Source organism: Theropithecus gelada, chromosome 6 (genome assembly GCF_003255815.1).
Source record: "Theropithecus gelada isolate Dixy chromosome 6, Tgel_1.0, whole genome shotgun sequence".
In the NCBI taxonomy this organism is placed as follows: domain Eukaryota; kingdom Metazoa; phylum Chordata; class Mammalia; order Primates; family Cercopithecidae; genus Theropithecus; species Theropithecus gelada.
In genome coordinates, this window is record NC_037673.1 from 130344911 (window position 1) to 130416429 (window position 71519).

Sequence of the window (71519 nt, forward strand, 5' to 3'; positions counted from 1 at the left end):
AAATCAGAAAGTCATTACCTCTGGAAGATCGGTGAAGAATTGCCTAGAAAATGACACTAGGGAATTTTCAGGAGTGATGGAAATATCTTTTATGTTGTTTGGGGGTGGCAGTTACAAAGATATATACAGTTGTCAAAACTGATTAAATGTTTAAAATCTATGAATTTATGTATGTAAAGTATACCTCAATAAAACAGAGCTGTAATTTCCTTACAAAAAAATGTTCATGAAAAGATACCATTCTGAAAGTGACAAGGCAAGTCACAGCATACAAGTGGCTGTTTATCACATATATAACCAATGAAGGGCTTATATCCAGAACAGAGAACTCACACGAATAAGAAAAAGACAGACACCCCGATGGAAAAATAAGCAAGTGACTTGAACAAGCCCATCACAAAAGAAGATATGCAAATGTCCAATCAACATATGAAAAATTATCAATATGATTAGTCATCAGGGAAAGGCCAAGTCAAACCACAAGGAGAGACCACTGCATATCCACCAGCATAGCTGAAATTAAGAACACTAATAATGCCAAGTGTAAGCAAAGATGTAGAGAGCAACAAGAACTTTCACGGGCCGGAAGAAATATAAATTTGGGCTGGGTGCAGTGGCTCATGCCTGTAATCCCAGCATTTTGGGATGCTGAGGTGGGTGGATCACTTGAGCTCAGGAGTTTGAGACCAGCCTGGGCAACATGCTGAAACTCTGTCTCTAATAAAAATACAAAAATTAGCTGGGCATGGTGGCGCACACCTGTAGCCCCAGCTACTCAGGAGGGTGAAGGAGGAGAATTGCTTGAACCAAGGAGGCGGAGGTTGCCATGAGCTGATATCACATCACTGCACTCCAGCCTGGGTGATAGAGCGAGACTCTGTCTCAAAAAAAAAAAAGAAAAAATTTATAGAAATATAAATTGATCCAATCACCTTATAAAATTGTTTGACGTTAGCTATTCAAGCTGGACATATACATCCAGCAATTCCACTCCTAAGTGTATACCCACCAAAGATGCAAATACCCCTGCAAACAAGAAAAGACGTGTAAGAATATTCCTAACAGTATCACCCATAATAGTATGAAACTAGGAACAACTCAAACGTCTATCAAATGTGGGTTAGTTAAGCATAGTGAGTATATTTTTACAGTAGAATACAATGTAGCTATGAAAATGAATAAACTGATGCTACACACTTAACTACCATGATGAAACTCACAGTCTAATGTTGAGTGAAAGCAGCCAGCACAAACATGTATAATGCATGTGGTATGATGCAGTTTATCTAAAATTCCAAAACCTACTAAATGATGATGTTTTACACATAGATGCTTAGATAGTAAATCTCAGAAGCAAAGTGAAAAAATAATTGCCATAAAGATCAAAATGATAGCTCCCTGTGGGAGGAGACTGAGGGTAATAATTAGGAAGTGAGGATTGGGGGTGTTGGCAAAATTCTATTTCTTTACCTGAGCAGTGGTTAAACAGTATTTACTTTATAATAATTTGTTAAGCTGTACATTTGTTTGATGCATTTTTCTGTAGTGTGGTGTGTCATAACAAAAGAAAGTTTAAAAGGAAAAAAAAGGAGAATACACACAAATGTTGAGGGCCTAAGAGTACTTTTGAATAATTTCTTTTTCTTACCTTCTGTAGCTGTTTCATTTTCCAGAGTAATGGAGAATTAGTGATAGAGAGCAGGGAGTATGGAAACAGACTGTGCCTTAATTCAAATCCCAGCTCTCTCTCAGCACGTCCGTGACCTTGGGCAACTTGCTTAAACTTTCTATGCTCCTGGCTCCTTATCTGTAAAATGAGGATAATAATAGTAACTGCCTTATTGGGTTGGTTGCACACACAGAAACAGCAAATTCTCAATCCGTAGTAAGCCCTGTGTTAGCTGTTATCAGAATGTCTAAATTACCTTTATGAGGAAAAAAAAAGTAAAACGCAGCTTTCAGCCTATAGCATTCATCACACTTCACTATGATTCTTTTTCTTCTCTACCTGACAGTGGGCACCACAAGGGCAGAAACAGCATCTGCCTTGAAACACTTTGTCATCCCAGCATGCAGCACGGGGCCTAAGTAAAAGAAGTCCAGGTGTTTTGCTTTTAATGCAATGCCATGGTCATAGTAGAATGTGGAGAGTGACCCTCCACAGCCCAAGTCCTGCCTCCATCCTTGCTCCCCAAGGAGAGGCTCAGACATACATACCGTGTAGCCTAAAAGTAGCCACCTCTCTGGGGTCCTCGGTCCCCTTGCCTCTCTCCTTTCTTGGGAACAGTCCAGGGAATGATGGGAAGGACCCCTTGGCCTCATTATCGGGAAAGGATGAGGATGGAGAACAGGGAATGGGGTTGAGAGGCTCCAAAGGAGACCCACCTATTCCCTAAAAGGACCATACATGCCTGGATGGTTCAGGAGAAACCCAGCTCTGACCAGCTGTGTGCCTCAAGGTAGTCCCAAGGGGACTAGGGAAGGCAGCCCCAGGACTATGGGCCACTCCTGAGCAGAAACTGTGGGCTATCCCTCCTTGGTGGGCTCAAGGCTCAAGCTGGCTCTTCTGTGGTCAGTGATATGGTGAAAACTCCTCCCTATGCACAAAGTCCTTCCACAAACATCAATCCATTTACTCTTCCTAACAGGCCAGCGAGCTAATCTATCACTCACTTTACAAGGTAGGAGGCTGCAACAGGCACAGCAAATTCAGATTATGGTCATCCAGCCTTGACCTCAACCCTTATCCTTCCTTTCCCTCAATTTCTCCCTAGGTCTGTCTTCCTAGAAGACCAGGTAGGTGCCACATAGGCCAGGATGACCTTAGTCCCCGCAAGGTGCAGGACATTCGAGTTAGCCCTCAAGACCCTTGACCCTTCCTCATTTCCAAGGAAGTCAGGAAAAATGGCCTGGGGAGGACACTCAGCCTAGGGGTTAGGCCCAGAGAGGGATTCCAACCCAGACCTGTATGATTTCATGGCCCATCATAGCTCTTGCAGGGCCCACTGCAAAGCATGGCCTCCTCAGGTGGGAGTGCTATCCAATCCACATGCCAAGGGGAGAGAAGTACAAAGGGCCCTATGAGAAGAAAGGCATCCAGGAAGTCAAGGATCCCCAGAACATGGCATCTCTGGGTTTCCCAGCAGAGAAATGAAGCAGTTTAGAGTTTGTAAGAGAAGGAATAGGGTTTCAGAGCGGAACAATTAAGATAGGCGGAGAAAGGCTTCCTAAGTAAGGAGTAGGGGTTTTTTAAATCTAGAGCCTCATTAGATTAAAAAACCCCTCAGCCAGACGCAGTGGCTCACGCCTGTAATCCCAGCACTTTGAGAGGCCAAGGCGGGCAGATCACCTGAGGTCCGGAGTTCGAGACCAGCCTGACCAACATGGAGAAACCCTGTTTCTACTAAAAATACAAAATTAGCCAGGCATTGTGGTGCATGCCTGTAATCCCAGCTACTCAGGAGGCTAAGGCAGGAGAATTACTTGAACCCGGGAGGCGGAGGTTGCAGTGAGCCGAGATCGTGCCACTGCTCTCCAGCCTGGGCAACAAGAGCAAAACTCCATCTAAAAAAAAAAAAAAAATCCCTCATAGGGTAGGCACTGCATTAAAAAAACAAAACACCTGGATTCCTTTTACTCGGGCCCTGTGCTGCGTGCTGGGATGACAGAGTGGTTCAAGTCAGATGCTGTTTCTGCCCTGATGGTGCCCACTGGTACCAGCTGGTACAGATGGGTCTGGGATTCTTTAGGACGGAGCTAGAAGAGAGGTGGGCTTAAACCTCACAGGGTAGAAGCTGCTGCTTACTGGTCCAAAATCACACTCCCTTGAGCCACTTAAACAGCCTAGACAGCAGGCCATCACCACAGACAGCTACTGAGATGTGAGTCAGAAACAGCTCCAGCTCTGAGCTCCAGCGGTGCAGTTGGTTGGCGCGTGGTACTTACACAGAAATAGCCCTGGCTCCATTTCCAGAATCTGTCCCAGCAACTTCCGCTCCTAACGTCAAAATGAAAACAGAATCCAGCTAATCGAAGAGAACCACCCCGTATATCCTGGCTCAGGCTGTGCTGGGTCAGGCCAGACTGACAACCTCAGGACAGCCTTCTTTTCTGTTCCTTTAGAAGACATTTGGTCCTCAAAAGACTTTTAACTTTTTGAACTTTAGCTGGGAAGGATGAACTGCTTCATGCTGAACCCAGAAGGGAGACGAACTGTCGCACCAGCAAACCAGGCTGAAAGAAGGCCGAAGGGCAAAGCCAGCCCTGCTCACCCCACCCCACACGCAGGATGAGGGAGAACTGGAACATCGGCAGCAGTGCCGGCCGTGACCTCCTTCACCTTCGACAGGCAGCACCTGCTCTGATCAGAACCTGGGATTTGGAGGAAAGCGTGGTATCTCATACAACTAGTGCAGGCTTTAGCTTCCTGTAGAATTGTGGATGTGCAGATAGGGACTGACACACTACACTCGGCTCTGACCCCGCACATGCTGCTGTGTACCCAGGACATTAGTAGTATTGGACTCTATGTAGACTATGTGATCTTGTGCAGAGCTGAGTTGTCTTGGTTTTCTCCTCAACTAATTTCTCAAATACTTCATTGAATAACAATTTAAAGGGGCCTAGCAGGTGGCAGGCAGAGTAATGAGCTTGGGGCTAGAGAGGAGTAAGAGCCAGTTCCTGTTCTCAAGCAACTCACTCAGTGGGGCAAACTACACACATTCCACAAGAGCTTGCACTCACCCTCAGGAGATCACATTTAAAATCAAGGAAGCCCAGTCAAGGCATGTGGCATGGTTTAGACCCATGTCCTGCCCAAACCTCATGTCGAATTGTAGTCCCCAGTGTTGGAGGTGTGGCCTGGTGGGAGATAACTGGATCATGGGGGTGGTTTTCTCATGGCTTAACACCATCTCCCTTGGTGCTGTTCTCAGGATAGTGAGTTCTCATGAGAGCTGGTGATTTAAAAGTGTATAGTAAGGCCAGGCACAGTGGCTCACGCCTGTAATCCCAACACTTTGGGAGGCCAAGGCGGGTGGATCACTTGAGGTCAGGAGTTCAAGACCAGCCTGGCCAACATGGTAAAACCCCATCTCTACTAAAAAAATTAAAAATAAAAAATAAAAAAATTAGCTGGGAGTGGTGGCAGGTGCCTGTAGTCCCAGCTACTTGGGAGGCTGAGTCAGGAGAATCACTTGAACTCAGGAGGTGGAGGTTGCAATGAGCCAAGACTGCATCACTGCATTACAGCCTTGGTGAGAGAGCGACACTCCGTCTCAAAAAAAAAAAAAAAACCAACTGTGTAGTACATTCCCCCTTACTCTCTCTTGCTCTTGCTCCTGCTCCTGTCGTATGAGACAACTGCTCCCTTTTTGTCTTTCACAATGATGGTAAGCTTCCTGAAGCCTCCCCAGAACCTGAGCAGATGCCAGCATCATGCTCCCTCCACAGCCTGCAAAACTGTGAGCCAATTAAACTTTTCTTTATAAATTATCCAGTCCCAGGTATTTCTATAGCAATGTGAGAACAGACTAATACAACATGCCTGCCTGACTGCCCAAATTCTAAATGTCTGTTTCTGTCTGCCCCACAAGTTCCAACACATTCCTTTTCAGCTAAGACACAGAAATGGGAGCTAAAACGTAATCCATTATACCATTAGTACCAAAATCAGGTGCAGAGCTTCTGATCTGTCCAGAAAGTGAGTCTGGGAGAAGGGAGCAGATAACACCACACAGGAGGAGGCGGCATGAGTGTTGTGAGGCTCAACCATGGCCCCTGGGTGCCTAGTCCCTAGCACTAGTGCCCAGTGCTCAAGTGCCTCCGTGAGACTCCAGCGGCATTTTTAATCAATGTATGATCTGATGCCCCAAAAGTCTGAGGCTACTTAATTGCAGCACTGTGACCTAGGTGTCCGGACCACCAGGAAGTAAGTACCCAAGAATCCCTGATCCATTAAGGGGGATGAGCCTCCACACTTGGGGAGCCTTCCATCCCAGATAGGGACCCCAGGATGCTAGAAAGAGCACACTGATTTAGCCACTTTGCTTTTCTTTGCCATCCTACTTTGCTACAGTTTCCAATAAACTTCAGTACCTAGCAGTAAGTTGGACCTAAAGAAGAATTTAGAAACGTAAGTGGAACTCACAGAGGCAGAATTGAGAGGGATACCTGCAAGTGAGTCAGGTTAGATTGCTCCCAGACATACACTACTCCCCTGTCACCACCTAAATGTCATCACGGAAATGAAACACACTCATGAAATCATAGATTTATATCTTTGCCATTTATTTTTTAAAATCTTATTCAAAATATTAAATAATAGTTTCAGATATGAAAAAAATTACTGCAATAAAATGGTTCAGGGGTGTTTCCATTGTGCTTCCCTTCCTTATTAGGAAAGTACACTCTCCGCCCGAGAGGCGGGATGGAAGGCCTTCTTCCAGCTCTACAGAAAGCGCAAGCCCACTGGCTCCCCCGGGCCCTGCTTAACATATCTTAGGGCTATGTTTTCTAAAAAGCTGTAGTAACACTTGTAAGTTAACCATGGTTCAAATCACATATTTACATACTGATCAATTCTTTATGATAGAAAGACAAACATAAATGAAATATAGTAAATAATTTCCAGTTGCCATAAAAAACAAAGAAAACAAGTGTGGGGAAAAAAAGGTCATTGTACACAAATATCCTTTATGTATACAAACAATTTCATTCAGGTATAATTTTAATTTGAAAGACCTAGATACAGTATTATTTAAGTGATAATGGCCCATAAGATTTATTCAAATTTACTGTAAAATAATAAACGAAGTAAACAAATCTGATATAACTTTAAACTCTGCCCATTGCTTGAAACCTTGGAGGAACCCATGCTATAATCAATTGCTAACTAAAAGTAATTGTACATGTATTTAACATTTTACCAGTTTCTACTTCTAAATTTAATATAGTAATTCCAACCAAAAAAATAGTATCTCTGTAACATTTTATCTATGTCCACTGCAAGCTGCAGAGTCTCTGTTGCCAAGATTTCTTGACACATTTAATGTTTTACCTAAAATTGTGGTCAGATTGAGCAATATCGTTATCTTAAATTATGTTTAAATTATCTAAAAATATCCGAAGCAGTTTTCTTGGAAGAAAAAATAATACTACTCAAATCCAAAGCATTATCACACATGTCCTTGTACATTACAGTTTGGGAACACAAAAAAAATGTGTGGATAAAAAATAGTATTCGAATGGCAGAGAATGAATGTGAGTCAGCAGTAACAGATATGTTAGAACTTAGTTACAAGTTTGGGATCTTTTGAAAGTAGCATCACTAATCCTTCCAAAAGAAGCATAATAAATCTAAAACAATAAAAACTAACAGTGTAAATATAAGATAATGCTTAACTCACATTTTGGACACCTGATTAAACTCAGCTCTAAACGTACAGATAAAAAAATTATATACTCGTTTGTGACATTTAATTTCCAAAGCACCAAGGCAAAAGAGAGACCCACCTCTCATTTAAGTACCAATTGCCTATGGCAAACATCTGCACAATGTCATATAAAAAGTCAAGCAAATAAAATTACATAATAAGCAAATTCAAATCACAGTGCTTTAGAAAATATAATCATTGGTAATCTTCAAAGAAGGCATTGCCTCATTAACATTCTGATCTAGGCGATGGTATTCCACTGTTTTGGAACAAAGGCCATCACACCATTTCCTGCTTTGAACCAGAAGAAAAATCTGGAAAACAAAAGTAATTAAATAGGCAAAAGAGAAAACAGAGAATATGGTAAACATTTTTACAAGTGAAATATCTCTCTTCTAGGTTTCTAAATATAAAACACAAAATATCAACAACAAAAAAACCTATTTTAGGCCGAGGCAGGCAAATCACTTGAGCCCAGGAGTTCAAGACCGGCCTGGGTAATATGGTGAAACCCCATCTCTACAAAAAATATAAAACTATCCAGGCATGGAGGCGCTTGTCTGTAGTCCCAGCTACTCAGGAGGCTAAGGTGGGAGGATCTCTTAAGCCCAGGAGGCAGAGATCACAGTAAGCCGTGACAGCACCACAGCACTCCAGCCTGCGTGACAAAGCAAGACCCTGTCTCAAAAAAAAAAAAAAAAAAAAAAAAAGCTATTTTGCTTTCCATCTTGTAAACAAGGCTAAACAGTGCTTCTCGAATTTCAATATACACAGGAAAAGCCCAGGAATCTACTTGTTTAACAAGTCCCTTAGATGTTCATAATAGAGATGGCCAAACACTAAACAGTGGGATATAATATCAGCAGCACTCAAGGTTCTGTCTACCCATAAACACTTACAAAGCTAGCAATATATCACTAAATACAAATAACCAGAACAGTTGGTTGGTTTGCTTTATTGTGAACTATTATTAGATTCACCGATTCTCAAAGCTGGAAGGCATTTTGAAATTATCAGGTCCAGTTTCACTATTTGTCAGGAAAGGAAATCGGGGCCCGGAAGGGGAAGGTGGCTTTCAGGGTTACAAAGCAAGTTACAATAAAGTCAAGAACTGAAACTTCCTGACCAGTAAGTATTAAAAAAGGAATTGTGTGTTTAATCTCCCTTTAAGTATTTTAAAAGGCTTAACTATTCAGCTCTGGGACTGTACAGTGCCAACATGTACCCTCACACTCAATGTGCATGTATCCTGTCCTAAAGATATCTCTATGCCTCATGTAATCCAGCAAACTGGTAATAGCACAGAAATGTTCATCACAATATTATTTCTGAACCAAAAATTGTAAACCATGAATCCATTATGTTTTTAGCCAGGCACAGTGGCTCACGCCTATAATCCCAACTACTTGGGAGGCTGAAGTGGGAGGATTATTTGAGGCCAGGAGTTCACCAGCGTGAACAACATAGCAAGATCCTGTCTCAAAAAAAATAATAATAATGTTTTTAAAGAATATTAAGGATATGGAAAATGCTCATGATTGGTCAGGTAAAATTCAAGACATAAAACTCGATGAGATAGGCGGGGTGCGGTGGCTCACGCCTGTAATCCCAGCACTTTGGGAGACTGGAGTGCGTGGATCACTTGAGGCCAGGAGTTCGAGACCAGCCTGGCCAACACGGCAAAATCCCGTCTCTACTGAAAATACAAAAATTAGCCAGGCGTAGTGGCCCGCACCTGTAGTCCCAGTTACTCAAGAGGCTGAGGCACGAAAATTGCTTGAACCTGGGTGAACCTGGGAGGTGGAGGTTGCAGTGAGCCAAGATCGCACCACTGCACTCCAGCCTGGGAGACAAAGTGAGACTCTGTCTCCAAAAAAAAAAAAAAAAAAAAAAAAACTGTGAGATAATATTCATTAAAAATTATAACATACACCTATATGTATAAATTATGTGAACATTTATAGACCAGAAATACACCAAAATGTTAATAATGCTGAGAAGTAGTTTAAATTTTCTTTTCTAAACTCGTGTTTTCTCAATTCCCTAAAATAAACATGTAACACTTTATAACCAGAAAAAAAAAATTAAAAGATCATTAAGTTCAATATTAATAAATTAAAAGACAAGTATTAACACTTTCTCCACAAGTATTCCTACTGAAGTAATGATGCCAAATTAAGACATAAACCCTTAAAAAAAAAAAATCACTGGGCTTTGGTATTGCTCATTAAGAAATAGGACTATTTCTTTTTTAGAAGTACATACATTCAAGCATTCTGTCTGCAGTGTGTTAAAATACACAACAGATTTACATGCTGATTAGACATCTCAATATTTTACTATGAATTTAAACTTCACTGAAAAAAAGGAAAGAGGGCTGGGCATGGTGGCTCATGTGTATAATCCCAACACTTTGGGAGGCCAAGGCAGGAGGATTGCTTGAGCCTGGGAGTTCAAGACCAGCCTGGGCAACATAGCGAGACCTCGTCTCTACAAATAATAATAATTTTTAAAAATTTAATTTAATAAGTTTTAAAAATTAGTCGGGTGTGGTAGTGTGCATCTGTAGTCCCACCTACTCGAGAGGCTGAGGCAAGAGAATTACTTAAGCCTAGCAGGTGGAGGCTCCAGTGAGCTGTGATTGTGCCACTGTACTCCAGCTTGGGTGACAGAGGGAAACCCACTACACTTTTTCTTGCAAAAAAAAAAAAGAAAGAACCATGAATCATCAAAAGCATTATGACTGAAATAAAGGGCTAAAAAAATCCCAAACTTACCTTCCTTTTGTTGTGATATGTAATGTAAACAACAGCAATGCAAAAAGCAAAAATAATAAGATGAAAAAAGAAATGGCTGTCTTCCTCTTCTATATTTGAGGATGGCATCTTAAAAGATTTCACTGACTGTTCAATTTCCATGTAACCCCTGTTTTCTTCCAAGGTGTCATCAGACTCGTCGTCGTCCCTGGGGCCCGTGGTCCAGTCATAGTCTGGTTCTCCGTAATCGCCATTGTCTAGAGTGTCTTTGGCTGTGGATGGAGAACTGTTCAGCATGAGAAGATCCTCCTCCTCTATACTAGGATCTTCATTGTTATCAGCTTCCTCTTGAGACAGGGGAGTAGGCGAGGGATGAGGGGCCACAGATGCTCCTCCACTTTTCTTGGTACTCGTTGTGGGAGGGAGGGTGGTACTGATTTGGGAAATAGAAGGTTTGGTTTGGTTTTCATGTGTTAAAGCATTCACATTTGGGGTAGAAATATCTGAGTTGAGTACAGTTGGGCTCGGTGAATCAGTCTGTGATACAACTGAAACAAAGAATATTAAACTGAAATCTCCAACTTTATCTCCACCAAGCTAAAAGCATATTTACCCAAATTTTACACTAAGCATTTCTCTCTGCTAAATTCCTATAACTTTCTTGAAAACTAGTTATTAAGTCTCAATAGCCAGCAATCAGTTACAGTTCTTCTTAGTCAGTTATTCTTCAGATAACTGCTTTGCTAGATACTAACAACTTAAGCAGCATAAAAGACCTACTGCATTATACAGCCTGCCACCAAAAGAAAAGAAAAAGGTCTGACTTTAGGTCACAGTGGTAAAGTCCACATACATCACCCATCCCTTCTGTTCTCATTTCATAAAGGGTGTGGACTTCATATCTTGCCCAGACTCTACCTGATCCCTAGAACAGAACAGTAAGTGGCTGATTCTCACTCAAGTAGGTCCAAGAAAAGATATGGAGTTTGGACCTAAATACTTTCAACACAATATAACAAATTCAGAGGAAGCTAAAAGCAAGCTGTAGACAGTAATTCTAAGTGATACTCGAACTAGAGGACTCCCTCTCCTAAATTAAAAAAAAAAAAAAAAGAAGGATCCTTACAAAGAAGAAAAAACTTCTAAAGGAGAAGCATCCGAAACTGGATGCTTCCCCTTTAAGTATTTTAAAAGGCTTAACTATTCAGCTCTGGGACTGTTCAGTGCCAACATGTACCCTCTCACTCAATGTGATGTATCTTGTCCTATAGATGTCTCTTGTGCCTCATGTAATCCAGCAAACTGGTAACAGCACAGAAATGCTCATCACAATATTATTTCTGAACCAAAAATTGTAAACCATGAATCCATTATGTTTTTAGCCAGACACAGTGGCTCACGCCTATAATCCCTGAGAGCTAAGGGACAACTAGACTATTTTAAAGATGGGGGAAGGCATGTAGGTATGGGAAATGTCACCAAATACACACACATTCTTATTTCCCTGTGCTGCTACCTACTCAGCACAGTTTACTAAAAGTAAAATTCTTTACGTAAGAAGAATTCTTATTATTCTATCAAGAAGAGTCAACAGAGGAAGATTCAACAGAGGAATCCCTGTCTCTAATTTATAATCTAAGGTAGTATCTGTTGAAGAACTTCAAGAATCTCTACCACACTGAAAAAAAAAAAAAAGAAAAAACAAAGAAAAAAAAAATCTCTGTCATGTGAGATCTAAACATATTCAGACTATATATATATTTGTTTGTTTGTTTTGAGACAGAGTCTTGCTCTGTCGCCCAGGCTGGAGTGCAGCGGCCCAAACTCGGCTCACTACAAGCTCCGCCTCCCGGGTTCACGCCATTCTCCTGTCTCAGCCTCCCGAGTAGCTAGGACCACACACGCCCGACACCATGCCCGGCTAATTTTTTGTATTTTTTGTGGAGACGGGGTTTTACAGTGTTGGCCAGGCTGGTCTCGATCTCCTGACCTCGTGATCCGCCCACCTCGGCCTCCCAAAGTGCTGGGATTACAAGTGTGAGCCACAGTGCTCGGCCTCAGACAATATTTTAAAGTCTATCACATTAAACTAAAATATTTTATAGGGGTAAGATTAAACCAAGTCATTCTAGTGCTTTCACAAACATGTGCATTCACACAAATTAACAATCCAACAGACAACCCTTTCTTCATGTGAATACACTCTGGTTTGTGTATCACAGTTGACATCTATTTTGTGTAGAAAAAAAAGAAATAGCTGGTGTCAATTGTAATGAACAGAGGATCTCAGAAAAATAATGTAGTAAGTTAGTAAACAACAACAGCAAAAAAAAAAAAAAAAAAAAAAACCGGCCAGGCACGGTGGCTCACGCCTGTAATCCTAGCACTTTAGGAGTTCAAGGTGGGAGGATCACGGGGTCAGGAGATCGAGACCATTCCTGGCTAACATGGTGAAACCCTGTCTCTACTTAAAAATACAAAAAATTAGCCGGGCATGGTGGCGTGCGCCTGTAGTCCCAGCTACTCCAGAGGTTGAGGCAGGAGAATGGCGTGACCCCGGAAGGCGGAGCTTGCAGTGAGCCCAGACAGCGCCACTGCACTCCAGCCTGGGTGACAGAGCAAAACTCCATCTCAAAAAAACAAAACAAAACAAACAAACAAACAAAAACCAATAAATTAGTAAGACTCTTCCCCTCCCCTTTTTTTTTTTTTTTTTTTTTTGACAGGGTCTCACTTTGTTGCCCAGACTGAAATGCAGCAGCACAAACATAGCTCACTGTAGCCTCGACCTCCTGGGTTCAAGCCCCCCATGTAGCTGGGACCACAGGTACATGCCACCCTGCCCAGCTTTTTTTATTTTTCATATATTTGTCCAATGTTACATGCAATTTTTTTCCTTTTTTTTTTTTGAGACAGAATCTCGCCATGTTGCCCAGGCTGGTCTCGAATTCCAGGGCTCAAGAAATCCTCCCGCCTTGGCCTCCCAAAGTGGTGGGATTACAGCAAAACTCTTAAAACATTTTCAATAATTGAGTTCCTTGAAATTTTTTACTGAAGAAAAGAGAAATAAACAGGACCTACAACTGACTACATTACTCAGAAAACTACTAACAGGAATTTCTGAAAATAATTTTTGTATTTATCACTTCAACTTAGTTATAATTCAGGAATTTATGAATTATTATTTTCTGATACATTTAATTTTCCTGCCAAAGTACAAAAAAACATGTTTTAAAATAAAATTTAAAACTGAAATAACTGAGAGCCAACTAACTAAACTTTTAAAAGAACAGTTTTGCTATGGGTGAGCACCTTTAAAGGACACACGCTGCTAGGAGAGGAATGATTATAAAGAAATTTCCACCACGCAGTACAGAATTCACAGTCATCAGCAAATCCCTTCTTTCACCCTTCACTTTCTTGTTATTACTGAAACCTGACTCTCCCTTAAGGACACATTTTCCCTTCAGCCCGTTTAAGTAATAGCTGTTTTTTCTCCCACATCCTTGTACCACTGAGTCTCGAGGAGGCACAGCTCTCCTCCTCATTGCCCTTTTCAGACTATTCTCCCATTCTCCTCCCTAAATGCCTCCAGCTTTGATTCTCTTATCTTAAGCTATCATCCACTAACTTACTTTCATCCACCAACTCCAAGGTCATGGCCCCTAATTCTTAATGATCTTTAGCTCCTGGCTCTAGAATTCACTCTATCTAAGAAAAGTACTCCTGCCTTGATTTCAAAATCTTTGACCTCCTCTCTTCTCATGACCTAACCCTCCTCTTTACCTCAGCCACTCACTCCCAGAGTCATTATCTATTATCACAACTCTTCCATAATCTCAATTTCTTGAATTCTACTTGCTGACATGACCTCCTATCCTTCCAGTTCATTCCTGGTATTCTCAATCCATCAACACCTCCAACCCTCTAATCTTCATTCCTTTACGGTCACCACCAAACCTTGCCCAATACACTCTCTTATCTCTTTATTCAGATTCAATTCTGTGTCAGCTATTATAATTGCTTTATAATCACTCTCTTACATCCATCATCAATTCCCTTCCCCTTTGTCCACTTTGACCCATTCACTTGGTGAGACTACACTCATCCCTATGTATTAATAAATCAAGCTCTCTGAATACTCACATCTGCACCCAACAGCTGAACATGGCTGGAAAAAATATACAACCATGCCACTGTTTTCATTTCATTTTCAATTCAACACCAAAGATTCAGGTATACGTTTAAAGTTGTTGGTAATTAAAATTGCTGGCAATTATATTTTCCTAGTCCACTTACCCTTCTACTCTCTTAGGACACCAGTCACATTTTCCTCTATCCACAAACTTCAAATGTCTTCTCTGTTACCCTCATTTTCAACTGATGACATCACTTCCTAACTTTTCTGAGAAAAATTAAAAGAACTTCCAAGAACTACCAGAATTCTAGACTCATAAATCCAACCACCTACTTGACATCGCCTCTTGGATGTTTGACATTGACATTAATATGTTCAAAATGAATTCTGGCTGGCTTTCAGGAAGACAAACACACTCTTCCTTATTTCTCCCACTAATAACAACTAAAAGCTCTGGACATTATGTATAAAATAACACAAGAACACTCTGAAAGTTGGAAAGAACTGGGTAGAACGGTTAGAGATCTCAGGATGTGTGAAACAACATGGTGGTGACTTCCTTGGGTTTTTTCTTTTTATTTCATATATCCCAGGTTAAAGACAAAAAATAAAATGGCAGACTTCATCCCTAACATATCCACAGTGCATTAAATATAAATGACCTAAATACATCAGTTAAAAAACAGAGACTGGCAGACTCAACTATATGATATCCATAGAAAGTTTATTTTATTTTATTTTTTTTTTGAGACGGAGTCTCGCTCTATCGCCCAGGCTGGAGTGTGGTGGCCGGATCCCGGCTCACTGCAAGCTCTGCCTCCCAGGTTTACGCCATTCTCCTGCCTCAGCCTCCCGAGTAGCTGGACTACAGGCACCTGCCACCTCGCCCGGCTAGTTTTTTTGTATTTTTTTAGTAGAGACAGGGTTTCACCATGTTAGCCAGGATGGTCTCGATCTCCTGACCTCGTGATCCGCCCGCCTCGGCCTCCCAAAGTGCTGGGATTACAGGTTTGAGCCACCATGCCCGGCCTTTATTATTTTTTTGAGACAGGGTCTCACTTTGTCACCCAGGCCGAAGTGCAGTGGCACAAACACATTTATAGCAGCTTTATTCTTAATAGCCAAAAACTGGAAACAATCAGGCATCCTTCAACAGATAAATAAACAAAGTGTAGTCTATCTATACCATAGAATATTACTCAGCAATGTAAAGGAACAAACGACCAGGACCAGTGGCTCACATCTGTAATCTGGGCACTTTGGGAGGCTGAGGTGGGTGGGTCACAAGGTCAGGAGTTCGAGACTAGCCTGGCCAACATGGTGAAACCTCGTCTCTACTAAAAATACAAAAATTAGCCGGGTGTGGTGGTGTGCACCTATAATCCCAGCTACTCAGGAGGCTGAGACAGGAGAACTGCTTGAACCCAAGAGGCGGAGGTTGCAGTGAGCCGAGATAGCGCTACTGCATTCCAGCCTGGGCGACAGAGCGAGACTCTGTGTCAAATAATAATAATAACAATAAAAATTTTAAAAATTAAATTAAAATTTAAAAAGGAACAAACTATTGACACATGCAACAACCTAGGTGGATCTTCAGAGAATTATGCTGAGTGAAAAGAGTCAATCCCAAAAGTTACAGACTGTATGATTCCATTTATGTAAGATTCTCAAAATTACCAACTTATACAAATGGATAATTTGTGGTTGCCAGGAGTTCAGGAGGGGTGAGGTAGGAGGGAAGTGGGGTGGCTTTGTAAGGGCAATCTGAGATACCCTTATGGTGATGGTAATGCCCCGTATTTTGACTGTACCAATGTTAATATCCTGGTCGTGATATTGCACTATTGTTTTGAAAGATGTTACTATTAGGAAAACTGGGTAGGGGATATGCAGGATCTCTATATTATTTCTTACAACTGCAAGTGAATCTATAATTATCTCAAAATAAAAAGTTTAAATAAATTCCTATGACCCACTCAAAAAACAAAAAAAGACTTGTTCTACCTAGTCTCCATCTCGATTAATGGCAACTACATCTTTCTAGTTACTAAAACTAAAAACCTTAGAGTTGTCATTTTTTTAACATCCCACATCCAATCTGTTATTCTAACAAATGCAGCATTTAAGGGCTTTTCACCCTCCACTGCTCCTGCCTGGTCCAAGTAACCGTTATCTCACATGGATTATTACAATAGCCTCCTAATTAATCTGCCTGCTTCCACCCTAACCTCTACTGTCTATACTCAACACAGCAGCCAGAGTCATTCTGTAAAAACCAAATGTTACTCTTGTACTTAAGACCCTCCAGGGCCATCCATTTCTCTCAAAAGGGAAAGTTTTCATAATAGCCTTCAAGATCCTACATGATCTGGCCCCCATTACCTCACTCTCATTATCTTACTAATCTCCCTAACAGTTCTATCCCCATTACCTACTTAATAGATAGCAGACACTCAATATTTATTAAATATGCTCTTGACTCAACTCTCACCATAAATCTCACCACAAATCCCACACCACATCCCACATAGTATCTATGCACCTACTGCACTCCCTCAAGAGGCCATCCCATGGTTCCCAGCAAAACGCCACTCATTCTTCTAAGGATACCTCCAATATCACCCTATTCATTGTTTAACTCCAATACCTAGCACCAAGTAGGAGCAGAATATGTATTAGTCAAGCAGTAAAATCTTGAAAGTAATACACAAATACAGCACAAGAAAAACCAAATAATTGATCTGAAACATGTAACACAAAGGCTATCAACTTCCTCGAACTCCTCTCCTTCACATCAGAGAAGCTGATTAAGTCAGATATAAAGAGTATTCAGAACAAAGGTACAACTCTGACTTTATGGATTTAACTGTTGACCTTCTACAAGCATATAAATAAGACTTCTAAATCTTCCCTTTCCTAATTGATAGTTGAAGTTTGACGTTTTAAAAATACAGCTTAGGGGCCGGGTGCGGTGGCTCAAGCCTGTAATCCCAGCACTTTGGGAGGCCAAGGCGGGTGGATCACGAGGTCAGGAGATCGAGACCATCCTGGCTAACATGGTGAAACCCCGTCTCTACTAAAAATACAAAAAACTAGCCGGGCGTGGTGGCGGGCGCCTGTAGTCCCAGCTACTCGGAGGCTGAGGCAGGAGAATGGCGTGAACCTGGGAGGCGGAGCTTGCAGTGAGCCGAGATCGCGCCACTGCACTCCAGCCTGGGTGACACAGCGTGAGACTCCATCTCAAAAAAAAAAAAAAAAAAAAAAAAAAAATACAGCTTAGGCCGGACACGGTGGCTCACACCTGTAACCCCAGCACTTTGGGAGGCCGAGGCAGGCGGATCGCTTAAGCTCAGGAGTTCAAGACCAGCCTGGCCAACATGGCAAAACCCTATCTCTACAAAAATACAAAAATTAGCTGGGCACGGTGGCAAGCACCTGTGGTCCCAGCTATTCAGGGGGCTGAAGTGGCAGCACTGCTTGAGCCCAGGAAGCAGAAGTTGCAGTAGGCCAAGTTTGTGCCACTGCACTCCAGCCTCGGCGACAGAGCAAAACCATGTCTCAAACAAACAAAAAAGGCCAGGCACGGTGGCTCAGGCCTGTAATCCCAGCACTATGGGAGGCCAAAGTGAGCAGATCACGAGGTCAGGAGATGGATACCATCCTGGCTAACACGATGAAACCCCGTCTCTACTAAAAATACAAAACTAGCCAGGTGTGGCATACACCTGTAGTCCCAGCTACTCAGGAGGCTGAGGCAGGAGAATCACTTGAACCCGGGAGGTGGAGGTTGCAATGAGCCGAGATTGTGCCACTGCACTCCAGCCTGGCAACAGACTCAAAAAAAAACACCTTTCTAAATTTCATTCTCCCCTTCCACTGGTCCGTTTTTAAAAACTGCCCTAAAATAAAACTATATCAGCATTTATTAAACTTAAGACTGTAGAGGACCCCCGAGAACTCATTCACACAATGGTTTGAGAAACAATGCCTTAAAAATGAAATGCATTATACATTAAGTTTAGGTGATCATCTGGGGACAATATAATGGCAAATGTAGAGAAGCAGGCATTTTTGAAATGGCATGACCAAGAGTTAATCATCCAGTGATCTGAACTGCTTATGTTAATTTTTCAGACTTTATCAAAACAAAAACATAAAACAAAAATTCTTACAGACTGACAAGCATATAACCAAGCACTGACATTTTTTAAAACCTAATATAGAACAAACTTAAATAAATCTAATGTAATTTACAATCTACTTTTGTAAAGTCACTTGAAATTTGGAACTCAACACATTCTAGACTAATTTTCTTACTATAGGAATGACTACTTTGAAATTATAAGGTATATTTACAAAAAATACTTATATCCCAAGCTACACTAGTGCAGTGGAGCTGCTCGCTTATTAAAACCATGTATGTTCGTTTTCATTTAGGTTCTTTCCAGGACAGAATCATTTGAATTTATGACATTTTAAAGTGGTATATGTAAAGACTTAATTTAAAAGATAAAGATTCTCTAAAATGACTCAGTATAGTTAGAACAATATTTATAGGTCTCTAACAAATAAAAGCAAAGACTAAAGGACACTTAACACTCCCCATTCTGCCTCACTGCTTGCCCAATTTTCAACCACCTCTTAGGGGAAAAAAGCTGTTTCTGAAACTACAGTTGCCAGATATATACCCCTTAAGCATTCCACCAGGAAATATAAACGTCTGTGTTTTATTTTTCTTAGATGATTAAATGGCCAAAACAATTAAGCTACTTAAGTTCTTTGGGAATAGAAACATCTGCATCAACCAGGGAAATCCTCATTACATTTCACTAATGATGAAAGGGCCTTGGGAAATGGACAGCAGTCCTTCCTCAGAGACTGCAAAGACTTCTGAGAGGGCGTCCAGTTAGCAACACTGAAATGTTGCTGAGGAAACATAGGTATGTACCCACAGTACTGTAGCAGAGGAATGTAGGGCTGGACAGGTCCTGTTGGCAAGAAAGAAAACACTATACCAGGTCATACTGTTTTGCAGCTGAAAATTCAGCTTTTAGGGAGAAACGCAGGATTGTGTCTTGGCCTGAAACAAAAATGGAACTACTAAACAAAATACCGTTTAATCCTTACAAGTTCTTATTAGTGGATTTTTCCCACCAAGTATCAGACACTGGTTTACAGATTTCCTAATTTCTCAATAAAAGCCTTCAATCTCTTGATTTCGCCATGCAACATTTGCAAGAAATGAAAACTTTTATCAATCAAATCCTACAGACTCAATAAAATGAGGCAGGGTTATCCTGGTTAACCCAGAACACAGGGAAGAGGAATCATGATCTCCCTTGTCCCCAAACTCCTCTCCACCTCCCAGGCCTTCAGAGGCCCAACGCCCCAGTACTCTGAGTCTTTATCAAACACCAGAACCTCCCAGACCTCAAATATGCACCAGTACCCAAAGACAGCTCTTTCCCTTTCACTTTCCCTCTCGGAAATATTCCACTGGCTCAGTTCAGTCACTGGATTACTGCCCCTGCCCGCCTCGGTCTTTACCACTGACCTCTCCCATTCTGGAAAATCCCCACCTTTCCTTGGTCCTGCAAGATTCCTGAGTCCCCCAGTCTCAGGACCCTTTCCAGACACCACATCCCCAGACCCGGCCATCTCCTCAGCTCCTGTCACTACTCTCTCTTCTAGAGTCTCCTAACTTTCCGATCCAAGAAATTTTGGAGACCCCACCACTGCCATTCCTTGTGGCAGCCCATTCTTCAACGATCTCTAGGCGCCAACACCACTCCTCCCTTCCCGCCCATCTACACATCCTGCTCCCTGCTCCCAGGGTCCCTGCATCTCTCAGGGACCCCACTGCTCAGGCCCTTTGGAGACCCTACCACCTTGGACCCTTTCAGACACCATACTCTCCTTTCTCAGGCCCGCGGAGACCCTGCCCCAACCAGACACTGCTCCTGACACTCGGAAGTGCCCTTTCCCTGGCCCAGCCTGTCTCCTGGACTGCCCCCGAGCCCTCCCAGCCTTGCTAAGCCCGCACGGCCGCCGCGCCCCCTTTACCACTGGATAGAGCAGCGGACACAAGCAGGAGCGCCAAGACCAGCGGCCGCGCCAACCCCGCAAGGGCTTGGATGGCCGACCCGGGCAGCAGTTTCGCTTGTTCTGACCCCCTCATCCTCTTCAGGACGACAGCGGCCATAACGGACTCGGCTGGGAGCCTGCGCTGTTGCTAGGCTCTACGCCATGACGTCAGACGCCGCGGCCCTCGGCACTTACGGCCCAGCGTGGTGACGTCGAAGCCTAGAGACGTGCTCTGGAAACCGGAATAAAAAGAAAGGATTTCGGGGAGGAGGGAGTTGCAGTTGGCGAGTGTGGGGGCTGCTACACACTCGGCTGCGGGTTAAAGGTAGAATGTAACATGCTTAAGAGGGCCAAAGCGAGCCCCTCCCTGCCGCCTGCGTGATTGGGTACTATACAGCCAAAAAAGGCGTTTTTAGACATTTTAAAAAAGAAGATCAAGCTGTGGAATAGGCTGATCACGAAAGCGAAGTAACTAACTGCTCTTCCTCTCTCAAATGCGAAAGAAACACAAATGTTAACTTTGGGTGATGGGATTATAAGTAATTTTTAATAATCTTTCCCCACAATTATTTATTTTTTTCAACAAAAGATTTAGCACCTCTCCCTATTTAAGATACAGCAGTGAACAAAACGAACCCCCAGCCTTGGTAGAGTTTATTTTCTTGTGAGGGCGACTGTGGTATAAAATACACACTATACAAGATGATAAAGATATTATGGACCGGCCCGAGTGCAGTGGCTCCCAGCACTTTGGGAGGCCGAGGCAGGCGGATCACCTGAGGTCAGGAGTTCGAGACCAGCCCGGCCAGTATGCAGAAACGCCGTCTCTATTAAAAATACAAAAATGAGCCAGGCGTGGTGGCGCGTGCCTGTAATCGCAGCTAAACTGAGAAGGCTGAGGTAGGAGAATCGCTGTAACTCGGGAGATGGAGGCTGCAGTGAGCCGAGATGCCACTGCACTCTAGCCTGGGCCACAGAGAGAGACTCTGTCTCAAAAAAAAAAAAAATTGTGGAGGAAAGGTAGGTAGCTAGGAAGTAGGGGTGAGGGGCTGCCATTGAAAATAACGTCGATTTCCTAAAATAAGCTTCTCTTTTTAAATTTTGTTACTTCAAATCCCCAGTATATAAAAATGCAAACTTACAAAGTTCCAAGAAGTTCACCTAGGGCCCTGGCACCATACTTTGCTCAGTGTGTACGTTCTGTGAATGTCTCCTTAATAAACAGATACAGGCTTCAATTCATAAAAGTTCCATTTGATCAATTTCAGGAAAATCAATGTGACGGTTAAGCAAGACATTTATTGTACCCACAGCTTCACCACTCTGGTCTCTATGACTCCCTGCGAAGATTGCTGTCATCCCACAGAGACACAGCTGAGCTGCCTCTCTAAAGGGCCTGTGTTCTGCTCCTGAATCTGGTTTCCCCTAAGCTTTTATCTCACCCTGGTGACAGCTCAGAAACACACAAACTCTGTGTTAAGAAAACTAAGAAGTCATTCATGTGCACATTTCCCGAAATCCCCCAGAAGCCCACATAGACTGAATGGTGTCCTTATTGGAAACTCTCCACCTTAGCCAAGGTGCAAAGTCCTCCCAGTCCCCCAGGAGCTTCCCTTCTTTGAGCTGTACTCGTTTTCTGTAAAACCACTCAGTTCAACAAATGAGTTTCTCAATCTTAGTTTCTGCTTGTTGACTTTAAAGTTCATCTATAATAAACACACTGCAGTCCTCTTCCCTGACTCATTGTCCACTTTGTCCATTTGTGTCCTCATACCAGATTGTCTCAGTTCTCTTAACTGGTGAGGTATTATGAACTCAAGGCATTTTGCACAATGATATTCCAACATGCTGCATGCAACAGGCAGACAATAAGTAACTAGTGAGGGAAATATTCCCTCATACTCGAGAACCCTTTATACATTTTTAAATATTTTAGGGCCAGGCATGGTGGCTTGTGCCTGTAATCTCAAGTACTCAGGAGGCTGAGACGGGAGGATCACTGGAGCCCAGGAGTTCAAGACTACAGTGAGCTATTATGATGCCACTGCACTTCAGCCTGGCTGACAGAGTGAAACTCTGTCTCTAAAATATTTTAATACTGTAGCTGGCCGGGCACGGTGGCTCACGCCTGTAATTCCAATACTTTGGGAGGCCAAGGCGGGCGGATCATGAGGTCAGGAGATCAAGACCATCCTGGCTAACTGGTGAAACCCTGTATCTACTAAAGATACAAAAAATTAGCCAGCCGTGGTGGCAGGTGCCTGTAGTACCAGCTACTTGGGAGGCTGAGGCAGGAGGATGGCGTGAACCTGGGAGGCGGAGGTTGCAGTGAGCCAAGATCACGCCACTGCACTCCAGCCTGGGCAACAAAGCAAGATGCCGTCTCAAAAAAAAAAACCAAAAAACACCTATACCTGACATCTGACTAGATGTACCCAGCAACCACCATGTGCCATAATCTCTGGACAAATTCTATGAACATTCACTTAGAAATAGCTGCAAGTTCCTGAAGACAGTATGTCAAATACTGAGACCCACAGTTTTTGGGTGATCAGTTGCATAAAATGCTAAAAATAGACGGTTCCTGTTTTGAATGTCACTTTCAAACATAGAAAAAAAAATTCTGCTGAAAAATCATGAATGTAAAAAAATGTTCGTGTTTGTTGAAGCTGGATCATGCATAGAGTTTATTACTATTCTTTGTGTTTGAAATTTCCACAATCGGCCAGGCGCAGTGGGTCACACCTGTAATCCCAGCACTTTGGGAGCCCAAGGCGGGCGGATCACCTGAGGTCAGCAGTTCGAGACCAGCCTGACCAACATGGAGAAACCCCGTCTCTACTAAAAATACAAAATTAGCCAGGTGTGGTGGCACATGCCTGTAATCCCACCTACTCGGGAGGCTGAGGCAGGAGAATCACTTGAACCCAGGAGGCAGAGCTTGCAGTGAGCCAACATTGTGCACCATTGCACTCCAGCCTGGGCAACAAGAGCGAAACTCCGTCTCAAAAAAAAGGAAAAAAAAAAAAAATTCCACAATCAAGTTATTAAAAATATATAAATATATGGGAGAATTCCAAAATCACCCCTTCCCATGACCCATATGGAGGGACCTACAAATATGAAAGGATATTACCAGTGATTAGGTTACTTTACCTGGCAGTGAACTTGAAGAAAGAGCGATTACCCTTGGTGGGCTAACCTGATCAGGTGAGTCCTTAAAAGCTTTGGGGCTCTTCCTGGAGGAGACTGGAAGTGTGAGAGGGATTTCACATGAAGGAGTTTTTCTGTTTCTGGCTTTGGCGATGTAGGGGACCACGTGGCAAGGAATGCTGGTGTCCTCTAAGCACTGAGAGTGCCTCAGCCAACAAAGAAATAGGGACTTCTATCCTACAACTGAAAATAACTGAATTCCACCACAACGCTGTAAGCCTGGAAGAGGACGCCAAGCCCCTAGATAAAATGAGAAGACAGCCTAGTCGACACCCTAATTTCAGCATCGTGAGAACCTAAGCAGAGCCCAGGTAGGCATGCATACCTGCCTGGCTTCGACCTGCAGAACTGTAAAATAAATGAGTGTTGTTTTAAGCAGCTAAATTTATGGTAATCTGTAATACAGCGAGTGAAAACGAATAATATATAATACATACACAGAGCATGGAGACAAAAAACAAATCTAAATAAATGCCCTGTTTATTTATATTTTATTAATAAAGACAACAGAAGGAGGATGAGGTTTCAATATTTTATTCAAGTTTCTTTTAAGTGATGTTAATTACAGCATTTGAAGGGGAGGATCTAATTCCACACAAAATGGAAGACTCTAAAATGTACCCATTAAACTGCTAAAAAACAAATTGAGTGGTGAGAATACAACAGAAGTCCAATTTAGATTCTGAGTGTTGTCACCATGTGATTACGATCACACAGACACTTCCAAGCTTATAGCTGGAGCTCCTGGAAGCTATTTCATACTCTGGTGCAAGGGCAAAAAAAACACAACACAAGAAGGAATAAGTCCTGAATTACTGGCTTCATCACATCCACCTTCTCCACCCCAAAATGGCACAAAAGAAACAGTGACCACACCCTGCAGACCTTTTGGTGTAAAAGAGGTGACGATGAACTGGGATGGGAACAGGTCATGAAGATCTGTCCAAAAAAGTCCCATTCAGGTGAGTTTGTACACACCATCAAGCAGCGAGCCTCTCATCAGTTAGGGTTAGGAAACCAAGGTTCGATTCTCAGGAAATCACAATTTCATTCATTTACTCAATATGAATTTACAAAGTGCCTACATACTATCAGCTTCCACTTGCAGCCATTTCTAGATAAAAAAGAAACCTGGCATCTCAAAGGGGCCACCAAGCTCCCCCTGAGTCTACCACTGAAAGGACCTTTTTTGGAAATGGGTTTCTTCTGTACCTCTGGAAGGGTAACATCTTAAAGCTGAATCATCTTTAACCTGGAGGGCTAACATATTTAACAATAGTTGCATCCCAGACATACAACATTAAGATACACTAAATTCTGAAGGTAGCTATGCTGCAAAATAGTTTAAAATTAAACAATTGTACAGTATTCATTTATGCTTGAAATTCCAGTCCTAGACCAAGCTTGTGGCCACCAGCATTGACGTTCTTGCCATCCAGAAGAGCTGACAGTGTCAGTTTGATACCTGCAGGGAGAAAAATGAGGGAGAGGAAAGGAGGAGGAATGGAGGAAAGAAATGACAAGAAAGATTAACAACAAATTCAGAACCTGTTCCAGATATTATCAGCAGGGTCCACATGGCCCTTCAATCCTTGTTACTTAGCACTATCTGACCAACAGGTATCCTAGAGTGGGCTTATAAAACAACTAATTATCCCACCGCCCAGAGAGCCTACCCAAATCTACTTCTGGAACCCCACTTTCCTTTTTCCTCTCACTGTTCCCCTGGTACAATTAGTCTCTAGTACTGGTAGCATACAGTAAGCTTCTTTGGCAATCATCCCTTTAAATGAAACCTCAATCCTGAATCCAACCTAAGGTCTTACATGTTCATGTTCAGTGTACACACATGGGTAGTGTGCATGCACATCCACAGATGCACACAACAAACCGACCTTCCCTGGAATAGCCTGATTCAGGAAGTAGCTGGTAATCTTAGATTTCCAGGGTTCAAAGGTGGTTATATGCTAGAACTAGAATACATCATGGACTGGCCTAGCCAACTGTGCAGAGGAAACCTGCAAACCACTTTTCCTATTTCTTTGTCTTTTTACAGGGGGACTGATTTATAAGTTAGTTTTGAGAATCTGCCAGAAATAAGTATCAAGCATTATGTACACATTGGAAAAAAGGACGGAAGAAAATAGCAAAGAATATATGTTAGCCTCAGCCTTTTTCCTCCTGCTTGCCACATCTCATATTCTCCAAATGTTTTATAATGACCCCATACTCCTTTATAAACATTTAATTATACTTTATATATACCCATTTATATATACCCACTGTATTATATAAACATTTTATAAACAATGACATAAATCAGCAAACCAGCACCACAATTTTTTTTAAGACAAAGAACCGATTTCACACACAAGCAACACATACCTGGCTTTAGAGTCTGAGTGTATCCTAAACCTATCAGGCTGGAGTTGTTCACTTTAGCCTAGTCAAGGAAATGACAAAACAGAGAAAACATTAAGTATAATACTTTGCGCTTCCATCTCCAAAATTAATAAGAGCTTTTTAGTCAACCAACCTTTGACTTCAGAATCAAATTTTTTTATGACCATCTTGTTCACGAGATTCATTAAATTCAATACAAAATATATCAATTTTAGGTGCATACTTTCCTGTTCAAATGGTGTTCTGAGATCTGACACCCCTCATAAGAACAAAGCAGAGAGAAGGAAGGCCTCTTAGGGGCCCGTGTCCTTTTGCTCATATAAATAATGAGGCTCCTTTTCTCTTGTTTTTAAGTGCCTGTTAAGGGAGCCAAATTCGGTTCTAGTTTAGGAGACTTAAAACGGGCTGTCCATAAATTACAGAAATCAGTACAGACACCATTCTGCAACATGAGATTCCCTCATTCCACCCCAAAGAGATACAACCTCCAGTGCCCTGTGACAAGAGAAATGAGCCCAATAGGATTTACTGCAAAAACTGGGAAGTAGTTTGAGGGCCTGTGAGCAATGCCAGAGAGTCTGCAAGATGCCAACTGACTATTGATTTCTTAATATGCAATGCAGGAGCTGAAAAGGAGAATGAAAAGTGGGGGGTGGGGGGAATTATCAATTAGAACCCTAGATTTCAGAGTGCCCCTTTTAACAGTCTGCTTTATAGAACAGGAACTGGTATTAATGGAAGAGGCTCAACAGTAAGCCAGTCTGGCTCAAATCCAGTCCCCAGCACTTTCCTGGTGTGTTCCTTTGGGCAAGTTACTCACCTTTCTAAGCTTCTAGTTCCTCATTTGTAAAAACAGAGATGACTGGGTGGGGGCCATGGCTCATGCCTGTAATCCCAGCATTCTGGGAGGCCGAGGCAGGCAGATCACCTGAGGTCAGGAGTTCGAGACCAGCCTGACCAACATGGTGAAACCCTATCTATACTAAAAATACAAAAACTAGCCAGGTGTGGTGGTAGGTGCCTGTGGTCCCAGCTACATGGGAGGCTGAGGCAGAAGAATCACTTGAACCTGGGGGACAGAGGTTGCGCAGTGAGCTGAGATCGTGCCACTTGCACTCCAGCCTGGGCAACAGAGGGAGACTCCGTCTCAAAAAAAAAAAAAAAAACAGAGATGATTGGCCAGGAATGGTGGCTCATGCCTGTAATCCCAACAACATTTGGGAGGTTGAGGTTGGAGGACAGCTTGAGCCCAGGAGTTTGAGACCAGCCCAGGCAACAGAGCAAGACACTGTCTCTACTAAAAAAATTTTTAATTAGCCAGGCATGGTGGTGTGCCTGTAGTCCCAGCTACCTGGGAAGCTGAGGTGGCAGGATTACTTGAGCACAGGACGTTGAGGCTGCAGTGAGCTGTAATTACACCACTGCATCCAACCTGGGCAACTAAGCAAGACTCTGTCTCAAAAAAACAAGAAATAAAAAAACCCAGAGATGATTAAAAAAACAAAGCACCTATTTCAAATGGGATTAAACACAGTAGTCTATACATAAAAGGCTCTGCACAGTGCCTGGTACCCATAAGAAGTACTAGTAGTATGATCACTGTACTCATTTGGAACTCTTTTCAAAGTGAGAACATCTCTCACTTTGTTTTTGTTTTTTGAGACAGAGTCTTTTTTTTTTTGAGATGGAGTCTCGCTCTGTCACCCAGGCTGGAGTGCAGTGACATGGTCTCGGCTCACTGCAACCTCCGCCTCCCGGGTTCAAGCAATTCTCCTGCCTCAGCCTCCCGAGTAGCTGGGATTACAGGCGCCTGCCACCACACCCGGCTAATTTTTGTAGTTTTAGTAGAGACGGGGTTTTGCCATGTTGGCCAGGCTGGTCTCAGACTCCCGACCTCAAGTGATCTGCCTGCCTTGGCCTCCCAAAGTGCTGGGATTACAGGTGTGAGCCACCGCATGCAGCAGCATCTCTCACTTTGAATAAGCTGAAGCACAGCACTCCAGCAAACCTGAAGGACTCCAACGTAAAGAGCAGATGGGCCTGCCTGTGAGATGCGTGATTCCACAGATACCCACCGAGAAGCAGGCGTCAGGGTCAATCTGATACTTGGCTGCTATTCCGAAGCGCGTGTTACTGTTTCCTGCCGTCCAGGCGAGATTGACAGCGGTCTCCAACTTCTTGTTCACTTTCTGGTAAATAGAGCCGCCAAACTCTGTCCCGTCATTCCTGCAAACAAGCACAGCACAGATGCTGAGCTTCCCAGGGAGGCGAGCTGCAGCCCAGACAGATCCACCCAAGTCTCCCAGAAGACAGGGATGCCAGAAACGGACTGAACCAATACTGGTATTAAGGGAAGTCAAAAGTTCACCAAATTTCACAAAACAGGCACTAAATTACAGGAAGTCTGATAAGTATAGAACAGGCACCTGGCCAGGCACACCGGCTCACGCCTGTAATCCCAGCACTTTGGGAGGCCAAGACGGGCAGATCACTTGAGGTCAGGAGTTTGAGACCAGCCTGGCCAACATGGTGAAACCCTGTCTCTACTAAATATACAAAAAATTGGCTGGGCTGGTGCCACACGCTTGTAATCCCAGCTACTCAGGAGGCTGAGGCAGGAGAATTGCTTGAACCCGGGAGGCAGAGGTTGCAGTGAGCCGAGATTATGCCACTGCACTCCAGCCTGGGTGACAGAGCAAGACCTTGTCTCAAACAAAAAAAGAAAAAGCCGGGGAAGAAGGGGCACATGGTGACTCATGCCTGTAATCCTAGCATTTTGAGAGGCCAAGGCAAGAGGACCGCTTGAGCCCATGATGTAGCTTGGGCAACACAGCAAGATCCTGTCTCTATAATGAAAAAAAAAAAAAGAAAAAGAAAAGAAGCAGGCCAGGCGAGGTGGCTCACGCCTATAATTCCAGCACTTTGGGAGGCCAAGGCGGGCGGATCACGAGGCCAGGAGATCGAGACCATCCTAACACAGTGAAACCCCGCCTCTACTAAAAATACAAAAAATTAGCCGGGCATGGTGGCGGGCGCCTGTAGTCCCAGCTACTCGGGAGGCTGAGGCAGGAGAATGGCGTGAACCCAGGTGGCAGAGCTTGCAGTGAGCCGAGATCACACCACTCCACTCCAGCCTGGGTGACAGGGCGAGACTCCGTCTCAAAAAAAAAAAAAAGAAAGAAAAGCAGCAAGTAGAGCACTGAGATTCTTAGGGATTTATTTTTACTGCTACTGATGTTATTACTTTTATAAATGATTCTACCAGAAAAATGGCACGGAAGTCCGGGTACGGTGGCTCATGCATATAATCCCAGCACTTTGGGAGGGGAAGGCAGGCGGATCATTTGAGGTCAGGAGTTCAAGACCAGCCTGGCTAAGATGATGAAACACTGTCTCTACTAAAAACATAAAAATTAGCTGGGCATGGTGGCGGGCGCCTGTAATCCCAGCAACCTGGGAGACTGAGGCAGGAGAATCATCTGAACCCAGGAGACAGAGGTTGCAGTGAGCTGAGATCATACCACTGCACTCCAGTCTGGGCATCAGAGACTCTGGCTCAAAAAATAAAAATAAAAATAAAAAATGGTATGGAAAGAGAAGAAAATGAGAAAAGAACACAGCCAGAAATGGCAAGAAAGGCAGGGCTGCACATATGCCTCAGAAGGCAAGTTAGAGCCCTTGGCACAACCTGCTGCAGCCACTGCTGGGGAGATACGGTTGGCACTGACCCAGCCTCTTGGAGGAGCAGCACTTCAAAAGAGCTTAATCCACAATTCATCTCGTCCACCTGTGCACACTCCTCACCCATGCTGCAACATCTAAGGTCCCGGCAGGATTTGAAAGGGAGCTTTTTGCTACATCATAAAATGCCTCGCTCTTTCAGAAACATTCAGAATGAAACCCCAGCTGGTCAAGCTCCCTCCTCTCTTACAAACACACTGAATGACTCCAGTTGCTGGGAATATCCTTTTCCCTTCTTCAGTCATTCAAATTCTCCTCTTCCTCTTTGGGGGCCCTGCTTAAGCTCTCAGAATTTGAAAGTCTGCCCCACCCAGCTGAACAGCCTATACAAACTCTGCAGTCACTGCCACCACTAAAAAAGCCAGCTCAGAGAGTCTACACTTTGTCCTCTGTCGGGCTGGGGTCTGCACAGATCATTTACTGTCTCTCATTACTGCTTTCAGATTGTTGTTTATATGCACAGTGCATACTGGTGCCTGGTCAGAAGCAACCTTCTCCACAGAGGGAACCACAGAAAACAAAAACAGTTAAAGTGGCTGCCACTGGGGAGGTGGGATGAGCAGGCTGAGGCAGGCTGGAATCACTGCTTTTCATAAGCCCATCTGTACTGTTTGATTTTACAACCATGGGCTCAGACTCCTTTGATTAAAAAAATTAAGAAAAATTTTAATGCTGCAATTTTTTAAAAAGGAATGACCATCCCCCTTGCATTAGATGGTCTTCAAGCCTGCCTAAACCCTCTCAAACATCTTTAACATAAAATCATTGTCTGAGTTCTGCCTCATAATTGTGGGCATTTCCAGTGGAAATGGCATTGGTAACTGTGCGTCAGAGCCAATGTACTTTGGAATGCAGCAAAGGGCTTCAGGACCTAAGAAAAAAAACTCTAGTTTTCACAAGACACTCTCCCTAAATTACAGAATACATTCTAAATTTTTTTTTCCCTGAGATGGGATCTTGCTCTGTTGCCCAGGCTGGAGAGCAGTGGCAAAATCATAGCTCACTGCAACCTCAAACTCCTGGGCTCAAGTGATCACAGGCATGTTGCCACCATGCCCAGCTAATTTTTAAAAATGTTCTTAGAGACACAGTATTTCTGTTTCCCAGGCTGGTTCCAAACTCCTGGCCTCAAGTGATTCTCCCGCCTCAGCCTCCCAAGTAGCTGGGATTACACATATGAGCCACACATTGTAAATTCTCGCTTCCCCATGAAATTCAGCGAGACAGACATTATGCTTCTAGAAAGTACAGGGAGACCCAGGCACTGCCTGATTCACAGGGAATCCTGTCTTCTTTAGACAGCCCAAGTGTGCTACAATAAAACAGCAGCCTGTCAAAAATAACAGATTTTTAATGACTTTAGTAATATATTCAATTGGGGAAGTTTCTTGGGCTTACATGTTTTTAAAAAGGCCAGACTTTTCAGAATATCCCAAAACCAGGAACACAATATTGCCTTCCTATACAGAGCTTTCAAAACCATAAACGCAGTGGCTCACGCCTGTAATCTGTAATCCCAGCACTTTGGGAGGCCAAAGCAGGCAGATCGCTTGAGCTCACGAGTTCAAGAACAACCTGGGCAACATGGCGAAATCCTGCCTCTACAAAAAATACAAAAAGTAGCCAGGTGTGGTGGTGTGCACCTGTAGTCCCAGCTACTTGCAAGGCTGAGGCGGGAGAATCACTTGATCCTGGGAGGCGGAGGCTGCAGAGATCATGCCACTGCACTCCAGTCTGAGTGAGAGAGCAAGAACCTGTCACCAAAAAATAATAATAATAAATAAACAGCTGGAACTGTTCAAATTCATCTATATGAAGCACAAAGACTTTCTGTTATGCATCTGGGCCCCTGCAAGCACCAGGGCAACCCAGATGAGTTGTGTCAGCTGCCTTCACGCTGGTTCCAAAAATAAACCATACCCACTTGTTGCTTATTAAAAATGTTGAAGCTTAGATATGTAGGGGAAATGGCTAACAGCCATTGTTCCTCCTAGAATTGGTGCCAATGCCCAATTTTAAACCAAGGAAAAAACTTCCCATGCCAATCAGAATTCTACATTCAAAAACATTTCTACGCATGTGGTATGTTTCCTATAGTTTTGTATGTTTCACCTTTTCTTAATTAAACATACAATAACATTGATATTTTCTTCTTTTTTTTTTTTTTTTGAGATGGAGTCTCGCTCTGTTGCCCAGGCTGCAGTGCAGTGACGTGATTTCAGCTCAATGCAACCTCCACCTCCCAGGTTCAGGCAATTCTCTGCCTCAGCCTCCTGAGTAGCTGGGATTACAGGCACCCGCCACCACGCCCAGCTAATTTTTGTATTTTTAGTAGAGACGGGGTTTCACCTTCTTGGCCAGGCTGGTCTTGAACTCCTGACCTCGTGATCCACCTGCCTCGGACTCCCAGAGTGCTGGGATTACAGGCGTGAGCCACCGCACCCGGCCAAAATGGATATTTTCTTGGTATACATTTTTATGAATTTTAACACACATACACAGATTAATGTAACCATGACCACAGTCAGGATATAGAACAGTTTCCTCCCCCAAACTCCCTCAATCACCACTTTGTAGTCATACCCTCCCCAGCCCCTGCCAACCACCAGATTGTCCATCTCTATAGTTTTCCTGTGACTTTTTAGCTGTAACAGATTCCAAATTAATGATAAAAATTCCTCAAAAAATTTATTAATGGAAATAATATTAGTTTACACATTAATACCATTGATTTGCCTTAAGAAGTTACTTCTTTAGTGACCTCTAGTGGAAAGAAAGAAACATGGTAACTCTGCACCCAGCTTGTGCCTGTCACAGGTTAATTCCTCATGAAACTGAATAAAACAAGGTTTATGATAAAACAAGATCCATGAATGAAATGTGTTTCCCTTAACCTAAATCATCAATCTACTTCAGTTCTCAAGGGGCTCTCTCCTAACCTATAATCACTGTTTCCCTTCACCATACTGTCCAATAGTTACTTTTACATGTTTCACTGTACAGAGAAGATACTTTGTAACTCAGACAATCAGCTCCTAAATTTGTCTACCATGTCTACATGTCATCAAGCCCAGCAGGCTAATCCTCAGGCATTAGACAGAGAAAGAGCGCTGAGAGCTGTTTTGTTAACTAAAACAAAAACTGCAGGGAATGGACACGCTCTGGACTGACACCATGTCCCTGCTGTAATTAATCAGCCACTTTGTGTACCTGTGGCAATATTTACTGTTCGTGGAGTGGAAAGGATCTAAGACACTCTAGGAAATGGGTAAGTGGGAAACAAATGATAGCAGCAGGCCATCTGGCTCATCTAATGCCAACAAACTCACTTTACAGTGGTTAAAAATTGGGCTTTCTTTTAAAAAAAAAAATGAACGCGATCCCCTTATCACACACACTCCAACCCCACCCCTCACCCCACTGTCCCCATGTACACTTACACATTAGTGTGAAGCTGGAATTCATCAGTCTTGTAGCCAACTGCAAAGTTGCTCTGGGTCACTCGGGATTTTGCAGTCTCAAAATTCATCTGGTAGCCAGCCAGCCAGCCCTCGTAACCCAGCACTAGAGCACCCCGGATGGAAGGTCCAGCAATGTCGAAATCCATGTCGCAGCCCAGGTTAATGTGCTCCCGCTTGTACCCTGTCTTAATTTTAGCATTTTTTTTCCTGAAGGAAAAGAAGTTGTATTAAGATCAGAAGCTAACTCACCTTGAAATGCCTTTTTTTTTTTTTTTTTTTTTTAATCCTAGGTCAAATAAAGGAAGTGGGGTGGGGGTGAAATCAGGACTCCAGTTCTCCCTTAAGGCACTGCCGTACCACAATGAGCAGGACACAACCTCTCTTCCACGGGGACCCAGTATGCAGAAACCCCACACTAATGAAGTGAGAACACAGACAGGAAAAGCCTGGAAGATAAATACGAAGTAACTTCCTTGTCCTATCCTCTTTGTATGCTTAATGTAGCAGCCTACACAGGCATTCATTAGGTAGAAAGCCACCATGTAATTATGAGACAGATGCATCTTTGATATTTTCCAAACCTGGGGAAAAGATTTATCTGTCATGAAGACAGCTACCTAAATAGCAGCTTTTAAAGAGACGGTTATCTTCTTACTCTGTGGCTCACACAGTTAAGTAAGGAAACATAGGCTATGTTCCTTCCTTCCAAGTGAATACAACAGTAAAATGGATTTCAATTACATATTCATGAGACCCCAATGAGTACATATTTCAGAGAACCGGGTACTGATATAGAACCTGGAACTCTGCAGACATGGGGGCCAGGAAGTGTTAGTTAGTCAGACAGTACCCCAGGTCCAACCTGATGATATCAGATGTGAGTCTATAAGCAGTTCAGTGTCTGTACTGCCTGTTCCTCAAGACCCAGCATGCCCTAGGAAGAGCAGGTGAATAGTGTTACCTGCAGACCTATTATTACCATGTCTTTTACCAGAAGTACCCACTGGAGAACAAGATCACATCGAACAAATAAAACATGGGCCATTTTTATCTGATTGTTTCTATCATTCAGTTACAAGATCGACATCTCCCACAGGAAGCTGCATTCTCAGCAGAGACCACAGGAGGAACCAGATCCACTCAGAGCCCCAAGGACTACACAGCACTGTTCACTTCTAGCTTTATTCACATTGAGATTAATGCTTCATCCTCAGCACCTAGACCATTTCCTCCTAAATGGAACCAGTGCTCCTTGGAGAAATGGCTGACTATAGATCTTAGGCAGGAGATGTACACAGTGACCTAAAACATCTATCAAAGCTATTGAAGACTACTGGGGTGGAGGCAAAAGGACTTACAAGCTAACCTGAAGAGGCTCCCAAGGGATTCAACAATGGAGCAATGTGAGCCTCAATAAGGAAAATATCAGCAAAAGGCTGAAACATATTAAACAATATGTTTATTCTAGGCATTATAATGACACTCAGGGCCGGGCGCAGTGGCTCATGCCTGTAATTCCAGCACTTTGGGAGGCTGAGGCGGGTGGATGACGAGGTCAGGAGTTGGAGACCAGCCTGGCCAACATGGTGAAACACTGTCTCTACTAAAAATACAAAACTTAGCTGAGCGTGGTAGCAGGCATGTGTAATCCCAGCTACTCAGGAGCCTTAGGCAGGAGAATCATTTCAACCCAGGAGGCAGAGGTTGCAGTGAGCCAAGATTGCGCCACCGTACTCCAGCCTGGGTAACAGAGTAAGACTCCATCTCAAAAAAATAAATAAATAAATAAATAATTATAATAACACTCAAATCACATAGCTGTCATCTTTAGAGACTAGAGAACCAACCTGTTATTTTAAAAACAGCAAGAGGCTGGGTGCGGTGGCTTACACCTATAATCCCAACACTTTAGGAGGCCGAGGCAGGTGGATCACCTGAGGTCAGGAGTTCAAAGCCAGCCTGGCCAACATGGCAAAACCCCATCTCTACTAAAAATACAAAAATTAGCTGGGCGTGGTGGCACGCACCTGTAATCTCACCTACTCAGGAAGCTGAGGCAGGAGAATCACTTGAACCTGGGAGGTGGAGGTTGCAGTGAGCCAAGATCGCGCCACTGTACTCCAGCCTGGGTAGCAAGAATAAAATTCAGTCTCAAAAAAAAAAAAAAAATCATGAAACAATCATGTAAATTTGAAGAGACTAGAGATTTGACAATATTAAAAACGATCCACCAGGCGCAGTGGCTCATGCCTGTAATCCCAGCACTTTGGGAGGCCAAGGCAGGTGGATCACCTGAGGTCGGGAGTTCGAGACCAGCCTGACCAACACGGAGAAACCCCATCTCTACTAAAAATACAAAATTAGCCGGGTGTGGTGGCGCATGCCTGTAATCCCAGCTACTCGGGAGGCTGAGGTAGGAGAATCACTTGAACCCGGGAGGCAGAGGTTGCGGTGAGCTGAGACTGCGCCATTGCACTCCAGCCTGGGCAACAAGAGTGAAACTCCATCTTAAAAAAAAAAAAAAAAGAAAAAAGAAAAAAAGAAATATCAACTTTTTTCAATATAATAATAATACCATGGTTATGCTCCTTTAAAATGGAATCTTGCCATTTAAAGATACATAATAAAATGCTTACAGATGAAATTATGTGCTGTTATTTATTTAAAATAATATGGGCATGGAGGAGTGCTATATTTATGGCTGTATAAATAAAACATGATTGGCCACAGGGTTGGTAACTATCAAAGCTGTGTGATAGGAATAGAATGAGGATTAAACATTTTTTTTGTATGTTTTTGTATGTTTCAAATTTCTCATTTAAAAAATAAATAAATAAAGGTTAAACATTCCAAATTCTCAATGAGACAAGAATTTTAGAGGTCGCAGTTGAAAATAAGGCCAACACCCCCCTCCCAAGTGATGTAGGAAAATAACCTGTTCCATGGCAAGAGTGACACCATCTTGAAGCAAAACCACCACTGATACAGTTTGTATGTTGTACCCTCTAAATCTCATGTTGAAATGCAGTCCCCACTGTTGGACCTGCTGGGTGGTGATTAGATCATGGGGGTGGATCCTCCATGGATTGGTGCTGTCCTTGCAATAATGAGTTATCATGAGATCTGGTTGTTTGACTGTGGCACCTCCCCACGACTCTCTCTCTCTCGCTCCTGCTCTTGCCATGTGATGTGTCTGCTCCTGCTTCACCAATCGCCATGACTAAAAGCTTCCTGAGGCCTTCCCAGAAGCCGAGCAGATGCCTGTGCTATGCTTGTACAGCCTGCAGAACCATGAGCCAATTGAACCTCTTTTCTTCATAAATTACCTATCCTCAGGTATTTTTTTCTTTTTTTGAGACATGGTCTCACTCTGTTGTCCAGGCGGGAGTGCAGTGGTGTGATCATGGTTCACCACAGCCCCTACCTCCTGAGCTCAGGTGATCCTCCCACCTCAGCCTCCCAGGCAGCTGGAACTGACTATAGGTGTGCACCACCACGCCCAGCTAGCGTGTGTGTGCCTGTGTGTGTAGACGGGGTTTCACCATGTTGCCTAGGCTGGACTGCAACTCCTGGGCTCAAGCAATCTGCCTGCCTCAGCCTCCGAAAATGCTGGGATTACAGGCATGAGTCACCTCGCCTGACCAGGTATTTCTTTAGAGCAATGCAAGAACAGCCTAATACAGCCATGACAACCAAGAAATACATCACAGACAATCCCATAAAAGAAATAATGCCAGCCAGGCACAGTGGCTCACACCTGTAACCCTAACACTTTTAGAGGCCAAGGCAGGTGGATCACTTGAGGTCAGGAGTTCAAGACCAGCCTGGAAAACATGGCAAAACTCCATCTCTACTAAAAATATAAAAAGTAGCTGGGTGTGGTGGCACGCACCTGTAGTCCCAGACACTCAGGAGGCTGAGGAAGGAGAATCGCTGGAACCCGGGAGGCAGAGGTTGCAGTGAGTCAAGATCATGCTTCTGCATTCCAGCCTGGGTGACAGAGTGAGACTCTGTCTCAAAAAAATAAATAAATAAAAATAAAAAAAGTAAAGATGCTTATCTAACTTCCCTGTGGTCACAAGTTTTGCAAGTTTTTTACAAGACGGTCTAAGACATGCACACGTCTTTACTCTAAAAGCTTGCTATATAAAGAATACTTTCTGGAGGATAAGTGCAAGGATCCACTGTCTCTTGGCTGCTTGAGACATTGCTTCTATTTGCAAGTCTCTATTAAATGTTTCTTTCCGAGAAACTGGATTTGTCAGTCTCTTTCTTTGGCTGCTCAGCTCCCTCAGCAGCTGGGTGGTAGGTGTGCACAGACCTGCTCACCAACAGAACAAGTGACAATGAAACATGCCTTGGAACCTCAACCTTGTTTAAGTTACTTCTATACATTTTGGCAAGGTTTGAAGGAAAGGAGTAACAACTAAATTATCTCTCAATAAGAAAAATCCAAAACTGGTCAGGCGCAGTGGCTCACACTTGTAATCCCAGCACTCCAAGGGGGGCAGATCACTTGAGGTCAGGAGTTGGAGACCAGCCTAGCCAACATGGGAAAACCCTGTCTCTACTAAAAATACAAAAATTAGCAGGACATGGTGGCATGTGCCTGTAATCCCAGCTATTCAGGAGGCTGAGGCACGAGAATTGCTTGAACCCGAGAAGTGGAAGTTGCAGTGAGCTGAAATTACGTCACTGTACTCCAGTCTGGGCGACAGAGTGAGACTGTCTCAACAAAAAAGAAAAAGAAACCTATCTTCATCTGCCTGCTCTCTGGGGAAAGAAGCCTGGGTTTCGAACAAGTATGTGATTGGCACCAGGCTGGTTGAGATGACTGATGATTAGACAGCTGTTGAGAGGCTGACATTTAGAAAGGCAAAAAGACCAAGAAATATAAAATCACGCATCTTCTAACCATCTTCTTTTTTAATTTTTAATAAAAAGCTGCTGATGGTCACAAACTATGATGCCTATGGCAAGGCCTCTGACCAGTGGTGTGCACCACCTGCACCAGTTTACATGGCACCCCCACCCACTGTCTCAGGCCAGGGCCCACGATCCCCAAGAGAAAGGGCAGTGCTGGGGAGTGCTCAGGCTTCTCTCCAGGTCTCTTTCTAACACTGCACACTATGTCTGTGGAGTCTTCCTTTTTCAGATATTATTGGGATTTATTTTTAAGCTATTTCAACAGTAGTGCTAATTTGACAAGCACCCGAGAGAGGCCTGACTGATTTGTAGTTAACAAGCAAGCTTTATTTGTGGTAGATACTCAGTGTGGGTGCTGGTCCTTATTGAGGTCTGCAGCCTCATCCAGATGTGGTCTACACTCAGCTCCTCCTGGGAGCCAGGTGTTTTCCCAGGCTGTACCCTCAGTCACTTTGGAAAGCCAGCTTTCATTTCTAATCTCCATTATGCATCACCAGAACTTTCCTCAAATACCCAGTAGCAATATGTACACCTAGCACCCAGAATTTTAGTTTTTTTTTTTGTTTTTTTTTTTTTTGAGACGGAGTCTTGCTCTGTCGCCCACATTGGAGTGCAGTGGTATGATCTCAGCTCACTGCAACATCCACCTCCTGGGTTCAAGCAATTCTGCCTCAGCCTCCTGAGTAGCTGGGATTACAGGTGTGCACCACCACAGCCAGCTAATTTTTGTATTTTTAGTAAAGACAGGGTTTCACCACGTTGGCCAGGCTGGTCTCAAACGCCTGTCCTCGTGATCCGCCTGCCTCGGCACGCCAAAGTGCTGGGATTGCAGGCATGAGCCACCACACCAGGCCCACAATCTTAGTTTCTAAACATCATTCTCCAACATAAAGAACCAAGGTTCCTTGGAGAAATGGCAGACAGGAGGACTGGGGAAAAACAAGTACTAGATGAGCATCGTATATTTTCTGAAACCAGAAATAAAGACATGCTCTGAAAAATGACAGAGGTTTGTCAAAAAGCACACAAGATGTATTCTCCCAAAGGCCATATCTGGGATAACTTGAGCAACAAAATAAATGACACTGTGGATTATAGCCCATAGATTACATGTCCATGCATCTATACTAATATAAATAAGTAATTGATTGAATAAATACATGGGAAAGAAGGAATAGCTCTTCCTTACAATAGAATACCAAGTAACAAGTGAAGGAAGGATGGCAATAGGAAATCACCATTTGAGGTCGGGTGTGGTGGCTCACACTTGTAATCCCAACATTTTGGGAAGCCAAGGTAGGCAGATCACTTGAGCTCAGGAATTCGAGAGCAGACTGAGCAACATGGTGAAACACTGTCTCTACCAAAAATATAAAAATCAGCCAGGGGTGGTGGCAGGCACCTGTAGTCCCAGCTACTGGGGAGGCTGAGGAGGGAGGATCCCTTGAGCCGGGGAGGCAGAGGTTGCAATGAGCCGAGATCACACCACTGCACTCCAGCCTGGGTGACAGAGTGACACCCCACCTCAAAAAAACAAAAAAGAAAAGAAAATCACCATTTGTAGCCAGGCGTGGTGGCTCACACCTGTAATCCCAGCAATTTGGGAGGCTGAGAAACGTGGATCGCTTGAGCTCAGGAGTTCCAGACCAGCCTGGCCAACATGGTGAAACCTCATCTCTACCAAAAATACAAAAATTAGCTGGGCTTGGTGGCACGCGCCTGTGGTCTCAGCTTCTTGGGAGGCTGAAAAGGAGGACTGCTAGAGCCCAGGAGGCAGAGGTTGCAGCGAGCCAGGATCATACCATTGCACTCCAGTCATCATTTGTCAAGCGTAACTGCTGCAGGCAAGAATCATCAATGGATGTTACTATTTGTCAGCAAAGGTATGATGAGAAATAGAGTATCTGCATATCTCAAAGTGTCTACCCACAAGATGCTTACTAATTACAAAGAGAAAAATAGTAGCTTTACAGTGAAGACAGTTGGCAGACACCACTTCAAAACTGATCACCAAAAATGAGGCATATTGATAATATTCTTCCTAACATCACATGCTGAGAAGAATACAACACAATAACTTCTATGGTTGCCAAAAATGTAAAACCTAAATTTAATCATAAGGAAGCATCAGACAAATCCAAACTGACGGACATCTTAACAAAATAATTGGCCACTCTTTTTCAAAAGTGTCAGGGTCAGAAAATATTCCAGATTAGGGAAGACTTAACAATTAGATGCAATTGGCCGGGTGCGGTGGCTCATGCATGTAATCCCAGCACTTTGGGAGGCTGAGGTGGGCGGATCACAAGGTCAGGAGTTCGAGACCATCCTGGCCAACGTGGTAAAACCCTGTCTCTACTAAAAATACAAAAATTAGCCTGGCTTGGTGGCACATGCATGTAATCCCAGCTACTTGGAAGGCTGAGGCCTCCCAAGTAGAGAATCACTTGAACCAGGGAGTCGGAGGTTACAGTGAGCCGAGATCATGCCATAGCACTCCAGCTTGGCAACAGAGAGAGGCCCCACCCCTCCCCCAAAAAAAAACAATTAGATGCAATTTAGGATCCTGAATTGGATCACAGATCAGAAAAAAGACGCCATTGTTGGCCGGGTGCGGTGGCTCACGCCTGTAATCCCAGCACTTTGGGAGGCCGAGGCTGGTGGATCACGAGGTCAGGAGATCGAGACTATCCTGGCTAACATGGTGAAACCCCGTCTCTACTAAAAATACAAAAAACTAGCCGGGCGTGGTGGCGGGCGCCTGTAGTCTCAGCTACTTGGGAGGCTGAGGCGGGAGAATGGCGTGAACCCGGGAGGCGGAGCTTGCAGTGAGCCGAGATCACGCCACTGCACTCCAGCCTGGGAGCACAGCGAAACTCCGTCTCAAAAAAAAAAAAAAAAAAAAAAGACGCCATTGTGACAACAGATTAAGTGTATGATATCAACATTAACTTGCTGATTCTGATCATTATAGTTATATAAGCCAATAACATTAGGGGAAGCTGGGGGAAGAACACAGGAGAACTCTGCATACTATTTTTACCACATTTTTCTAAGTATAAAATTACTTTGAAATAAAAAGTAAATTTTTTTAAAAAAGGGTGGGTGCAGTGGCTCACACCTGTAATCCCAGCGCTTTGGGAGGCTGAGGCAAGCAGATCACCCGAAGTCAGGAGTTCAAGACCTGCCTGACCAACATGGAGAAACCCCGTCTCTACTAAAAATACAAAATTAGCTGGGTGTGGTGGCGCATTCCTGTAATCCCAGCTACTCGGGAGGCTGACGCAGGAGAAACACGTGAACCCACCCAGCACTTTGGAAGGTCAAGGCAGGCAGATCACGAGGTCAGAAGTTCGAGACCAGCCTAGCCAATATGGTGAAACCCCCGTCTCCACTAAAAATACAAAAATTTGCCAGGTGTGGTGGCCCATGTCTGTAGTCCCAACTACTTGGGAGGCTGAGGCAGAAGAATCACTTGAACCCAGGAGGAGGAGGGTGCAGTGAGCCAAGATCACACCACTGCACTCCAGCCTGGGCAACAGAGCAAGACTCCGTCCCCTCTACACCCCAAAAAAAAAAAGCAAAAAACCTTTCCTTTGCGTTTTTATACTGCAGGGCCTGAAGACCTCTGCAAAGCTCCCTAAGGTAATGAGAAGGAAATTGCCTACAAATTCCAAAGTATGCTATCCCAGGGCAGCAGGCAAAGTCCCAGGCAGCAAATTCAAGCATGTGGGCACATCCTCCAGCCCCTCATCCTATCCCAGGATCTTTCTGTATAACCTCTCCCTGATATCATAGCAGAGTTCCTGGGGGGAAAGTACACAGCACTGCAAGAAGGCAGTGGTCTTGCAGAAGAAACTACAGCAGAGAGGAGGAATGAGAGTAAATCAGCCCCTTAACAATGGTCTCTTCAGATCATCTATAGCCAGGCTATAAGAAGACATCTCCAGAGGGTAGGAACCCTGTGTGCCCAGTCACTTGTGTGGACCGCACACCCAGCACAGGTCTGGACTTGGTAGATCCTCCCTCTAATAAATATTTGTGGGAAAGGAACAAAGGAAGAAAGAAAAAAAATACATGAAATGGCAAAACTGAAAAATTGATAATGCCATTTAACTACACCACTTAAAGATGTTAAGTTTTATATGTATATCTTACCACAAGTTTTTTTTTTTTGGAGACAGAGTCTCTCTCTGTAGCCCAGGCTGGAGTGCAGTGGTGCGATCTCAGCTCACAGCAACCTCTCTCTCCTGGGTTCAAGCAATTCTCGTGCCTCAACATCCCAAGTAGCTGGGACTACAGGCACGCACCACCATGCCTGGCTAATTTTTGTATTTTTATTAGAGATGGGGTTTTGCCATGTTGCCCAGGCTTGTCTCAAACTCCTGACCACAAGCAATCCACCCACCTCAGCCTCCCAAAGTGTTAGGATTACAGACATGAGCCACTGCATCCAACCCTTTTTTTTTTTTTTTTTTTGAGATGGAGTTTCACTCTTCTTCCCCAGGCTGCAATGCAATGGCGCCATCTAGGCTCACGGCAACCTCTGCCTCCCAGGTTCAAGCAATTCTCCTGCCTCAGTCTCCCAAGTAGCTGGGCTTACAGGTATGCGCCCACCATGCCCAGCTAATTTTTATGTTTAGTAGAGACAGGGTTTCTCCACTTTGGCCAGGCTGGTTTCAAACTTCCAACCTCAGGTGATTTGCCTGCCTCAGCCTCCCAAAGTGTTGGAATTACAGGCGTGAGCCACCACACCCAGGCCACAATTTTTAAAAACTGAAATTCAGTACATGCCCTTGATCCCATCATCAGCATACAAAATAATCTTCCCCAGGTTTAGAAGACCCACCAATATGAGTGGAAAAAAACAAGGGTGTATTCTAAAAGGGAGTAATTCCTTCTAGGCACTTTGAAAAGCACCCAGGAGGCCAGGCGCGGTGGCTCAAGCCTGTAATCCCAGCACTTTGGGAGGCCGAGGCGGGCGGATCACGAGGTCAGGAGATCGAGACCATCCTGGCTAACACAGTGAAACCCTGTCTCTACTAAAAATACAAAAAAAAATTAGCCGGGCGTGGTGGCGGCGCCTGTAGTCCCAGCTACTCGGGAGGCTGAGGCAGGAGAATGGCGTAAACCCGGGAGGCGGAGCTTGCAGTGAGCCGAGATCGCGCCACTGTACTCCAGCCTGGGCGACAGAGCGAGACTCCACCTCAAAAAAAAAAAAAAAAAAAACAAAAGCACGCAGGAATTGAGGCAGACCGCCATACAATCTTGCCAACTGATGGGTTAAGAACTAACAAGCCTAATACATCTGTGGCCAGAAGGCCTGGAGAAAGTGCAGCCTCAGAAGCCACCTTGCAGTTACATCCACAGGGTCTCAGTGTCCCTAAGCAGGAAGATGGGATAAGGACTTCCACACCTCAAGAAATGAGGCTGGCAACAGTGACCAGTTAGGCCCTGCTTCCAAATGTCACCCACTCCCATTTGGCCATGGCCACTTACATCACCAGCAGCCTAACTCACATGAAATGGCTATTACTGGGCCGGGCGCGGTGGCTCAAGCCTGTAATCCCAGCACTTTGGGAGGCCGAGATGGGCGGATCACAAGGTCAGGAGATCGAGACCATCCTGGCTAACACGGCGAAACCCCGTCTCTACTAAAAACACAAAAAATTAGCCGGGCGAGGTGGCGGCGCCTGTGGTCCCAGCTACTCGGGAGGCTGAGGCAGGAGAATGGCGGGAACCCGGGAGGCGGAGCTTGCAGTGAGCTGAGATCTGGCCACTGCACTCCAGCCTGGGCGACAGGGCGAGACTCTGTCTCAAAAAAAAAAAAAAAAAAAAAGAAATGGCTATTACTGAACCAGAAATCCTGCAGCCTCCATGGCTGAAGCCAGGAGAGCACTAACAAAATGCAGAATCTTATTACGAAACACTGCTAAACACTGCTCTGAATCCTCTATTAGAAAGTGAGCTCCTTGTGGGTAACAGTCATGGCCTGGGCATCCTTAGATCTCCAGATGGGCACAGGGCCAAGCACAGGCAGCACTTAGAAAACATTTGTTGGGTAAACACCAATCCTGAATTAGGAAGCGCTCATTATAGCACAGTCTGTTAATGCATAGATGTGGGTACGACCCCAGGACCAAATTAAAACCAGAGGACTTAAATCGCCAGGTCTTGGAGGCCATATTTTAGGTGTTATCAGCCCCCAAAACATTTTGTCACAAAGGGCTTCCACCACCTGCAACATAAAAGGACATCCTTGTGGAGAAAACAGATGAGAATCTTACCCAGTGTTAGGTGAGAAGGATGAATCGAAGGTCAGCTTCAGTCCACGTGCAAGCTGAACAGAAAAGAAATTTGCCAGTAGGTTTAGTCACAAGGCAGGCCGGCAGATGTGAATTAGCAAATCCGTGTCTTTTCACAGCAGCTATTACCTGATCTTCCACAGTAATCTCGGTGCCTAGTGTATTGTCGGTGTTCCATTTCTCTGTAAACGTCAGGCCGTACTCAGTCCATCTGTACTTGGTTTCCAGACTGCCCGTCACTTTGGTGGTCTCAGTGTTGGCTGAGCCTGAGCTTGTAAATTCCTTCAAAGGAGAGAGAGAGTCACAGCCTGTACCACAGCACTCACTTGGCTTCACTCCACTTCTAAACACTACACTTGCCTTTCTGCAAGAGGCAAGACCCTGAATGCGGCGGGGCCAAGGCTAACTCTACAATTCAAATAGATATTTAAAGTACAGATGGGAGTAAAGGAGCCTGCTGTGTAAAGAAATCTTATGGGGAATTCGTTGTCAGCAGACAGCTTCCTTCCTCCCTGTAACTCTTCAGTCTGGACAGGAAAGCATCTCCCCTCCATCCTGGCTCCAGCCCGGTACAGAAAAAAAGCACTGAGCTAAAGCTGACACAGCAGTAACTCAAACCCAAAACTTCTTCCTTCCAACAATTACTGCACACACAATTTAAAAGGGACTACTAAGATTACTTTAAAAACACTTACGTGGTTGAACACAGGTGAACTTGAAAATAAGAAGCACAAGGAAAACTGAAACTGAGACCTGCCCCATTCTGCTCTGAGTATTACCCACTGCTGAATTGGGGGCCTATTGGCATGGTTCCCCTGGACCACCCATCACGTAGAAAGTGGACTGAATGTGAAAACCACAAACTGCCAGAATTTTTTTTAAAAAGTACCTTCTTTTGGTTTTGCCAGCCATGTCATGACAGTTATTTGTTGATCTACAACAACTTCCCATGTTCCGTACAATGGTCACTATTTGGGTAATGGGTACACTAGAAACCCAAACCTCACCGTTACACAATACATCCATGTAACAAACCTGTACATGTATAGCCTGAATCTAAAATCTTTTTTCAAAATAAAAATAAGCCAGGTGTGGTGGCTCATGCCTATAATTCCAGCACTTTGGGAGGCCAAGGCAGGTGGATCATCTGAAGTCGGGAGTTCAAGACCAGACTGACCAACATGGAGAAACCCTGTCTCTACTGAAAATACAAAATTAGCCGGGCATGGTGGCATGCGCCTATAATCCCAGCTACTCGGTAGGCTGAGGCAGGAGAATCGCTTGAACCCTGGAGGTGGAGGTTGCGGTGGGCTGAGACCATGCCATTGCACTCCAGCCTGGGTGACAACAGTGAAACTCCATCTCAAAAATAAATAAATAAAATAAAATAAAAATAAATAAATACTCATGTTCCACGTGGGTTGGACAACTTACCAATCCATTCTCAGATTTTGTTTTCAAATCAAGCTTTATTAAGCCAAATCCTAAAGAAAGAAGAAGACAACTGTTAATAGGTTAAATAACTATCTAGAGAACAGCACCTCTGCCTCCCTCACGGTTGCTTCGAAATGCTTTTTTAGAAGAAGTACACTACTGCCACACGGGCTGAGGGCACCCAGTCTCTGCTGCTGCTCGTGGGGGGAGTTCAGCTGCCATGGAACAGCAGCAGACAGAATGGGCACAGGCCCACCTGGGTCCCACCTGCACTCCCAGCAGGGTTTGAGAAGAAGATGCCTGACAGCTGGCAGAGACACAGTCATCAGGCCTCGTGGGCATGTGCCTAAGCACAGGCTAAATATAGAAGCCGCGCTCCACTGCAGTAGCTTCCATAGGGTTGCTCCACACTTGGAAGAGAAAACAGGAATACCCACTTGACAGCATCAATGCAGGAGCCCGTCCAACTGGGGGCACAACCAAAACTGCTTCATTTGCCACACAAATGAAAGCTTCTTTTTTCCTTCACGTGAAAGTTCAGAACAGCTGACCTACCCAGGTCTCCTAAACAGTTATCGGTAAAGTCTCAAACATGCCAACTCAGTCTGGGGGCTGAAAGGCACCCGCTCTCTGCAACACTCACCATAGCCCTTGGTGAAGACATCCCTGGCAGATTTGCCAAGATCAGCATATGTGGGTGGCACAGCCATCTTCTGCTATGATAAAAGAATCACCAGAATAAATGCATTGGTAATTATGGAAATTAGCTTTCCATCAATAACAATTATTAGATGTAATTAGCAACCAATAAAAATCACCTAGCACTAAAACTTCCAGGTAGCTTATCCTCCCACATGGGCCAAGAAGCCCTTGCTGTCTTGTACTTCATTTTGTGGCCAGAGCTTGAGACACTCAGTGAGTCTTTGTTGACAGAGGATCAACAATTTAGACCTCTCCTCCTCAGCATCCCCAGGACTGAGCCCACGCCCAGAACAGAGTAGGAGTCAGGAAATATTTGCTTAATGAATAAACTGTCAAAGACACATTCCTATGAGCCAATGACTTTACTGAATTTTAGGACTGTTGCCAATAAAACATATCCTCTTACAAAATGCCAGCTACTAGGACATTAAATGCGCCAAATAGAAATAAGAGCTTTTCGGGCCGGGCGCGGTGGCTCAAGCCTGTAATCCCAGCACTTTGGGAGGCCGAGACGGGCGGATCACGAGGTCAGGAGATCGAGACCATCCTGGTTAACACGGTGAAACCCCGTCTCTACTAAAAAATACAAAAAACTAGCCGGGCGAGGTGGCAGGAGCCTGTTGTCCCAGCTACTCGGGAGGCTGAGGCAGGAGAATGGCGTAAACCCAGGAGGCGGAGCTTGCAGTGAGCTGAGATCTGGCCACTGCACTCCAGCCTGGGCGACAGAGCTAGACTCCGTCTCAAAAAAAAAAAAAAAAAAAAAAAAAAAGGAAATAAGAGCTTTTCATGGGAACATCCTTTTCCATGTGGCTCTGATTTCATTCATTCAACAAATATTTATAGAGTACCTACTACATGCCAGGATGGGCCCAACTTTTCACAAAACTTTTGGACTTTATGGAAACCCACTTCGTATTTCTCATAGAAAATACAGTAAAACCTAACCAATTTGGCAGCTGTTCACGTGGAAAAAACCCAAATACATCCTACAAATAAATTAATTTAAACAAACATTTTTTTTAAGCTCCAGTGTAACTTTATTTTCAAAACCAACCATCAAAGGACTACTTGGGATTGCTGCATATCACTAAGTCAATCAACAAACATTTATTAAGCACCTCAGTGCTCAAGGAAGGAGAGTAACTCAAATAGTCTTTGCCCTGAGGAGCACACTGCAGTCCTGGAAGGCTTTGCTTTGGCATGCTGTATATGCTGTGTACACAGGATTAATATCCTCATCTGGGACTGTACACTGTGTGCTCTGCCCAGGAGCAGAGGGGGTCAAACATGAGAAAGCCTCATCTCCTGCACCTTCTCCATTCCCAGAATCATTAGTCTCAACCAGAAGGACCATTCGTTTTAAAATACAGTATACCTAAATTATCAAAATGCATCTGCATATACACCATCTGAAGTTACATGTATATATACTCACACAAGTAAACACATGTATGACTTGCTCCTGGTGAGTGGGAGGGAGCCTACTAAAAAGTGGTTCAAGTGATCCTGGGGGAACAATATAACAAATGGAAGTTGCATTCTTGGCCAAAGCTTTAACTTCAAAGGCATTGCAGGAGGCCACAGACTCACTGAGTACGATGTTGCAAAAGAAACAGTATAAACTTCTACAATTTTAAATTGTGAAGTTGTGGTCCAGGTCCTACTTTACTTTTTCCAGATGCTTTGTTAATTTTATCCCAGCTCACTTTTGTGTCAGAGCAGCGACAGAAGAGCAGCAAGCTGTTTACTCTGTCCTATTTTTGTCGCTGCTGTGTTATTTCTTGCACATGATCAGGCTGGAACCATGGACAGGTCAGCCCACATTAGGATCAGGATAGAGCGATGAGGAGGAAGAACCATTTTACACTGCCCACCACTGGCTCTTTCAAGTCTGGGGGCTCCCCTCTCCCCACCTGTTCCTCCCTCCCAAACTAACCCTGTAGGTACATCCCCCTGGGATAGACCAGGAAACCATCCACCAGATCCTCAAGAAATATCCTTTGCCTGACCCCTTCCTAGGAGAACAACTCTGGATTGAAAGCTGAGGCAATGTAACCCCAGGCAGACACAGAACATAACAGCAAATGGCCCAGAACATTCTCCACCTGACAGGGTTAACAAACCATCAGTGAACCAAGCACCCCTCTTCAGTGCTATCTCTCCCAGCTGGGCTACAAACTCAGCTCGGGGTGGGGGCTAGGGAGACAGGAGGAGAAGCAGTCCCGTGGTACTATCTGTGGGTCAGCTAAGACCTCCCTGGACCTTAGGAGCCAGAGCCTTCCCCACGACTCTCCCCTGACCCCACAGAAGAGATGCCTCCCAGACACAGTAGCCTTCACATCTGGACTGGTCCCCGCTCAGGATAAAGACAGAACACTCATCCACTTAATGTTCCCCAAATGCCCTCTCTCATCACTAATCCCCAAAACCCAACAAGCACAGCCACCTGTCAAAAAACACCCCACCCACAGCAAACATCAGCCTAAAGTACAAGGCCACTAAGGAGATTACCACCCAAGGACAAGGGACTCAGACAGCAGAGCTCAGAAGAGCAGACCGGACCCCTCCTGGGGCCTCTGGGAGCTCCAACACGGCCAAGCTCTTTTGGGGCTGTGGGGTCCCACAACAACCACGTAGTTGGTACCAGCAGCACACAAGTGAACTTGCTGGTTCACTAAAACATATCCTTATCCAACACCTCACTGTAAACATGCTGGATGCTGGATGCTGGGTTTCTCTTCTGTGTGTCATGCTCTCTTCCCCATCTTGAACACAGACAATGAAGCATAATCTCCCCCATTCTGGACCCCCAGGTAAGCATTCTCCCCAGCACAGCACCTGGCAGGGAAGACGCACAGAAACCGCTGGCTAAATGGAGTCAAGTCTACTCCTGGGCCTGAAGTGACACCACCGAGGACAGCAAAAGGATGACTTGCCCTTTCACTAAAGGCCCCCAACTGCCAGGTAGTGGTAGCTTCCCCTCCTGCTTTTTGTGCACTTCAGCCCATCCCCCGCTGCACTGATCTGACGGAACTAAGGAAGGCCCGAGACAGTTCGGCCGCTCCCTAAGAAGTTCAGCTTTCTTACAGCTACAAACAGCACCCCCAAAATGCCCATTTTTACACAGCTCTTGAACCCATTTCAGAGATAATCTGCATTCGTTTTCTAAGGCGAGGACTGGAGGAAAGAAAAGTCGGCAACCTGCTTTCACTTAACACCCTGCCAGGGCGCTGACTTGAAGGCTGGACCCTGGCCCCCACCTCTCCCAGTCACTCCTTCCACCCAGATCTGCTCTAAATCGGAGTCTGTACAGTTGGCTACTGACACACAGCTGTCTCTGCAGCATCCAACCCCCAGGGGCCATCACAAGCCAAGCCTCTGGAGGCTGCGTATGAAGCAGGGCAGTCTGACATCAGCAAAGCAGCTAGCCCTGGAGAGACAGAAGTCAGAGGGCGTCCGGCGTCCTGGGGGAGACAAAACCACAGGCCTCTCTGCCTGACTGATGGCTTCAGGGCAGAGCCTGGGGGCTTCGTTCCCACTGGTTGGTAGGAAAGAGAGGGATGGGCAGGGCCAGGCTGAGCAGACCCGCCTGTAGTCACTGAAGACTTTGAGAAGGACCAGCAAGTCACGCCAGGATACAGGAGTCCCTGGTTCCCCTCCACAGCCTGCCAGTCTACCTACCCAACCTTTCCTTGGCTGACCTTGAACAAATTATGCAAGCCCCATTCCAGCTGAGGAATGAAAATCTGGCCCATACTGGAAGCTCAGAGGGGAAGGATAGTGTATCTATCACCCAGCGCAGACTGCATAATACTTACGTAACCTCTGTCTTGGGGGTACACATCCTTCCTGGCTCATCAGCTGCATGGCAATGACAGCTGCTCTGCTCACTGTGCCCCCACCCCACCCTACCTCATACACCTACCCCCAAATCACACCTTTGAACTCAAAGCACCCCAGAGCCTGTCATGCATAAATTTATCCAAAATATGGAAAAAGCTATGTATATAAAGATGCTAAGGCCTGGCTGGCACATAATAGGCATTCAATATAAATGTGTTTGATGAGTGAATGAGCAATGAGCATCAAAGTATTATTGAGTAGTAGGGGAAAAAGTAGAAACTTGGAATCTGACAATAGGAACTTATTATAATGTAACCAGGAAGAGCGAGCTCCCTCTGCAGGGCCACTGTTGCAGCACCACCAAGAGAGTTGGGGAGACCCTCGACTAGCAATGACCCCCACTCTCTGCCTGCTCCCACCTGGGCCTAAGGAGAGCTGAACTCAGGTTGAGGGGACCAAGTGCCTTCAGAAGCACTAGTTAACTCTGACCTCAATACCATGCATGGATTTTATTCTAACGGCCACCAAGAGCCACTGTTGAGTGACTGCCACATCTGTGTTTCAGAAGCTTACTTAACCAGCAGACTGGCAAAAACGTAAATAATATCCAGTGTCAGTGAGGGTGTGGAAAACGGTCGCTCTCATTCATGCCAAGTGGGAGTACTACAGGTACACTCTTTTTGGAAAGCAATTAACCCAGCATTAATCCTAGTGGCAATTCCACTCCTAGGAAGCTGCTCCACTGTAGCAACCAAGGCACTCGAAGACGTGTACATCAGGATGCTCACTGTAGCAGTATGTGTAACACAAAACCCAGAAGCAAACTAAAAGTCCATCAAAGGGAAAATGAATGAAAAAGAAATTAAGGTACTATACTTGCAAACTAAGGCGTACCACATGGTAATCAAAAAGTATAAGGTGGGTGGCTCATGCCTGTAATCCCGGCACTTTGGGAGGCTGAGGTGGGTGGATCACTTGAGGCCAGGAGTTCGAGATCAGCCTGGCCAACATAGCAAAACCCCATCTGTACTAAAAATACAAAAAAAAAAAAAATCAGCCAGGCGTGATGGTGCACACCTGTAATGCCAGCTACTTAAGTGGCTGAGGCATGAGCTTAAACCAGGAGGCAGAGGTTGCAGTGAGCCAAGATCATGCCACTGCACTCCAGCCTGGATGACAGAGCAAGACTGTCTCACCAAAAAAAAACAAAAAAGAATAAAGTGGATGTATGCGGTGGCACTAAAAGATAGCTATGACACAGTTAAATGAAAAAAGTCAGAAAATTTGTAATTCCATGTAATTGGAGGAAAACCTTTTACACATCTTTCTATGTTCATGAATGGATGGGAAAGCACGTGGAAGGATACAAGCCAATCTGCAAATTGGGGCTGGCTTAGATATGCTTCTGGAGAAGGAGGTTTAGGAATGGACTTCAAATCGAATTTTCATTTTTTTGTTCTGCTTCAATATTTAAACTATTTGTGTATATTGATAATTTGTTTAAGGATAAAGAATTTTAATACAAAAATTAGCCAGATGTGGTGGTAAGCGCCTGTAATCCCAGCTATTTAGGAGGCTGAGGCATGAGAATCATTTGAACCCGGACCCAAAGGTTGCAGTGAGCCGAGATCATGCTACTGCACTCCAGCCTGGGTGACAGAGCTAGACTCCCTCTCAAAAAAAAAAAAAAGCATTTTAAAAGCCAACCACTGTGCCTGAAATTGAGCTGTGTTGTGTCCCAAGTCATGTTCCAAGGCTGCTACAGTAGCCATGCCAGAAGGCTGCCTAGAATGTCCATACAGATTGCAAGAACAGATTTAAACTACACTGAGATGGAAGAGCTATCAGGCAAGATCCGTCGGGGCACATTTCACTCCCAGGTGACCACTAGTGGCTTGGCCACTTTGCCAGAAATCATGAGCAGGGCGGAGCTCCCTAACTTCAGTGTGCACAAGAATCACCGGAGGCACTTGTTCAACAAGAGCCTGCCAGAGGAGGTGGAACTCCTCCTGCCCTACCTCTTAGCCTGTGCCTAACAGGCAGGGCTGCCCCCAGGTGCCACTGAGAAGCAGCAGCTCAGGGTGGTCCCTGCACTAAGCACCCACCAGGCCCCCATCTGGTAGAAATATGCTCTTTTCTCTGCAGAGGCTCCCTCAAGAGGATTCAGGCATGTGCCGGGCATGGTGGCTCATGCCTCTAATCCCACACTCTGGGAGGCCGAAGCAGGGGGATCGCCTGAATGCAGGAGTTCGAGACCAGCCTGGGCAATATAGTCAGACTCTGTCTCTTTTAAATAAAAAATAAATAAATAGTAATAATAGAAGGATTCAGGCAGGCGAGCTTTGCATCCCAGAAGAGCCAACAACTACTGCAATGGTTGATACAGGGAGCAGGGTGCCCATGGGTCTCCAAGACTCAGCTAAAAACAGCTGGGAGGAAAGGATTAGGCCTAAGGAAGTTGTTACAAGGAATAAGTGAAACAGGCAGAACAGCGGAAGTATCTGGCATGGAGTTAAGTGTTCAACAAATGGCAGTGGTAACCATAATCCACTATACTGGATACTCTGTCTGCCCCTCCAGATCCATTCTCCTCCCTTTCACCCTGCTCTGTGCCCCCAGAACTGATCATTATGGACTGCTATCCATGGGTTTAGGATTGGGCTTAGCCTATCAATGTGAGGTACTTGCAGAAGATGACAGTTTGGGGAAGAATGAAGTCGGAGTAGTCACCCCGAGTCTCCCTCCCTGCTGGGCCTCAGATGGGTAACGACTACCTTCCTCTACCCAAGGCCACAGCTCCTGCCAAGAAGCTCCCTCTCTTGTAGGCCTCAGAGTGTTAACAGACCAGAACTGACACCCTGTCCACAGCTTTGCAAATGATGTCTTCATTAAACTCTTTTGGATTACCAAGTGTAAGTGTGCACCAGATCCCTGCAAGGAACCTAACCAACAGAGCAATCACAATCATCATCACCATCATTGCCATCATCTTATGATTCTGCTGAGGAAGAGAATACTATGGAAAAGTCTCTGGCCCCGCTGTTTCACCAACACCATTCTAGGTGGTTTGTCAGGGCACAACTAGGCCAGCCTATAGGAGGGGTATCAGACCAGCCAGGGATCACAGCAACAGCACCTCTTCCTAGCCCTGAGGACCAGGAAAAGCAACTTCCCCAGCAGAAGGCAACCCTAGCTCTAAAAGCCAACGTGGGGGCGAACACAGTCAGCAGCTCGCTCACACACACACACACACACACACACACACATACAATCCAGCACTTTCTCTTTCTTGCCAGGAAGAAACAGCCCAGGGGAACAGTTCCTGGTTCGAGCTCCAGGATGCTGGCAAAGGCCGATGGCCCTGTGCTCTGGTAGCAAGTCTGTGTACCCAGTGCAGCTGTTCTCCCCTCCATCCTTCCACAACAGTCGCACAGTGGGCAGTAGAGCTTTCCAGGGGTAGCTTCTATTTTCAAACACCCTGGCAGCTGGGCCACCACCAGCACAGCTGAGTTCCATGCTGAGCTCCTAGGCTCAGGAGAAGGTTGCTGACTCAGGGCAGCCTGCCCACACACCTATCAAGGGGAGATGGCCTGGGTTGGCAGCCAGTACACTATGGTCTGGATTCCAGGCATACTTGGGGCTCCTGCCTGACCTCAGGCACCTCAAGTTCCCTGGAGCCTCACTGCTTGGCCTGACCAGGTGGGCTTGAGACAGACAGTGGTTGGCCAGGTAGCCTCGGGAATCAAATAGATCTGAGTTCTAACCCACCCCACCACTTTCTAGATATGTGAGCTTGGGCAAGTCGCAACTTCTCCACTCCTTCTTCTTCAGCTCTAATATGGAGAAAGACAGCCTGGATTGGCGACACTGCGAGGACTGAATCAGCTCGTTAATATACACTTGGTACAGTGGCTGGTGCATGGTAAGCAGGGAACACACACAGTATTTTATCACACGTTTTCATTTTGTATATTTATTATAATAATGGCTACTGAGCATGTTCAAAAGGTCACCCTGAACCACAAGGTCCAGAGTCCTTCATGTCCATAATGAGGCATTGTTTAGCTGACCAGGTCCTGGAAGAACGCCTCCCACCAGATCCCAGGGAAAACTGACCCTTATAATAGACACTCAGCACCACTGTCCTTGCAAGAAATAGAGGTGACTCCATTGTCCACTGCCAGTTGGCCCACACTCAGTCATGCACAAGGTCACTCTGATTGGTGTGGAAGAATAATGTCTCCCATCTGAACACCAATTTTGACTTTCCAAAAGGCATTCACATCTATTAGCACCTTGCAAGGGTCCCTTGGAGGGCAACTGCAATGTGAGAGCACCACCATTCAGATCAGGCCTTCAATCCCAACTCCACTCCTGCCAGGCTGTGTTACCTCAGAGTGGTTACCTCACCTCTCTGTGCTCGTTTGCTGCCCTGTGAAATGGAAACACACTACCTCTCTCCCTGGGTATAGGGTGGTGAACTCAACATCACAGAACATTCGTTGAGCCCCTAGAAAGGTGCTGAGCAAGCCCTCAATCAGCAATCACTGTGATGATGACAATCATACTTTTATAGCAGAGAAACTGGGCCAGGCGCAGTGGCTCACACCTGCAATCCCAGTACTTTAGGAGGCCGAGGCAGATGGATCACGAGGTCAGGAGTTCAAGACCAACCTGGCCAAGGTGGTGAAACCCCGTCTCCACTAAAAAATACAAAAAAATTAGCCGGGCAAGGTGGCGGGCACCTGTAATCCCAGCTGAGTAGCGTGAGGCAGAGAATTGCTTGAACTCGAGAGATGGAGACTGCAGGGAGCCGAGATCATGCCACTGCACTCCAGCCTGGGCGACAAAGTGAGTCTCCATCTCAAAAAAAAAAAAAAAAGAGAGAGAGAAAGAGAAACTGAGGCACAAGAAAGTGACTTGACCTGTATGAGACAGACCCTGTGCCTCATTAGACCTGTGGTGTGGGCCCAAACTACTCTCCAGTGCTCTTTGCAGCACAGTTCTGAGTAAATAACTTAAAGTCCCACTCATCCCAAATCCCCTGAGTACGCGGTAAAATGGAGAAATGTGCCCAGACCCAGCTGAGAAGCCCACTGGTCACCTTTCTCAGTGGCTACCACAGGAGTCCATGGAAAACCCAAAGCCGCAGACTACAGAATCTTGGAGCACTGGGAGGTGCTGCCTCCAGGCTTGGGCTGGTCCTCAGCCATACATGCGCCTCTCTGTCACTACCACTGAAGACACTGCACCATGGGAAATTCCATCAAGGGCGAAGTGGACTTCAGTGCTTCAGGAGCATCTTCCTGGTAAGGGTGGAGGGTGGAGGCCCTTCACCACCCCAACATGTTCACTGTCCACACTCGCCTAGTGTTCAGCAAGGCCAGGGGCCCACAGGCACTTCATCCCTGTATGGTCTCCCACTTTCTATGCTACAAATAACCCCTGCCTACAGCCCCACTCTAGAATAGCAGAAATAAAACTAAATCATCAACAATGAGTAGTCCCCACTACCCAGAGGCAGGCACCCTACTCTGGACAACCCCAGCATAAGCTGTCCATCCACCCACCACGAGGGAAGGGGTAACAGACCCAACACCTTCTGTAGAATCCCAATCACCCACGTCACCCTCCCTGCAAGCCCAGAAACACCAGTTCAACAAGTTTCCCTCGGGACTTGGAAAACCAGAGAATGAAGACAATGTGTTTAAAGCACTTATTTCAAGAGACTATACAGTCTGTTACAGTTCTTTAAATACCTGTGACTCTCTTCTAGGTGAGGCTGTTTTCCACAAGTGAGATGTGTGTGTCCCTCAAAACGATGTCCAGGACCGGGCATGGTGGCTCACACCTGTAATCCCAGCACTTTGGGAGGCTGAGGTGGGTGGATTGCTTGAGGCCAGGAGTTTGAGATCGGCCTGGCCAACATGGTGAAACCCCACTCTACTAAAAATACAAAAATTAGACAGGCGTGGTAGTGTGTGCCTGGGATCCCAGATACTCTGGGAGGCTGTGGTGGGAGGATTGATTGAGCCCAGGAAATAGAAGCTGCCATGAGCCAATATGGTGCCACTGCACTCTGGCAACAGAGCAAGACCCTGTCTCAAAAAAAAGAAAAAGAAAAAACGTTTAGGATCAAAGGACTATGGTCTGGGCCTGCAGCCCTTCACATGCCCATTCAAAAATTCCACAAATACCTAATAAGCACCTACTATGTACCATGTACTGAAATAGTAAAACTCTGTCAATAAAGGTGGGTGGATTCTGATACAAGAGTGCATTTACCCCCACAGACCCTTCTCAAGCACCTACTGTGTGCCAGGCAGCATCACGCCAGGCACTGAAGACAAAGTAGCACAGGGCCTCAGTGCCTCAGTCTGACCCTTAAGAGCTGAGTCGGTCCAGAGCTGGGGTGGGCAGAATGCAGGCAGGCCCTCGGTAGTCTGCCTTGGTCTTCCCCTGCCTCAGTGGAGAAGTTTAGGCAACAGAGGAGCCCTTTCCCTTATCTCCCCAGGAGAGGAGAGGCTAGTCAAGGGGACAGGGACCCCGGACCGATCAGGCCTCTAAAACAGGGTCTGCTCCTGCAATCAAGGTCTCCACATGCAAACTTACTGCTCGAGCTTGACAATGTCGATCTGTAAACTTACAAGACTTTTCATAAATTAACGTGAAAGTTACTCAATACCTGGTATACAAATGCTTGTCAATAATAGTGCAAAAATGCTTAAAAACAGGAGCTACATTTATTGAACACTTTCCACAACGCCACGTGTAGCAAAATGGTCTGCAGGGGATGGGCTGGATTCACCCAAAAAGCCCCAAGGGTGTCAGGGTTTCTACTTAGCCCTTCTCCATACCGGCACTGTTCTAAAGGTTTCATGTTAATTAATTCATTTTATTCTTCCCCAAAACTCAACGAAAGAGAGGTATAATTGCTCCCATCCTACAGATGAGAAAACGAAGGTCTGCGATCTTCCCAGCTGTGTGACCTTGTACAAATGACTAGGACTGCCGGCCTCTGATCCAACGTCAGGCTCCCAAATGCACCTCCGCGTTTGGCAAATGAATGAACGACCGAACCAGGAATCACTCCTAAGGCCAAGAAGGCCACATCCTTCCCCGTGGGGCCTCCTTTTCCTAGGCCAAACCTCCAGCCCAGGCCCGAGCTCCGGCCTCTACGGCCTAAGTCGACTATCGGCCGGCGGGTTCCGCCCTAGAAGGCTCTGGCACAGGCGGGCGGTGCCGGGCGCCAGCTTCTGCGGGCGTGGGCCGGCCACGACGCGTGGGCCTGGGGACGCGGGGCCACGGTCGTCACGTGAGCTCATCCCCGCGGCGGCAGCGTGGCCGGCACCCGCCTGCTGGCCTGGTCCAGCGAGCGTGGGCGGCGAACGGGTCCCCGCCGGATCCACGCTGGTGGGATCCAGGGCCAGAGGGCCCCGCCGGGGAAGGTCACCTAGACGCGCGGCCCGCCGGGCCTCCACGCGGTCGCCCTTGCCCTTCCGCCCGCAAGCTCGGGCCGCCTCTCGCCGCCAGCCGCAAGCGTCTCCGGACCCTCGGCCTCGCGGTCCCCAGCCCGGACCCGTTCGGCGCCCGCCTGCGCGGCCTTCTCTGCCCGCCAGCTAACCAGCCAGGCCCGCGCCGGCCGCTCGGGCTCCCTCCCCGGGGCCGGACTCCCGAGGCCCCTCGCCCGCTCCTCCCTCAGCGCCTCCCTCTCAGTTCCCCAGGGGCCCGGCCCCCGCCGTCCAGGGCGCAAGGGAGCCAGGGTCCTTTTCCGCTGCGCCTACCTCAGAGGCGGTGGCGGCGGGCTCGGAGGCGGCTACGGCGGGGGCTGCGGCGCGGAGGCAGGGAGCGGAGCCGAGCAAGCGGCGGGGCCAAGGGCGGGGCGGCGCGGACGGCGGCGGCGCGGACCCGCCTCCCCTCTCGCGCGCCGGCTCCGGCGCGCTCCGCCCCCAGGCCCCGCCCGGGAAAGCGTCCGGGCTGGGCCGGGGTCCCCGTCCCGCTCGCGAGTCGCGTTCTTACCCTTCCGGGCCCCGCGGCCCCGGCAGCAGACACGGGAGCCTGCGGGCGCGTTGCGGGCGCGCGGGAGGACTTGCGTGAGCCCGGGCACGGGGAGGCGCGGTACTGACGTGTGCACCGTGTGTGCGTGCGCAGGGACACGCGGGTTCTTGCTGGAAACCTCGGCCCCAGTGGCAGCGCTCGGGAAGGGGGAGGAGGCCTTCTGATTCTCTGAGCGGTGGCCCCGAGGTCCCTGCGCTAATGGAAGACGCGCGGGGCTTCTGGGCCTCCTGGTCGGCCTCCGCGCTGCTAGATCCCGCGGGAGTTGATGTGGCCGGCGCTGGACTCGAGCCTTGCCTGGGTGGACGAAGTGACCCCCGGCCCCCCATCAAAGCCCGGGTGGGCCCCATCCCCCGAGGTCAGTCTCAGGCCCAGCGCGGACACTGGGCGCTGGGGGCGGCGCAGATACTGAGTAGCAGCGGCGACTGTTGCTCCAGAGCTCCGCGCTCCGGATACAATGTGTCTGGCGCCTCCGACCCGCCCGCATGGCGTCTAGACAATCGCGGAGAAAACCCCTGTGTGCCGATTTTGCACCGCAGATTAGCGATTTTCTCCTGTAGCAAAGCTACTAACAGCCAATTTCCATGCATTTGACAGGCAAAATAATAAAATAAAACGTGAATTGGGTTTTGCGAGGCTCCTGCTGGGTCTCTCGGCGCGAGGAAATCACGCCGGTTCTGGCCGGCCGGCCGGCTGAGGGCACCGCGGGGAACACGCGACCAGCCGGGGCCTGTGCTCCTGTGGGACCCAGTTAGTATGTGTTGAGTGAACGGTCACCTTCTCCTTGCTAGGCCTAAGCGAGTGGTCTCGTTCACCACTGAGTGTTCCCTGTGTTCCGCGCGAGGCCCACTTGAAGCGGGTTTCGAGAATTAATTCGTAGATGGACGAAGCTTCTGCACACCCTTCGCCTTTGATCAACAAACGTCCTCGAATGCTTCAGGCGTCTAGGGCTCTGTGGAGGAGGTGCCGGGTTACAGAATCAGGACACTCCTCACAGCCAGCAGCGACACTAGCTAAAGCAGTAGGCAACTGGGGCTGCGGAGGAGGCAATCAGGACTGGCTGCTGGAAAGAGACGGCAGATTAAATGTGAACGTGGCGACTTGAGTGAGAAAAGTTGTTCCAGTGGGATAGGGTGCTGAGGAAGAGGGCAGCTGATACAGAGTGGAAGTGGGGTGCAGACAGGGTGCCTAGGCCCTGTGTAGGGGCTGGGGGAGGGGTGACTGGGAATGTAAAGAAGAGCCTCCTTCAAGATCCTGGGGAGTGTAGGACGGATTCTATGACCCTCCCAGGCCCACGAGTTGTCTGGGGACTCTGGGCTTCCCAGCCTGGTGGTCCCCACTCCACACACAGAGACTGGTGGGCAGGGGGAGGACAAGAACTCAGGGAGGCCGGGTCTCCAGGAACCTCACTGGGCTAGGAACAGACGCCAGTGCAGCCCAGTTTTGAGGCTGGGAGCAAATTTCGAAGGGCTTCCTCCCCTCCAGAGCCACCTCTCAACTCCGCTTTCAAGAACCAATCTGGGCCGGGCGCAGTGGCTCATGCCTGTAATCCTAGCACTTTGGGAGGCCGAAGCGGGCAGATTACTTGAGGCCAGGAGTTCGAGACCAGCCTGAGCAACATGGCAAAACCCTGTCTCTACTAAAAATACGAAAATTAGCCGGGCGCGGTGGCGCGCGCCTGCAGTCCCAGCTACTCAGGAGGCTGAGGCATGAGAATCGCTTGAACTTGGAAGGAGGAGGTTGCAGTGAGCTGAGATCGAGCCACTGCACTCCAGCCCGGGTGACAGAGTGAGACTGTCTCAAAAAACAAACAAACAAAAAACAACCTGGGGAGAGTTCTCCATGGCCTCTGCTACACTGGGCCCCTTTACCAGCTCCCCTAGGTGCTAGTTTCGGATTAACCGTGCACTTACTGGCTGTGTGACCCCGTGCAAGAAGGCTGGCCTCTCAGAGCCTCAGCTTCAGAGTATTGGTGTAAGTTTAAAATGGAACACATAAAGAGTAGGCACTTGGCCTGGTGCGGTGGCTCACTCCTGTAATCCCAGTACTTTTGGAGGCCAAGGCGGGCGAATCACCTGAGGTCGGGAGTTCGAGACCAGCCTGACCAACATGGAGAAACCCTGTCTCTACTAAAAATACAAAAATTGACCGGGCGTGGTAGCACATGCCTGTAATCCCAGCTACTCGTGTAGCTGAGGCAGGAGAATTGCTTGAATCCGAGAGGCAGAGGTTGCGGTGAACCAAGATCTTGCCATCGCACTCCAGCCTGGGCAACAAGAGTGATACTCTGCCTCAAAAAAAAAAAAAAAAGAGTAGGCACTCAGTAACTGGGCCAGGCTTGGAGGCACACGTGGGTAATCTCAACTGTTTGGGAGGCCAAGGAGGTAGGATGGCTTGAGGCCAGAAGTTCGAGGCTGCAGTGAGCTAGCATTCCACCACTGCACTCCAGCCTGGACCACAGAGCGAGTTCCTGTCTCAAGAAACAGTACTAGTAATTTTTTTTAAAGAGAAAATCAGCTGAGATCTGCAGGTCCCATAACCACTAGAATCCATTGACCCACCACAACTCTGAGGAAGAGGGGAACCCCCTAAGCCCCATCTCCACTCCATCTGCCACAGCTGATTGGGCCGGGGTTGGGCCCCTGACCCAAGCCAGGTCAATCAGATCCTCTCTTGCAATTCTGAACTGAGAAACCCAGAGATGAGTACACCAGAGGGGAAAATGCGGGAGCTTTCAAGGCCATTGGGTAGATCTGGGTCTGGCATCCCTGTCCACGTTGGGAAACTAACGAGGGCATTTCACAGAGCAGAGAATGGAGCAGCCACTGCAGAGGGTGGCTGTGGGCCCTTGTTCCTTGAGTGCTCCCCTGTTCTTGTCATGTGTAAACCCACACATGACACTATGCCACTTCAATAACCCCACTTGAGCTTGACCCAGCTAGAGCAAGTCCCTGGTGAAGACAGTCAAATCTTGGTGGGTGGAGAAGGAGGTTTGTGAGGATAGGACAATCCCAACGTCAGTTTTTCTCTGTTTCCCTCTCCTTTCCGTCAGCAAACTTTCATGGAGCTGACTCCATCTCTGACTCCAAAGCCTTCCTGGGAGTGGCCTCATGGCCCAGCCTGACCAATTAGAGCCCTGTATACCTCTCCTGCTCCTGCCTCCCCGTCCCCACCCCATCCCCGCCCCACAGGGATGGACCAATGAGACCAGATGAGAATTCCTGGGGCTAGGGAAATGAAGACTTTCCCTGAAAATGAAGTCAGCCCATAAGAGAAAGGCAGAGATGAGGTCCTGAATCTAGCCATGCCTGAGCCTACAACCTATACTTACCAGCTGCCTGAGCCAACGGATTCCTGTTTTGCCTAGTCCAGTTTGAATTTTTTCTTCCAGATGCTAACTCAGTTCCTCTCCTCCCTTCAAGCAGAACAATGTAAAGCATCCAGGGGAAAATGAGGTTTTTCTTTTATTGTTAATATTAGAATGGGTTACCAATGTAAGACTCTTTCATTTTAGGGAGTTTTTGGTTTTTTTCTTGTCTCTAACTTACAGCCTTAGGGCTTCTACTGTAGATATTTATCAAAGTGGAAAGCAGCCAATTACCCTTTCAAGAACATAGGTTGAAACACTCCCAACTCTTCTGTTTTCAGAGCCAGATGTCGCTGGATTTCTATGTGGTTTGTTAGCATTGTCTATGCCAAGTACCAGAGCTTGAAGATGAAGTTCATGAAGGCAGCAATAGTAGTAACTTATGTATATTATTTTTTAAAGAGAAAATATTCTGCTTGTAATCAGCATCAATTAATGGGATGATAAAGTTGCATTGTCATAAAACCTAGCCTTCCGATCATTTTCCAGCGAACTTCTCAGACTAGAGTTTGAGTGGGAAGAATCAAGATGGCGTATTTGTGGTCAAGGATCTCTGGCCGCACTCCCCACATTGTGCCCTGACACTCAGCATCCAGGGAAGGACCCAGCCAGGCCTCCAGGTTCTGAGTGACAGCAGTAATCACTTGGGGAAACGAACAGAAACCATCCCAAGATAAACACAATCAATAATGTTCTCCTGCATATCCCAAAACATGAGGTGTCCTAAATCTAGTCTAAAACAATTCCAAGAAGTTCCAACATCATAGCTATGATTTTTAAGAATTATATAATTAAGAATTATATATATAAATATATATATATAAAAAATTCTTTAAAATCTCCAAATATGCTTTAATGAGGACATAATACCTTGATTATAAAAAGAGCAGGCCGGGCACGGTGGCTCATGCCTGTAATCCCAGCACTTTCGGAGGCCGAGGTGGGCGGATCACAAGGTCAGGCGATCAAGACAATCCTGGCTAACACAGTGAAACCCCGTCTCCACTAAAAAATACAGAAAAAAGGCCAGGCGCAGTGGCTCACGCCTGTAATCCCAGCACTTTGGGAGGCCGAGACGGGCGGATCACGAGGTCAGGAGATCGAGACCGTCCTGGCTAACCCGGTGAAACCCCGTCTCTACTAAAAAAAAATACAAAAAAAAAAAACCAGCCGGGCGAGGTGGCAGGCGCCTGTAGTCACAGCTACTCGGGAGGCTGAGGCAGGAGAATGGCGTGAACTCGGGAGGCGGAGCTTGCAGTGAGCCGGGATCCCGCCATTGCATTCCAGCCTGGGCGACAGAGCGAGACTCCGTCTCAAAAAAAAAAAGAAAGAAAGAAAAAAAAAGAACGAACTTTTTTCAGCTTTAAAAAAGTCATATGAGGTTCATCAGGACATGTGTAAAGTGATACAATCCTTCTGAAAAGCAATTAGGCTACATGCGATAAGAATCATAAACCTATTCCACCCCCCTTGACCTGCTGCTGGGAACCCACGCTAAGAAGATCATTGTAAGTATGGGGAATGCCCGCTGCAGGAAAATGGACAGCAGCCCAGGACGGAACACAACCTGGTTTCCAGCTTGGGCATATTGAATCACTCACAACCTTGAGGAAATATGGTTACAAAAACTTCCTGTGGGGACCAGGCACGATGGCTCACGCCTGTAATCCCAGCACTTTGAGATGCTGAGGCAGGCAGATCACCTGAGGTCAGGAGTTCAAGACCAGCCTGGTCAATATGATGAAACCCTGTCTCTACAAAAATAAAAAAAATTAGCCAGGCGTAGTGGCAGGCGCCTGTAATCCCAGCTACTCGGGAGGCTGAGGCAGGAGAATCGCTTGAACCTGAGAGGCAGAGGTGGCGGTGAGTCGAGATCACGCCATTGCACTCCAGCCTGGGGGACAAGAGTGAGACTTTGTCTCAAAAAAAAAAAAACACTTTGAGGGGAAATATTTCTGTTACAGTGTTAATGGAAGGTAATCTATGTTCAGTATTACTGCAACCCCAACATTAAAAACTGTGGAGGCAAACTGTGGTAAGTACAATAATGGCCCCCCAAGGATATCCACATCCTACTCACTGGAACCTGTGAATGTAAAAAACAAACAAAAAAACAAAACAAAAACCACTTTATTGAGATAGCATTGACATATAAAAAGCTGTACATATTTAATATATATATGTCAATGAGTTTGGAGCTAAGTATATTTCCATGAAACCATCACCACCATAAAGCATATAAACATACCCAACACCTACCAAAGTTTCCTCCCCCATCCCCATTCCCTTTTTTTTTTTTTTTTTTTGTAGGAGCACTTAAGATCTATCCTCTTGGCAAATCTAAGTATACAGTACAGTATTGTTAGCTGTAGGCACAGTGATATACAGTAGATAATGATTAGTGATGACGAACATTTTTTAATATGTTTGTTGGCCACTTGTATGTCTTCTTTTAAGAAGCACCTGTTCATGTCCTCTGCCCACATTTTTTTCTTCGTTTTTAGTAGAGATGTGATTTTGCCATGTGGCCCAGGCTGGTCTCGAACTTCTGAGCTCAGGCAACCCGCCTGTCTCAGCCTCCTGAAGTGCTAGGATTACATGTGTGAGACACTGTGCCCAGCCCCCTCTGCCCTCTTTTTAATGAGGTTATTTGGTTTTTTGCTTGTTGAACTGTTTAAGTTCCTTATAGATTCTGGATATTAGACCTTTGGTCAGATGCATAGATCTCCAGAATTTATTTATCTGCTATAACTAAACCTGATACCCTTTGATCATCACCTCTCCATTTGCCCTTCCCTCCAGCCCTGAAAATTACCATTGTACTGTCTGCTTCTATGACAGTGATTACTTTAGATTGTACATTTAAGTGAGATCATACAGATGTTATGGATCTTGACATGGGGGGATTGTCCTAGATCATCCAAGTGGGCCCAATGTAATCACAAGAATGTCATCACAAGTTCTTTTTTTTTTTTTTTTAAGATAGAGTGTCACTCTGTCACCCTGGCTGGAGTGCAGTGGCGCGATACCAGCTCACAGCAACCTCCGCCTCCCGGGTTCAAGCGATACTCGTGCCTTAGCCTCCCAAGTAGCTGGGATTACAGGTGTCTGCCACCAGGCCCAGCTAATTTTTGTTTTTTCAGTAGAGACGAGGTTTCACCATGTTAGCCAGGCTGGTCTCAAACTCCTGACCTCAGATGATCCACCCACCTCAGCCTCCCAAAGTGCTGGGATTACAGGCATGAGCGACCATGCCCAGCCTACAGTTCTTATAAGAGGAAGACAAGAGGGTCAGAGTGAGAGAAGGTGATTTAATGACAGAAGCAAAGTGGGGCAGTGGGGGAGAGAGATGGAGAGAGAAAGAAAGAGAGAAAGAAAGAAAAGAAAAAAGAAAGAGAAAGAGAGAAAGAGAGAAAAAAAAAGAAAGAAAGAGAGAAAGAGAAAGAAAGAAAGAAAAGAAAGAGGGAAAGAAAGAAAGAGAGAGAGAAAGAAAGGCAGAGAGAGAGAGGGAGGGAAGGAAGGAAGGAAGGAAGGGAGGGAGGGAGGCAGGGAGGGAGGGAGATAGATTGGAGATGCTATATCGCTAGTTCTGAAGATGTAAGAAGGGGCCATGAGCCAAGGAATGCAGGCAACCAATAGAAGCTAAAAAAGACAAGGAAATGGATTCTTCTCCCAAGGCCTCCAGGAGGAGGTAGCCCTGATGCTCCCTTAATTTTAGCCCAGAGAGACTGATTTCAGAATTCTGACCTCTAGAACTGTAAAATGATAAATCTGAGTTGTTTAAACCACCAAGTCTTTGGTAGTTTGTTACAACAGCAATAGGAAACTAATATACAACCTCTAAAAGACAATTCTAGAAATGATTTATTAGAATGGGGCTAGAGTTTGAATGTTTATCTCCCAAAATTGATATGTTGAAATCCTAAGTCCCAAGATGATGGTATTAGGAGGCAGAGCTTTTGAAATGTGATTATCATCAGGCCAGAGGCCTGAGAGCTTGTTCACCCTTTCCACCATGTAAAGACACAGTTAGAAAGCATTATCTATGTGACACAAGCAAATGGAAAAACACTCCATGCTCATGGATTGGAAGAATCGATATCATTAAAATGTCCATGCTGCCAAAAGCAATCTGCAGATTTAATCCTGTTCCTATCAAACTAACAACATCATTTTTCACAGAATTAGAAAAAAACTATTATAAAATTTATATTAAACAAAAAAAGAGCCAGAATAACCAAAGGATCCTAAGCAAAAATAACAAAATTGGAGGCATCACATTACCTGACTTCCAACTATGCTAAAAGGCTACAATAACCCAAACAGCATAGTACTGGTACAAAAACAGACACATAGACCAACAGAACGGAATAGAGAACACAGGAATAAAGCCACACTCCTACAACCAACTAATCTTCAACAAATTGGACAAAAATAAGCAATGGGGAAAGGACTCCCCTTTAATAAATGGTGCTGGAATAACTGGCTATCCATATGCAGAAGAATGAAACTGGACCCCTGCCTATCACCATATATAAAAATTAACACAAGACAGATTGAAGACTTAAATGAAGACTTCAAACTATTAAAATCCTAGAAGAAAACCTAGGAAATACCCTCCTGGGCATCAACCGTGGCAAAGAATTTATAAATGACTAAGTCCTCCAAAGCAGTTACAACAAAAACAAAAATCAGCCTGGGCAACATGGCAAAAACCCATCTGTACAAAGAATACAAAAATTAGCCTGGCATGGTGGCACACACCTATAGTCTCAGCTACTCAGGAAACTGAGGTGGGAGGATCGCTTGAGTCTAGGAGGTTGAGGCTGCAGTGAACTATGATTGCACCATTGCACTCCAGCCTTGGTGACAGAGAGAGACCATGTCTCAAAAAAAAAAAAAAAAAAAAAAAATTGACAAGTGGGACCTAATTAAATTTAAGAGCTTCTGCACAGCAAAAGAAACTATCAACAGAGTAAACAGACAACCTGCAGAATGGGAGACAATATTTACAAACTATGCATCTGACAAAGCTCTAATATCCAGAATCTATAAGGAACGTAAACAATTCAACAAGCAAAAAGCAAAGAACCCCATTAAAAAGTGGGCAGAGGGCTGGGCACAGTGGCTAACACCTGTAATCCCAGCACTTTGGGAGGCCGAGGCAGGCAGATCACCTGAGGTCAGGAGTTTGAGACCAACCTGGCCAACATGGTAAAACCCCCCATCTCTACTAAAAATACAAAAATTAGCTGGGTGTGGTGGCGCGCGCCTGTAATCCCAGGAAGCTGAGGCAGGAGAGTCACTTGAATCCGGGGGGTGGAGGTTGCAGTGAGTCGAGATTGTGCCACCACACTATAGCCAGGATGACAGAGTGAGACTTCCTCTCAAAAAAAAAAAAAAAAGACATACAAGTGGTCAATAAATATGAAAAAATGTTCATCATCACTAATCATCCAATAAATGCAAATCAAAACCACAATGAGTACCACCTCACACCAGTCAGAATGGGTATTATTAAAAAGTTAAATGGCCAGGCGCCATGGCTCACACCTGTAATCCCAGCACTTTGGGTTGCTGCGGCAGGCGGATCTCAAGGTCAGGAGATAGAGACCACCCTGGGTAACATGGTGAAACCCGTCTCTACTAAAAATACAAAAAATTAGCTGGGTGTGGTGGCAGGCGCCTGTAGTCCCAGCTACTCGGGAGGCTGAGGCAGGAGAATGGTGTGAACCCGGGAGGCGGAGCTTGCAGTGAGCCAAGATCGCGCGGCTGCACTCCAGCCTGGGCGACAGAGCACTCCAGCCTGGGCGACAGAGCCAGACTCTGTCTCAAAAATAAAAATTAAAATTAAAAAATAAATAAACAAAAATAAAAAATAAAATAAAATAAAAGTTAAAAAATAGATGTTGGAGAGGCTGCAGAGAAAATGGGATGCTTATACACTGCTAGTGGGAATGTAAATTAGTTCAGCCAGTGTGGAGAGCAGTTTGGATATTTCTCAAAGAACTACAAATAGAACTACCATTCCACCCAAAGGAAAATAAATCATGGCCGGGCGTGGTAGCTCACACCTATAATCCCAATACTTTGGGAGGCCGAGGCGGGTAGATTATGAGGTCAGGAGTTCAAGACCAGCCTAGCTAACATAGTGAAACCCCATCTCTACTAAAAATACAAAAATTAGCTGGGCGTGGTGGTGCATGCCTGTAGTCTCAGCTACTCGGCAGGCTGAGGCAGGAGAATCTCTTGAACCCGGGAGGTGGAGGTTGCAGCGAGCCGAGATCGTGCCACTGCACTGCAGCTTGGGCAACAGAGTGAGACTTCATCTCAAAAAAAGAAAATAAATCATTCTACCAAAAAGACACATGCACATGTACGTTTGTAACAGCATGATTCACAATAGCAGGAGATATGGAGTCAACCCAGGTGCCCATCAGTGGCGGATGGAATAAAGAAAATGTGATACATATATATGATGGAATACTATACAGTCATAAAAAATAATGAAATCATGTCCTTTGCAGCAACATGGATGCAGCTGGAGGAAACTGCTGCAAAAGAATGCAGGAACAGAAAACTAAATACCGTGTGTTCTCATTTATAAGCGGGAGCTAAACACTGGGTACACATGGACATAAATATGGGAACAATAGGCACTGTGGACTACAAGAGAGGGGAGGGAGGGGGGTAAGGGTTGAAAAACTACCTGTTGGGTACTATGCTCAGTACCTGGATGACAGGTTTAATCATACCCCAAACCTCAGCACCATGCAATATACCCTTGTAACAAATCTGCACACGTAACCCCTGAATCTAAAAGAAAAATTGAAAAAAGAAAAATAAAGTGCCATCTATGAACCAGAGAGCAAGCCCACAACACACACTGAATCTTCTAGTACATTGATCTTGAACTTCCAGCCTCCAGAACTGTGAGAAATAACTTTATGGTTTGTAAGCCACCCGGTCTATGGCATTTTGCTATAACAGCCTGGATAAAATAAGGCAAATGGCAAGGTTGTAAGGAGCACCTGTAATCCCAGCTATTCGGGAGGCTGAGGTAGGAGAATCACTGGAATGATTTGTTTTTTCCTATCTTGAATCGCTTTTTTTTTTTTTTTTTTGAGACGGAGTCACCCAGGCTGGAGTGCAATGGTGTGATCTCAGCTCACTGCAACTTCCACCTCCCAGGTTCAAGCGATTCTCCTGCCTCAGCCTCCCGAGTAGCTGAGACTACAGGCGCATGCCACCATGCCTGACTAGTTTTTGTATTTTTAGTAGAGACAGGGTTTCACCATGTTAGTCAGGATGGTCTGGATCTCCTGACCTCATGATCCTCCCACCTCGGCCTCCCCAAAGTGCTGGGATTATAGGCATGAGCCACCGTGCCCGCCCCCCACTTTTTTTTTTCTTAATGCAGAGTCTCGTCTCACTCAGTCACCCAGGCTGGAGTGCAGTAGAGTGATCTTGGCTCACTGCAACCTCTGCCTCCCAGGTTCAAGTAATTCTCCTGCCTCAGCCTCCCAAGTAGCTGGGATTATAGGCGCATGCCACCATGCCCAGCAAACTTTGTATTTTTAGTAGAGACAGGCTTTCACCATGTTGGCCAGGCTGGTCTGGAACTCCTGACCTCAGGTGATCCACCTGCCTCAGCCTCCCAAAGTGCTGGGATTATAGGCATGAGCCACTGCACCCAGCAGGCCTTTTTCTTTTATTCTCCCTGCTTTCTAACTTTTAAAAAAATATTTATGACAGGGCACCATTGCACTCCAGCCTGGGTGACAAGAGCAAAATTCTATCTCTAAATAAATAAATAAATAAATAAATAAATAAATATTTTGAGACAAAGTATTGCCCAGGCTGGAGTGTAGTGGCATGATCTTGGCCCACTGCAACTTCTGCCTCCTGGACTCAAGCTATCCTCCTACCTCAGCCTCCCAAGTACCTGGGACTACAGGTCCCACCACACCCAGGTAATTTTTGTATTTTTTGCAGAGATGGGGCTTTGCCATGTTGGCCAGGCTGGTCTCGAACTTGTAAGCTCAAGCAATCCACCCATCTTGGCTTTCCAAAGTGCTGAGATTATAGGCATGAGCCCCCACACCTGGCCTCTAACTTTCAAAGGAGGCCTCCAACTTTTAAAGGAGGCCGAGTGTGGTATTAAAATCAAACTATCAGGAAAGAGGCAGCGATTCTTGCTCATAAGACAGATGGCAATTTGGGGTAAGTGCAGATCTCATTATTATTGTACGGCAAACTCCGGCCCAGTGCTGGTACCTGTGATGTTCTCTGAGAGGGACTGTGTGTCCTGTGCACATGGCTGTGATGGGGAGTGGGTATTGTAAGGAGAACTGGCCTTGGAGCTGGAACCCCACCAGAAAACTCTGACTTGAGAAGGCAAGGGCTTCCCCCTTTGCTCAGCACACTCTGGTCGCTGATAAAGGTTAAAGAAAAGCAGGAAAGGCCGGGCGCGGTGGCTCAAGCCTGTAATCCCAGCACTTTGGGAGGCCGAGACGGGCGGATCACGAGGTCAGGAGTTCGAGACCATCCTGGCTAACACGGTGAAACCCCGTCTCTACTAAAAAATACGAAAAACTAGCCGGGCGAGGTGGCAGGCGCCTGTAGTCCCGGCTACTCGGGAGGCTGAGGCAGGAGAATGGCGTAAAAACCCGGGAGGCGGAGCTTGCAGTGAGCTGAGATCCGGCCACTGCACTCCAGCCTGGGCGACACAGCGAGACTCCGTCTCAAAAAAAAAAAAAAAAAAAAAAAAGAAAAGCAGGAAAAAATTAGGCTGGGATCCCTTTGTATTGCAAGGGACATGGAACCCCTTCTCCAGGCCCCACCAGTGAGTGGACCCAAGCAGTTTTTCCTTAAGCCAAAAACAGAGCTGTCTCTTCCACTTGGCTTGCATTTATGCTAAGTGGCTGGGACTTGAAGAATGTCCCAGTTTCTGTCACCATGGCCTTTGCTAACGGGCACCACTTTGTTATTATTTAAAATGTGGACCAATGCAGGGACAGGGAACATGAAAAATTAAAAAATAAAAATAAAATGTGGATGAGGCCAGATGCAATTAAAATGGCCTGGCATCTTGGTGCCAGCCTGGTAGAGCTGCACAGGGTGCTGGCTTTCAGGCACTGTCTGTCCAAACCTGCTGTGTAGGGTTGTGTGGCTTACACACTGCATCAGCACAGGGGATGTGTAGGACTGAGACCCTGGCCATGCACGGCTTGCAAAGCCTTAGATCCTGACCAGACTATGTCAGCCACAAGGAAAGGGCTGTGTTTCTGCTTTCACAATCTGTAGGAGGCAGGGCAGCAAGGCCCACGTGCCCCTCTCCTGGGCATGTTCTTCCCAGATGGCTGGTGCCTTCTCATTCTCTGGCCTCTGCTTAAACGGGACCTTCTTGAATCTACCTTCCCTGCCACAAAATCTAACACAGGTTCTTTTCTCCTCTCCTTCCTTATTCTGAGCTCAGCCTTCTGTTTCCTTCATAGCTTGTAGCAAATTATAACTATTTCAAGCTGGGCATGGTGGCTCATGCCTGTAATCCCACCACTTTGGGAGGCTGAGGCAAGTGGATCACCTGAGGTCAGGAGTTCAAGACCAGCCTGACCAACATGGAAAAACGCCATATCTACTAAAAATACAAAATTAG

The 71519-nt window shown here is 45.8% G+C and overlaps 2 protein-coding genes across 5 annotated transcripts; both read right to left on the reverse strand.

Moving 5' to 3' along the window:
- Positions 1 to 6264: 6264 nt before the first annotated feature.
- C6H5orf15 (chromosome 6 C5orf15 homolog) lies at positions 6265 to 21398 on the reverse strand. Its single transcript, XM_025387969.1, has 3 exons — positions 20391 to 21398; positions 10211 to 10737; positions 6265 to 7747 (listed from the first exon to the last, which is right to left on the reverse strand). Exons 1-3 carry the CDS (start codon positions 20527 to 20529, stop codon positions 7616 to 7618), a joined length of 798 nt encoding a protein of 265 aa, XP_025243754.1. The 5' UTR covers positions 20530 to 21398; the 3' UTR covers positions 6265 to 7615.
- A 2744-nt stretch (positions 21399 to 24142) lies between these two features.
- Positions 24143 to 58691, reverse strand: VDAC1 (voltage dependent anion channel 1). 4 transcript variants are annotated; one of them, XM_025387000.1, is made up of 9 exons: positions 58459 to 58691; positions 46538 to 46610; positions 45895 to 45944; positions 44590 to 44742; positions 44443 to 44495; positions 33209 to 33436; positions 28103 to 28253; positions 26010 to 26067; positions 24143 to 25089 (listed from the first exon to the last, which is right to left on the reverse strand). In XM_025387000.1, the coding sequence occupies exons 2-9, from the start codon at positions 46602 to 46604 to the stop codon at positions 24998 to 25000; spliced, it is 852 nt and encodes a 283-aa protein (XP_025242785.1). In that variant the 5' UTR covers positions 46605 to 46610; positions 58459 to 58691; the 3' UTR covers positions 24143 to 24997. The 4 variants fall into 4 exon arrangements, with proteins under 4 accessions (XP_025242785.1, XP_025242784.1, XP_025242783.1 ...); XM_025386999.1 differs by having other exon boundaries at positions 46538 to 46607; positions 58224 to 58528; XM_025386998.1 differs by having other exon boundaries at positions 58224 to 58528.
- Positions 58692 to 71519: the final 12828 nt, after the last annotated feature.

What these genes read in the sequence shown, in the direction of transcription:
- VDAC1 (XM_025387000.1), bottom strand. Translation starts at nt 46,604, where the DNA reads ATGGCTGTGCCACCCACATATGCTGATCTTGGCAAATCTGCCAGGGAT. An exon ending in AGATTACTGTGGAAGATCAG is followed by an intron (nt 44,496 to 44,589) that starts GTAATAGCTGCT and finishes TTTTCTGTTCAG; the next exon opens with CTTGCACGTGGACTGAAGCT. An exon ending in TCCTTCTCACCTAACACTGG is followed by an intron (nt 33,437 to 44,442) that starts GTAAGATTCTCA and finishes CTTTTCCTTCAG; the next exon opens with GAAAAAAAATGCTAAAATTA.
- C6H5orf15 (XM_025387969.1), bottom strand. Translation starts at nt 20,529, where the DNA reads ATGGCCGCTGTCGTCCTGAAGAGGATGAGGGGGTCAGAACAAGCGAAA. An exon ending in GTCCGCTGCTCTATCCAGTG is followed by an intron (nt 10,738 to 20,390) that starts GTAAAGGGGGCG and finishes TCTTTGTTTCAG; the next exon opens with TTGTATCACAGACTGATTCA. An exon ending in CATATCACAACAAAAGGAAG is followed by an intron (nt 7,748 to 10,210) that starts GTAAGTTTGGGA and finishes TTTGTTTTCCAG; the next exon opens with ATTTTTCTTCTGGTTCAAAG.